This window comes from Babylonia areolata, chromosome 6, assembly GCF_041734735.1.
Source record: "Babylonia areolata isolate BAREFJ2019XMU chromosome 6, ASM4173473v1, whole genome shotgun sequence".
In the NCBI taxonomy this organism is placed as follows: Eukaryota; Metazoa; Mollusca; class Gastropoda; order Neogastropoda; family Buccinidae; genus Babylonia; species Babylonia areolata.
In genome coordinates, this window is record NC_134881.1 from 8,695,846 (window position 1) to 8,760,845 (window position 65,000).

Below are 65,000 nucleotides of genomic sequence, written 5' to 3' on the forward strand. Positions count from 1 at the left end.
GATTTGCCTATTCCCGTTCCACCCATCCCGATTTCGCCCATTCCCGATTTGCCCACTGTAGTGAACTTATTATCCCATTTTACCTATTCCCAATTCGCCTTCGCGCACACGCTGACTGACATACGCGCGCATGCACGCACACACACACACACACACACACACACACACACTGGCACACACGTACATACACACTCACTCAAACCGCCACTGGACAACAACACCATGTACTTGAAAGGACATTGTGTTTGCTTTTTACATTAAAAGATATTATCAGCCAACAACACACTTTGCTCTCAAGCACGCACGCACACACTGATTCCATTCAGTTCATGTCTTAATCTTTAAAGCGGGTTAAAGCATATAAGTCTCTTCATCCAAAGCTCTGAGACCTCTCCCCCAAATTAATTGACCTAAAGAAACAGTCTGATCACATTTTGACCATAAAAGGCCAAACCTAGGGAAAAAAATTCGATTAAAAATAATTCCAAGTGTACTGCACTCCGTCTACATTGTCCATTCACATAATCTTTTATCCAAAATATAGAAAGCTAGAAAGTCGGAGAATATGTTTTTACAAGGCGAAACATAAGAGGTGTTCGGAGCGCTCGGCTGAAAAAGTGACATAGAGTACATCTATAGGCGACTGAAACGGGACAGAGAGTCAAGAGTTTTTATTTTATTTTATTTTTATTTATTTATATATATATATATTTTTTTTTTTCCCAAGGCCTGACTAAACGCGTTGGGTTACGCTGCTGGCCAGGCATCTGCTTGGCAGATGTGGTGTAGCGTATATGGATTTGACCGAACGCAGTGACGCCTCCTTGAGCTACTGATACTGATACTGATACAGAGAGTCAAACTCTTTGAGTATTATCGGTTTGAAGGGGTGGGAGATGTGAATGAATGGAAGGTTGGGGGAAACTGGGCAAATGAGGGTGAAATGAGGGTGAAATTTGAAAAAAATATTTCTAAATACAATTACAGGAAATTACTTAAAAGACTTCGTAAAAGAGAAGTCGTTAAACTGACAAGCGAAGCAACTGATAATGAATGCAAAAATTCAAAAAATATCAACGTTCTCAGTCACTTGTGAAGACACACTTTCGTGTACATATGGCTTCATCAAGCTACAGTCAAAAGTTATATGCTTAACTGTCAGGTTACTAAAGCATATGCACTTGACATTAGAAGAGTACTTGATCCGTAATGAATCTGATAATAGTCTGAGAGCTAAACTCAGAATTGGTCGTGAACTACAGAAAACCATGATATATACAAATCATGAAAAACAATAGAATAAGAAGAAGGAAACCAGCAACATCTATTTCCTCATGCTGGTATTGCTTGGGGAATCCTGAGACTGGGGGAAAAAAAAGAGTCATTGCTCTCATGAGAATCTGACCCGTATCACACAGCGTCAAATTCAGTAGGTTCCAGGACAAAGAAAACAAGACCTTCAAGACTCACTTGTGATAAATTAATTCCCCTAGCATTAATTACAGAGTAATTTCCCTTTTTTTACTATCTGCACCAAAAACGTTTGCAAAATAAATAAAACTTCCATGCTTAGCAAAAAAAGTTCCTGTTTGAACAAAAAATGATAGTAATGACTGCTCTAGCTGTTGGGTCAGAATATCAGATCAAAGTGCCAAGTTTAGAGAATACAAAAAATATAAATATAACAGTAAATGCAGTCTGCATATAATTAGGCTTCATTCTTTTTTCTTTTTTTGTGTGCCCATCCCAGAGGCGCAATATTGTTTTAAACAAGATGACTGGAAAGAACTGAATTTTTCCTATTTTTATGCCAAATTTGGTGTCAACTGATAACTTGAAGTAGTTGCAGAGAAAATGTCAATGTTAAAGTTTACCACGGACACACAGACACACACACACACACACACAGAGACAACCGAACACCGGGTTAAAACATAGACTCACTTTGTTTACACAAGTCAAAAAAGCAAGCGACATGGAATTAAGTTTCCACTGCCTACACGGAAAACAAAAGTAATACTACGAAAGAAGTTGAATTTCCGCGTACTTGAGATAAATATATTTGTTGTGCTTGCACCACCGCGCCGTCGGGATCCGAATATCACACGGGCAGTTGACAAGTGATATGGCCGACCGGGGACTGAATTCGAAGAAACCCCGGGACATTTCAGTTTATTTATGGGAGGGTGGGGGTAGGGAGAGTCCACGTACTTGGGCTTGAGCTATAGTACGTGTCATTCTACTACCGTGACTACCGACCCAACAATGTATACGGTGCGGTGTGGTTCAGGTTTAAACAAACACGCCCCAGGTCAGTAACACTGCCCTTGACTGGTCTTCAGAACTTAAAATATCAGAATATGGGTCAGCCAGTATGGGGTGGGGGTGGGGGTAGTGGAGGGGGGGGGGGCGCAGGGGAGGGGGGGGGAAGAACTGATGCAAAAAACTGAGCTCCGTCAGTGCTCTTAAATTAAAGAAATAAATAAATACATAAATCCACCCGCTAAGTGTTTTGTCTGAACCCAGAACATATATATATGCTTTTGTTGTTTGTTTTCCTCCGGAAAACTGGCCAATAACACTTCAGTATCTTTTGACCCCATGTTTTATATTTTCTTTCTTTCTTTATATATATATATTTGTTATTTTTTAAATTTTTTATTTCCTTTTTTTGTTGTTGTTGTTATTTTAGTTTATTTTATGTCATTTTATTTCATTTTAAATTTTTTTGTTATTTTCTTTTATTTTTATTTTTTATTTTTATTTTTATTATTATTATTTTATTTTATTATTTTTTTTGTTTTTTGTTATTTTATTTTATTTTAATTATTGTTATTATTTAATCTTTGTTATTTCATTATTTTATTTTATTTTATTTTATTTTTACTATTTTTTTCTCGAGGCCTGACTAAGCGCGTTGGGAGATGTGGTATGGCGCATATGGACATGACCGAACGCAGTGACGCCTCCGTGAGCTACTGATACTGATACTGACTGACCCCATGTCGACTAAGTGATTACGCGGCGGGACGGGATGGGATTTGCATCAGTAGCTGAGGGAGAGAGACGTTGTGTTGAATAAGACTGACAACTGTGACAGGCAGCTAGTCGACCGTGACCGCCGGCGGTACGAAGGGACTGATTACGAAACAGAATCAGACCCTGGTAGAGTTGAGTTTACGACATATCGGCCGGCGTGACGCCCTTAAGGTCAAGTTGTTCGTGGCTGTGGTCTTATCGAATCAGACCCTTACACTGGACCTTATGAGGAAACACTTGCGTAAAACCGACCGGATGTGTATTGCCACAGTGAACTGTCACTGAGCTAGTTGTAGTAGTAGTAGTAGTAGTAGTAGAGGAGACAGGCATTTTTTACCTTTAGGCCACGCGCCGGCCTATAAACGTCCCCTCTTTGTGATATCTTTTTGGTCTCAGTGCATTGCATGCTTCATTTAAGAATTATCAAAGCAATTAATCGTCAAATTCATAAAACATGTTACCACATTTTGGATCGCGGCAGTCCAGAACTCGAAGTTCTTAAAACTGTTAATATCTTTCGTAAACTTTCACTTAAAGCGGCAGTGAGTTCCACATATTAACAACACGAATAGAAAAGTTATATTTTCTGTTGTTAGTGCAACTGAAAAATGATTGAATAAATATAGTTTTCCTTCGGAATTTCTTGTTATGCTTGACTGGCGAAGAGTAAAAAAATAAAATAAAATAAAATAATAAATAAAATGTTAGTATCAATGTCCTCAATGTTGTTATTAATTTTGTATGTCTGTATCAAATCTCCCCTAATCCTTCGTCCCTTTAGAGAGTGCAAATTTAAATACTATGAAGTCTTTCCCCATATAGTGTCATATTCTGGCATTCCTTCAACACTGATTTCAGCTACAGAGTAAACACTGTCAGCAACTGAGCGAGATAAAGATGTATACATCGGTTTTTCACTAACAGACACTGAAGAACTTGAGGCAGTCAGACGAGGAAAAAGATGACAAGAAAATTAATGCCGAAATAAATCCCGCGGTGGCCCCGGGGCGGCCCACTCAGACGACATCTTGATTTCCTAGGAGGAAGGTGGCAGAATGGTTAAGACGCTCATCTGCCAATACCGAGTCCGTGAGGGTCTGCGTTCGGATCTGGAATAAATCCTGCTCTCGCCCGGCCGGCTCTTTCTCCCAGTATGACTGACTGGAAAATTGAACTGTGCGTCCCGTCATTCGGACTCGGATGGGACGAAAACCGACGCCCAGTGTGCAGCCGGCGGCACGCATTTGGCGCCGAACTGGAAAAGAACCCCCGGCAGTATCAGCATCAGTATCAGTATCAGAATCAGGATCAGTTTCAGTAGCTCAAGGAGGCGCCACTGCGGTCGGACAAATCCATATATACTACACCACATCTGACCAGCAGCGTAACCCAACGCGCTTACAGCAGTCAGGCATTACCGAGTGAGAAAAAGAAAAAAAAAGAGATAAAGATAATAATAATAAAAAAATAAAAATAAAAAGGCAATAATGGTGATGAATAAGCAAATACGCAAATAAATGTAAAACATACAGACACACATTCACACATACACACACATACACATACAAACACACATGCATAACAGATATGGCAACATGCAGTTTCACAAATATCATCGGAAAGCACATACAAATACACATAGGCGTACACGAGCCCGGGCACACACACACACACACACACACACACACACACACGTGTGTGTGTGTGTGTGTGTGTGTGTGTGTGTGTGTGTGCGTGCGCGCGCGCGCGCGCGCGCGTGGAGAGAGAGAGAGAGAGGGGGGGGGGGAACTGAATAAATAAATTGAATAAATTTTATTTTCTGAGGGTAATACATAAGCAAAATAATGCTTTTTTTCATGCAGCCCTCGAAAGGGAAACGATAACATAAACCGTGGCAAAGGGGGAATCATTATATCAGTACATCATGCATATTATAATCATGGATACATGAATGGTAGAGAGAGAGAGAGAGAGAGAGAGAGAGAGAGAGAGAGAGAAAGGGTGGTGGTGGTGGGGGTGGTGAAAGGTGCATGGAAAACACTCACACACACACACACACACACACACCAAAACAACTGATCATTTTGATCAGCATGGCTTTTTCGAGTAGTTGTTATTTTGACCAAGCATATTGGGTTTAGGGTTCCAAAGTCATTCGTAGCAAGTATAAGAACAAATAAAGCCAAATGGACTATTTATCTCTTGTTACTTTGTTACATCGCGTAATGAACAAAGCCCCCATTCATGTGGGTTGTCTGTGCACTGCGATTGACCTCGGAGCAGGCGGTCAATCTGTTGTCGTAAACAATGTATTTTTTATCAATATAAAATATTTTACTTTTTCAGTTTTAAAATTGACAATGCACATGACATTCGATCATAGAATTTATTAGGTTTATCACGTAATGACTGTGTTTCTGAATATTAACGACTACAAACCACTTTACGGCCAATTTGCCCTGGTTCAACGGCGAAGGAAATCGACATATTTTTGTGCGTGTATTTTGTCGTTTTACCAATTGTTAGGGTAGAATTTTGGCATTGTCTGATCGAAGATGATTGGTTAGGGTGATAATGTCGTTATACAATGGTAAGTTTATATGTAAAGGTATTTCTTTCCTCATTTAATGGTATCTTCGACGGCTACTTCTTTGGCACAAAAAATAAGAGAAAAAATCGTCGTACATAACGTAACGTGCAGGTGGATATTTTATGATATTTTTGTCTGTGTCAGACGCTTTTTTAAATTCGAATTGTTAAATTATTTTAGCGCACAGTTTTGTGTGTATTGTCTGTTGCATGAGGAATGCAAAAATGGAAATTAATTGATAAGAAATAACGATTCAGGTGGGTCTTCAGTCATGGAGCCCTTCCTGAAATCTAGTGGTTGGAAAAAAAATGTAAGCACCAGAGACCAAATCCACCACAAAATTTCACCAGACATATGTTTTCTTGTGCTAAGTGTTAACTTATTTCTAGGTTGTACGTATTTTTGAATAATGCATATTGGAAAGTGCAAAGTTCAGTGCAAACATCAAACAGCAACAGTATCTAACAAGTAACAAAAACTGAGCTCCATTATGATTTTCTTTAGAACTCGAAATTAGCAGATAATTTTTCTTTTGATTTTGGCACACCTGATTGTGATATACACCATAAGAGTTGAACCTGCATGAAACAATGATAGTACAAATTAAAGTGTATAAGCTGTGAGACAATGTATCACTTATTATATTCACTATCAGTGTATTACTCATTACTGTACTGTTCAGCAGAATTTTTTTTTCAAAGATCCATAGATACTGCTTACATCTTATACTAAGAGATGCTCTGAGACAATGTATCACTGTCAGTGGGACAAATGGAATTAATAAAAAGTATGCTTTGTAGTAAATTGTATATATTTAGCAAAGGTTCATAGATCTGTTCTGCTGAAAAAAAACTCTTTTGGATATTTTTGTCTTGCTCTTTGAGGTCATCAGCTCGTGGGATTCATGCATTGTTTCACCAATGAAGGCCTTTTCTTTAAAATGGTGTTCCATCTCCCATACCTTTTTGTTTTTAAGCAAATAAAGATGTTTTCCTGTTTTGCTCTTAGTTTGTATAATCGAATTCTACAGTAAAAAGATACTATACTATTGTTCAACATTTGTGTTTATTATTTCATGTCAATCTGATTATTTCTCTGTATACTATAGATTGTACTTTACACAGAGATATGAGAGTGCATTAAGTAGTATTTAATGTGGTGATAACCATAATGCATAAGTTTGCCAATTGCTAGCCCATGATGCATTATGGTGGTAGGAATAACTTTTGTATTTTAAGTGTTTACTATTATTATGGGCAGTTCTAAGTCCATGTTAGCTGTGTGACACATTCCAGGTGCATTGAAATATTTTGAAAATCTAGTTTTGACACTGTAATTAGTCTTCAGTGTAAAAAAAAAAGTGAACATACACACACACACACACACACACACACACACACACACACACACACACACACCGTCTAATATCACTTAACAGTGAAAAGATGTTAAACTAAAGAAAGAAGGAAAGAAAGAAAGAAAGAAATACACACACACACACACACACACACACACACACACACACACACACAGAAAGAAACACACACACACACACACACACACACACACACACAAATTCAGACAAACTTTAGGATGGATACAACACTGTAAAGGCAATGGAGGAGGACAGCATTGTAAAGGTAATGGAGGAGGCATGGAAGTCAAAGCCACCCTGTAGATGAGCATCAGTTCAAGACACATTTTCTGTTTGTTTATTTTTTTGTTTTTATCACACAGTTGTGTGATAATTATCTACATGTAGAATAGATGTTCTTTGATATTCAGTTTAAATTCAGCATGACAGAAATATGTTTATTGCGTTTCATAGAAGTTCAGTCTGTAGACATCTTTGGTTATGTTGTTAGTATAAAATAGATTTGGAAGCAACATTTTCAGTGACATTTTATTGATGAAATGGATGAAAGTTATTTGGTCCTGTTTTTTTCCTTTTGCCATAGTACACCAGTAATAATCACAGTAAGAGCCTTTCAGAGAGCCTGTAAAATCAGTTTCTGACATGATCGATGATTTGATATATTGTAGCCCAGCTCGCAGCCAACAATCATAAGTCAGTGTGCTGTCAATTTTGTGATGACGGTAAGTCACCAAAGTAATACTAATAGCACTCTTCTTTAAAAAGGTTTTAACTTTTTTCTTCTTTTTATATATATATATATATATATATATATATATATAGTTCTTTAAAGAAAGCCAGAAAATGTATTGATCAAGAAGCTTTCAGTCATTCCAATAAGATGGATTGTTTATGTCTGTTGCTTGATGTCAGATTTTGATGCATGAATCACAATGACCTGGTCTTATGACATATGCTACCTGCATCCAGAATTAGGTGATCTACATCAAGGAAACCAAGGGTGGAGCTACTCCAGTAGCTGCAATCAGACCAGTGGTGCTTTCACCAGCTCCACATCTGTCAGAGGTCAGCCTTCAGGCTCAGCAGTACAGCCCCAAAGTGAGATATTGTCATCATTGCTCAGCAGTCCACCTTCAAGTAACAGATATGTTCAGATACAATTACAAGAAACGCAAGCCTCCCAAAAGGAAGGGTGAGTCATTAATTTATATCTGTGTTTAATATTATCAAACATGTTACTTTCTTTGGTGTATCAGTATCGGTAGCTCAAGGAGGCGTCACTGTGTTCAGACAAATCCATATACGCTACACCACATCTGCCAAGCAGATGCCTGACCAGCAGCGTAACCCAGTGCGCTTAGGCCTTGAGAATGAATTCTATCTAAATTTGAAAAAGAGAAAAAGAAAATATAATAATAATGATAATAATATAATGATAATAAATAAAAAAATAAAATAAAAAGACAATAATGATAATAAACAAACAAATGAGCAAATAAATGTAAGAGTCCTTGGTGTAAGAAGAGATAGCAGCTCACACAGATATAATCAAGGACAAGGCTTGACAGTAGAGGCTGCATTACCATGTACATGCTTATTTAAAGAAATTGAACACCTGGGTCTACTTTGCTTGTCTTTAATTAGTTTAAAGGTATTGTACTATTTGCAGAGATTAAGTTGATAATGAACAAAGAGTTGGAATTGGAAACAGTGTAACCTTAGATACCAAGGAAGTTGCCTCCATGTCTGTGTTGTTGCCAGCCATAGCAATTTCCTGTCTTATAACTGATCAGAACGTGGTTAATTAAATATTTTTATCACTTGCTATAATATATATTTGATGCTTTGTTTCTCTTATTCATGATTTTACATAGGAATCAAACTTGTGTCAAAAATATATGGCACCTACACAGCATCATGTGTGTGTCATGCTTAAATTTAATTAGATTGAAGAAATGGATGCAGTGTTATATATTGATCTTTAGAGATCTTCAGATCTGAGAGCTGTCTTAGTGGCCACACTGATGACATGATGTAAATGTCAAAGTCTTTGCAGGGGTAATTTTCAGCTATTGATGAGGATATTGATTTTTCAGATAATCTGACTTGATATACCAGACTGACGTGATGTTTCAGTTCATAAGGCATTCCTGTGACTGAGGCGCTTTCTCTGAATTTTTAAAAATTTCATGATAAATCTGAGAGTTAGGCGCACATGTGTATTATTCGGTGCAGTCAGATTATGTTTGACTTGACGAAACTGGAATGTTAGTTTGGAACTGGCAAGTAAATTTTCAACTTGATAACTTTTGTAAATATATACAGTGAAGAAAATAAATGGAAAATAGACTTTCTCACGTATTGGATTCATGATTGAACAATCCAGTGAGAAGCCCAAGAAATCTGAACTCGCAGAGCTAGACAAGAAAAGTTCACTTGCCTCTTCTGACATGTTGACATTCATGGTTAAAGCTGTGGCACTATTTTCTGATTCTGCTAATGGCCAAGATTTGTTATCTGCTTTGACATTTTGCATCTGTCTCAATGATGCCTACAATTTTGAAACTGTCAGCAACTATGTTTAACTGTACTGCAAGATCTGCCTCCATCTTAAACACAATCACAGAGTGCATACATTTTTTTTCAGCATAAATCTCATTGTTTACAATACAAGTATCTCAGCTGTCTACTGATGGACTGTTTATAAGATGCTTTGTGATTGATGGACTGAGAAAGGGTGTTGACATTTTTTCTTGACTTCCATGTGGCAACATATGATCGCTTTTCAACTTATTTCCTAACAACACCAGTTTAACCCATTTTTCTTCATCAATTTAGTTTTCTTTTTATATGATCTGTGTTCAGAAATGCCATCTTGTTCCTTTACAAATTGTATCCATCAATAACGTGTACTCATGTACTATGAGGCACTGATATCAAGTTCAACGAAAAATTATTATGGTCCAAGAAATATGGTACATAAATTACAAGGTTTGAACACTGAGTCTTGATGCTGTGTAGCGATTTCATTTAGGTCATTGAATGTGAGAAGAGTTACCTGTATTCATAATTTGAAGAGCAGTCTGTGGAGAGCAGTCTGTGCCAGTGTTAACCATATTTGTTGTATTGCCTTGTACCATTTGCTTCAGAATAGACAAGCTTTAAGGTGGTAATTGTTAGAGATGTTTTGATGTTTATTAATTTTAAATCCATATTAAGTTGAAGATACGTTGTTACACACCTAATGTAAATAATTAGTCATTGTTTAACTAATATTTTGCTTGAGATTAATCAAATTCTGCATGAGTCAATTATGCTGCTTTCCCCAGCAGATACAAACCTCTGCTGTATTGTTCATGAAATTTTAGGGAGACTTTCAGAGACGCATATCAGTCATAAACAAATTTAGTTTTCCCATTTGAGCTCATTGCATACTCAACTCTAGGTAGGAACTGGCCATGGACTAAAAAGTCCCACAGTGATAAGACACTGGGGTTCGAACGTGTGTTTTCCAAGTTGTTGGTCTGCAGGGCTTAACCACTTCTTCATCATGCATAGTGAGTGTGTGTGTTTGTTCATGTTTCAGAGATACCTTGCACTTGGATGAAAATGGAATCGTGATTGGCAGAGAAGAAGTGATTCTGACAGATAATAGTCCTGTGGCAGCCACTGGATACCTCGCATCTGCCGCCCAAAATCAGCAGCATCTGTCATCAGATATGCATTCAGCATATATTCACAAGGCAGGCCATGCCCAATTTCACATGTCAGCGCCACAGGATTTTGCTGCTCAGCGAGATCTTGTCAACCCACCTCAGTCGGTTGTGTCGTATGGACAGGACAGCTACAATTCTGCCTGTAACCCCCAGCTACAGAGACTTCAGCCAGGGTACATGCAGCAGCAGGGTCTGGGCCAGCAGCCTCACAGTCAACTGCAGCAAAACCATGGGCAGCAGCAAGGAGGGGTGGGTCAGCAATCCCTCAGTCGGCACCTTCAAGGGCAGCCGCCGTCTCATGGACAGTTACAGGCTGTTGGTCAGCAGCCAATGGCTCAGCACAGTCAGCCAGGACAGCAGCAGACCTCAAGACATTCACTTGGTCAGCCACAACTTCATCAACAGATGGCCCCTCATCAGCACTATCTGGGCAGCCAGATGAATGCCACCCATGGCCAGCAGATGAATGTTGGCCAGCAGTCCCTGGGACAACATGGCCAGCAGGTTGAAATGAATCATCTCCAACTGAACCAGAGTCTGGGCCAACAGCATGGGGTTGGTCAGCATCCTCTTGGCCAGCAGCAGGTGGCTAGTCATCAGCCTCTAGTTGGTCAGCTATCAACTATTCAAGTTAACCATCTCAATCAGAACACACCGCAGAGACCACTGAGACCGGTGAACATGCTCGGTGATGCCCCTGCATCCTCCCACAGCTCACCTTTGACAGGACATAATGTACAGTTTGCTAATGGAAATAAAGCAGTGGTGTTACCAAATCAACAAGCCCAACAGAATCGGCATACAGTGCTGATTCACTGTTTTCCACAAAATGTGATTCCCCAACAGACTCAACAGCCACTGCAAAATCACCAGTACCTAAATCAGATGGCAATGTCGAATCAACAGACATTTCCTGGTCAGAGTTTTCACAATCAGCAGTCTGTGTCAAGACTAACACATAATGATCAATTGTCATTTCAAAATCATCAGCTATTACCGAATCACCAGTCTTTACAGACACAGCAGACATTGCAGCATCAAGCAAACATGCAGAACCATCATCCTATGCAGAACAATGCACCCAGTCACATTGAAGTTACAAACCAGCAATCAATTGACCCAAATGCAGGATTCACAGGTCAGCTGCATGGACAGAGAATAGGCATGGACCAACAGCAGCAACAGGCCTGTGTGCAGCAACAGGGTTGTTCCCAGCAGTCACAGAACTGTGTTAATCAGGAACAGCAGGAAAGTGCAAAGCAACAGGGACTGCTGCTTGTGGTTCATCCCAATTCTGCATTGTCAGGGGCCCATTTTGTCTCTTCACACCACAACACCCAGCAAATACCTCTTCAGCAGTCACCACAGAACGCAGTCAAGGTGTCCATGGGGTCACCGCTAACACATAATTTGCCAAACTCCCCTCAAGTAACTCAGCAGGCACCTTCACAGGTTGCTTTGAACAGCTCCCCTCAGTTAAACATTCAACAGTCCCCTCAGGTGTCATTACAGAGTTCCCCACAGATGTCTTTGCAAAGCTCCCCTCAGCAGTATTCCTTGCAAGGTTCTCCAAACCCACTTCAGAGCTCTGCCCATATCATGATGCTCCAAACTCCCCAGCTTCCTCAGAGCCAGTCGCAAATGACTCATCAGAATATCAGTCAGGTTGGGCACTTGTCACAGTTGACTGGCACACCCCATGGACAAAATTCACATGGTCAGGCACTTCAGCTTCAGAATGCCAGCCAGGTGTTGCATGGCCTGTCTCAGCGACCATTCCAAGTGTCTCAATCAGTGGAGGGGAATATGACAGGTGGCGGCCAGCTGGCAGGACAAACTGCAGGTAAGCTTAGAGCTTGTTTCTTATCTATGAATGTGATGATATAATATTTGAGTATTTTACTTTGCTATGGTGCCATGGGTTAATTTTCAGTCTTTCCTGCTTTGACTTTATCAGCATCCAGAGGATAACAGCATACTAGTTAGACTTTTGTGTCATTTATATCTTAAAGCAGTTTTGCACACTTTTTTAAGAACTGGGAGTATGGAAATCATATGATAAAAATAATTAGATAGAAACAGTTTGGAATTTTAAAAATCCCTGTTGAAAAATTGTATGGAATAGTATGGTGCTGGAACGTATGGACATCTCCAGTAGGTCCTGTTTTGTTGTTGTTGGTTTTTTTGGTTTTTTTGTGTGTTTTTTTATAGCTATTTAAAAATTTTAATTGAGAGTGCCAAGACTGCCAAGAGTAACTTCAGTAAGACAAACTAAGAAAATATTGTAATATTGAGTTTCTAGAACTGTAAGATGATAAAAAAAAATTTTCATATTGTTTTTCTACAGGTTTTGGTTGAAGGCTGAAGTTGACCAGTATGTTGGTGTCAGTGTAACATTTTGAATTTTGTGTGGTTTCAGGTCTTATTAGTAATAGTATTGCCTTTGATAAACCATTACCAACAATAATTTGAATGAAAGCTTGTAGCCAGCAGAATTGTTCTGCAAAATTATTGATTAGTTAAAATTATTTGTTTGATTTTTTTTTTTTTTTTCGTGTACCAGGTTGTATCTTATTCAGTATTAACAGATGAGCAAGAATGTGTGCTAAAACCACATTTATCAGTTGAAGTGAATTATACTCCTTTGAAATATGCAAATTTGTAGCATATATTATCATTTTTGACTCACTTGTGTAAACAAAGTGAGTCTATGTTTTAACCCGGTGTTCGGTTGTCTGTGTGTGTGTGTCTGTGTCTGTGGTAAACTTTAACATTGCCATTTTCTCTGCAAACACTTTGTCAGTTGACACCAAATTAGGCATAAAAATAGGAAAAATTCAGTTCTTTCCAGTCATCTTGTTTAAAACAATATTGCACCTCTGGGATGGGTAAAAAAAAAAAAAAATCAAATATGAAGCCTAATTATATGCAAACTGCATTTACTGTTAAATTTATATTTTTTGTATTCTCTAAACTTGGCACTTTGATCTGATATTCTGACCCAACAACAAGAGCAGTCATTATTATCATTTTTTGTTCAAACAGGAACTTCTTTTGCTAAGCATGGAAGTTTTAATTATTTTGCAAACGTTTTGGTGCAGATAGTAAAAAAGGGAAATTACTCTGTAATTAAAGCTGGGGACTTAATTTGCTGATCTGAGAGAGGATAGGTATTGGTTATAATTATATACTGTTTTGTGTTAAAGTTAAGTGATTTGTTCATCTTTTGATTATGTGATTTTGATAGAAAATCAGTGTAGTTTCTGTTTGTTTCTACAGTTTATACACTTAACAGTTTGTATTATGTTTTTGATTTATTTTTAAATGCTTCTTAGAAACAAAGGATTTTTTTCAGGCTTTGAATTTTATGTAGCTCAGAGAGTTACGATTTACATAATCAGATACACAATCTTTCTTTGATTTAGTCAGTGCCAATTGTATGATTAGAATTTCTTTTGACAGTTTATCAAGTTTTGTATTTCATTCCAAAATCTCATTGCTGTGTCAGAAGAAAAGAATGAATGGTTATACTAGACAGTTTCGCTTAAGTTTCAGTTTTTAGTAAATGTGCACTTTTTATTATCAGCAGCATAGATTTTATAAAAGAATGAGTTTGTTGTGAGCAGAAAAACTTATTATTGAATTTCCAAATGGATGAATAAAGATGTATTATTGTATTATAACTATATTTTTCCCCCCACCTAAACAGTTAAACTTCTTATTTTTATAGTAAGTTACTAAGACTAAGTCTGTGAAAGATATTTCATTTTGATTCTGATTTGATTCTGTTTACTGATCAATTTCATTAATGATCCTGTTGATAAATTTAATGATTTCTAGTACTATTCTAGTTCAGCCTTCAAACATGACATACAACTTATATTTTACAAGTAAGTATCAGTACTATCAGTAGCTCAAGGAGGCGTCACTGCGTTCGGTCAAATCCATATACGCTACACTACTTCTGCCAAGCAGATGCCTGACCAGCAGCTTAACACAATGCGCTTAGTAAGTATACATTTGTTCTTGATAAAACATTAAAACACAATAAAAGTTAAAATCGTAAATTTTTCATATTGCAAACATGGAACAGTACTTACATTATGATCATGATATGCAGTGTTCATCCACTCTTTGAGATACACTGTATTATAGAATTGTCATCATGTTTAATATAATTCAGGATCTGAGAAAGCTTGATGTTATTCATCATTTAATAATGACAGACGATATTTATAGAAAAGAAATAGTACAACTATAAGGAGAGATAACGAGGAGGTAGTGGGAAGGTAAGTGAACATGAATATTCCAAAAAAAAGGGGAAGAGCTTTTCAAGTTCTTTGTAATTGTCACTTTTAGTTTCTTGTGTGATACAAATTATGTGAAACAAGCTTTCGTCTTAATGCAGCATCTCTTAAGTTTTGGAATGATCATACCCCACTCAGGAGTAGTTTCATGTGATTTCTGAGTAATGAATTGTCATCTGACATCACTTTTCAGGGTGGGGCTTTTTTTGCCTAATTTCCAGAGCCTCTGTGACATCATTTTTCAGATCCAACTGTGACAAGCTCAGTGAAGGGCAGGGGACAGTCCAGAGGCAAAGGAAGCCGTGGAGGGCGAGGAGGGCGCGGACGTGGGAGAGGGAATGCTAACTCTGCAACTGGTTTGCACATGGCCCCAGATCATTTCAGGTAAATTGCAGTGATTTCAAATAGAAAACCAATGCACCTGAAACTGTACATCCTTAATGAATGGATCTGAATTTTTGCGCATCACTATTAAGTATTAAAAATGAACATGTCTTCTTATGATTATGACTATCCCTTCTGCCTTACTTTGCCTTTTCCCAAGGACATCTGACTGAAGTGGTTTGGCAGCACTGAATTTTCACTGGTGATGCTTGCAGGCCAGAGGCGACGTACCCTTCAGGGATGGAGTCGTCAGGTGTGGAGCAAGCTGTGAGCCATGCGGACAATGCCATGCTCAGCCAGGACCAGGGCACTCAGGAGTTGTCCATGCCAACCCCTCAGTCGGAACACAGTAACAGCTCCCCTCTGCAGGGAACCCACATGCCTTGCCTCAACAGTTACTCACCTCCCAGCATTTCCTCTGCGTCTGTTCCCCGCCTGTCTGCCACCAATGAGGTGTGGCCTACACCCATGCCATGGTGAGACTTCATCTGGAGGGGGCTGTGCATGCTTGGGTTGGGCTGAGAGAGAAAAAGCATGCCACTGTTTGACAAGGGATGGATCAGTATGTGAGGGGGAATTAAGATAAGATAAGAATAACTTTATTATCTCCAACTGGAGAAATTTGGTCAGGTGCATTATCACAACATAGACAAGTAAACAACATGGGGACCATAACTGTAAAAGCCAACAACAGCCCCAACAAATATTACGAAGATACAAATGTAAAAAATATCACATACATCATTTCATACATACATCCACACACTGCAGGTAATAACTAGTATTCTTAATGTAAAAACAGAAAGAATTAAGAAACATTATTTGAATATAATTATAAACAGCCTACTATACTGCACATTGATTATAATAGACAGATAAGATAAGAATAAAGATGAATTGCAGAAAACCACAACCAGATAATCAGCACACACCCGCACCGCCCCCCCACCCCACACACGCGGATAACTTGATTAAACAAGAGTAATAAACATATGTTCTCAAATAAAAGCATTTCACATATTCGCTCTTAAAAACATTGCAATCAATTATTACATCGTAATTATTAAACAGAGATATATTTAGAATATGGACGTTAGCATTAGACATATTCATTGCACACTCATCCTGCACATTGCACATTATTCTTCCTACATATTGCACATTCATTATAACCAATTGTCACGTTTTAAGCTCAGTAAACACACACACACACACATACACCACAACTAGAACAAGGTACAGCCTATCATGCACGGACTTTCACACGTCTCACACGAGAGTGCGCGCGCGCACACACACACACACACAGTTCTCAAGAATTTAAAAGGTGGATTGAACGTGGAATAAAAGTCTTCAGAGCTCTGGATTTCAACTTAAAAGTTCTGTAGCGTCGTCCTGATGGCAATAGCTCATAATACTTTGCTAAAATATGGGTGTCGTCAGTTGCTATCTGCCTGCTTTTTTTAACCACTCGACTTTCATACAGCTCTTGCATACTAGCTTGTTTCACTCCCACAATTTTACTGCATACACTCATGACATCGTTCAAAACACGCTTACTCCTCACTCCCAAACTTCCATACCAGCACATAAATGAAACTGTAAGCACAGACTCGATACAACATCGATAATAACTTTGAAGAATATTTGAATTTATACCAACATTTCTAAGCTTCTGTAAACAAAAAATTCTAGATTGACATTTCTTATGAATGGAATCAACATTTCTGTCAAAAGTCAGCTTATTGTCTAAGATGGTCCCTAAATATCTATATTCATTGACCCTCTCCACTGTTTGACCATCAATAACAAGGTCAGCTACAGGCAAGGGGTCTTTCCGAAAATCTATTAACATTTCTTTTGTTTTCAATACGTTGAGATCCAGATAGTTTTTCTCACACCAGGAACAGAACTTTTTAATTTCACTGAAATAAATAGCATCAGAGTTGGACAGATCTTCAATTGCTGAATCATCAGAATATTTTATGACAGGAGTTTCCTCCGTGCCTCTGCAGTCATTTGTGTACAGTGTAAAAAGAACAGGGGACAGCACTGTACCTTGGGGTGCACCAGTAGAAGTAGATTTTAGAGAAGAGTGGGCAGAATGAAAGCGTACGGACTGAGTTCTATTGAGAAGAAAACTTATTATCCAAAGAGTAAGCTTCGGATCAACATCCATGCCTAGCAGTTTGAGGGCAAGGAGATGAGGTTGTATTGTGTTAAAAGCAGAAGAGAAGTCAACAAAAAGGATACGAACGAAAGATCCCGTGTTATTCAAATGAAGGAAAGCATTATGAAGGAGAGTTAGGATAGCATCATCAGTACTTCTGTGTGCTCTATAAGCAAACTGAAGAGAGTCAAGCTGCTGTTCAGTGAAAGAAAGAAGATGTCGGAGAATAATTTTTTCAAAGCATTTCATCACTACTGAAGTCAGGGCAACAGGACGGTAATCATTTAGTGCGGCTGGGTTCTTTTTCTTGGGGATAGGACAGATAGTAGATTTTTTCCAGATGCTGGGGACAGAGCAGTCCTTCAGAGACCAGTTGAAAATTTTACAGAACACGTCACACAACTGGGAAGCACATGTTTTCAGTAATTTTCCGCAGATATTGTCGGGTCCAATTGCCTTCGTGACATTCAGTTTTAAAAATAAAGATTCAACAACTTTTGCATCGATCTCAAAGTCTTCACCTGTGTTCCTATCTTTGATCTTTTCCTGCAACTGTGAGATAACACTATCCAGTTCCCTTCCCAGATCATTCCTTTCAAAGCGACAGTAGAAATCATTCAGTTTATTTGAAAAATCAATCTGTTCATCCTTTTCCATTTTACAAGCTACTGTTTTCCTTTTCGTTTCTCCAGTGATAATTTTTAACCCATCCCATGCATCTGCCATTCTTCCCGTCTGAAACTGTTGCTCTACTTTTGACTTGAATTCCCTCTGTCCCCTTCGTAATTCACCTCTAAGCTTCTTTTGTATCAATTTCCTATCCTTCTTGTTCCCTGACTGAAACGCTACCTTTTTCTCGTTTAAAATTGTTTTGAGAGACTTTGAGATCCATGGTTTGTTGTTGGGGAAAAGTTTAATTATTTTTGTCGGAATTATCATGTCTTCACAGAAACTGATATAAGATGTAACAACATCAGCTGCTTCATGAACATTCTCACATGGATCAGTCAACACACTCCAATCAGTACAATCAAAACATCCTCTCAGTTCATCCACACTCTCTGATGTCCAAACTTTCACACTCTTTTTCACAATCGGCTCTGTCTGTATCTTTGGTCTGTAGGCTGGGATTAAATGAACAACATCATGATCAGATACACCCACTGGTGCAAGGGGAACAGATTTGTAGGCATTAGGAATGTTCCCGTAACACAGATCGATTGTCTTGTCCAGTCTGGTCCGGCAGGTAACATATTGTTTAAAAGAAGGTAAGGCTTTCTTTAAATCACAATGATTAAAATCTCCAACAATAAAACACGGGGCGTCGGCAGAGATGAGTTGAAGGTCGCGAACAACACCTGTGATCGTCCTTCCTGCACGTGCAGCAGATGCCTGGTCAAAGACTGGGGCGTACACAACAGTCAAGAAAATACGGCCGAACTCACGTGGCAGGTATCGAGGCCTCAGCGACACTGATATGAGTTCAAGTTCCTGTGTACACAGTTGCTTCTTCACACACACATTCGCACTGTCACACCACTTCTCATTGACATACAGGCACACGCCACCACCCATTTTCTTCCCCACTTTCTTACGGGGTAAGAAGGGTTTCCAGAAAGCAGGAATTCTTTGAGAAAATATTTCAGTTATTTACAAACATACATCAAGCCCGTCATGATGTTTTTTTGTTTTCACTTCATAAATGTGTCGATTGTTTATGGACTTTATGGCATGTATCTTGACATCAACAAGGTACCTGTCATCCAGATTTGGTGTTAATGTCGGGTGACATGCCAGAAAAAACTGCATGTCACTGTGGTACTTCTTTTCTTAGTTTAAGATATGCACATAATTTTGCATCACAAAGTTTGGTTCTTTTCTTACAGGCATAACTTTTATTCTGTTAGGAATGAAGGATATCCAGGTTTTGAATGACTGTTGCTTTTCTGTTTTCATGTTTTCCTAATTTTAACATGTGTTCTTACAGTATCAAACAAGAACAGTGTGATTCTCCACCGGAGTTGGTTGTGGAGGCCTTGTCATCCAGCAGTCAGCAGTCCAGTGATTGCCCGGCTCTGTCTCCAACATCCTTCCTTGAAGATATTAAACCTTCCCCTCCAGGTGAGTAGTTTTGTCTCCTCCTTGTCCCCTGATTCTCTAGGCATGTCGTTATATGTGTGAATCTGATATTTTCAATGTCTTTCCTGGCTTTCTAGTCATCATGGTACAGTAGTTTGATTATGTGTTAATGAGATAAGAAATGGAGAATATTCTTTAGTCTTTGCCTTTAGCGTTTTTTTGGTTTTTTTTAAGCTGTGCATCACAGAAGGTAAGGGGAAATGGGCTGAGGAGTTAGCAACTCTCAGTAACTGATTCCACTGGAAGAATGTCCGGTCGGGCAGCAGACTGATCACCCCCAGAGTTTCATGTACTTGGGCAGTTGTTTGTTGATTTAACTTGGAGTCTAATGTCTCAACCATGAGAATTTGTATATTTAGTCAACTTTGATCTTGCTGGTTTGTGTAAGATATTATTCTGATCGGACTTCTCATTTAAAATTTATTGTATAGTCTATTCTGATTGTTAAACTGAACACTGTTAATGATTGCTGATTTTCTTTTTTATTATTCTGATCAGACTTCTGATTTAAAATGTATAATTTGTTAACCCTCATGGTGATTTTTTTTTTTTATATATACTGTAATTGAAAATGAGTTCAGACTCACATACACGGCAGATAATATGTGACTGTTGTTAGCAGATCAGTTGAATTTCTTTATTCATTTATCTATGTTGAAATCATGTTTGTTGAGCACTGTGTTAATTTCAAAAGAGAGTACTGGTTGAGGATCTGGAGTGTACGATATGGTTCGATTAAGATGCAGGCCATGAGGGAAGGTTGTGTCACTATGTGGTGGAGATATTGAAGGGGTTTTGGTCCTGTTGCAGTGCCTCCTGCTGCACCAGTGGTGTCAATGCCAGAGGTGGTCTCCCCTCCTGCTCAGGTTCAGCCAGCCAAGCCAGTTGTTGCCCAGTCCCCCGAGCAGAAACCAGAGCTCACTCCTCCTCCCAAACGCAAACTGGCTGAGGTAACTCTTCCTTTAACCCCTGCCATCTACACACACACACACACACACACACACACACACACACACACACATATCTCCTACATTTGGTACCTTAGGGTTTGGGGGGTATGTTATGTTTCTACTTTGTTTTTCTTGAACACTAGGCAATGATTTTTAAAGATTGATTCTTATTGATTCAGACTCTTCATATTGTCACATAAACTCTGTGTTTGGTATGTAATGTCAAGTGAACAAAATTTTGAATATATGCACACTTGGATATACACACATATACATACACATATATGTGCACACATCCATTCACTCTCTCTCTCTCACTGACTGACTAACAGACTGATGGAGAGTTGAAGTAGGCAAAGTATATAAATGGGTGACTTTAAGAGGCAAGAATTCTTGTCATTTTTCTTTTTTTTCTTTCCTTTCTTTCCTTCAAACTTTACTGCATAAAGTGGACAGAGAAAAGAAGTTTAGATGTAAAAAAAAAAAAAAAAAAAAAATAGTGGTGATTAGAATATGTTTAGTATAACTGATCAAGCTCTTGAATATGGATAAAAAGTTTTATATCCCTTTTGTTTGCATTCAGAATTCATTTGCAGTGCTATGGTCTGCTTATTCAGGATGAAGAAGGGCATGCAGTGTGCAAGTACTGTGGCTACTGCAGCAGCAACTTCGAGGTGTGCGAGGGGTGCAAAAGGAAACTGCCCCCTGACGTCAAGGTGGTGGTCAAAAAGAGGAAAACGGAAAACGCAGAGCAGGGAGACGAGCGGGAGCGTACCTGTGGAGGTGGGAAGGTCAACAGTGTTCCATCTGGAGCAGGCACTGTTGTGAACAGAAGGACATCTTTGTACACAAACAAACTGCAAACACAAGGAACAGCATTCTCGAACACCCTTTCCAGCGACTTGCCAGGGAAAATTACAGGACAGTCAACATACACTCGTCGGCGTGGCAGTGGGGCCCGTGGTAGTTACCGCTCAAAAAAGCCAAAGGAACCAGGTTGGAAGTCATGCTTTTTGTTTTGCCTTTTTGCTTTTGCTTATGTACACAGGTTTTCTACAGAGAATTGTTTAAATAAACATTTTATGGCATAATATAAGCTGCGCTTTCAACTAGAATAATTTTGCATTATATCATTAATCCATTCAGCAGATTTTGTGGGTGAAAGATACAATATTTGATAGTGGAATAAGCATTACTCATTTAGTGTGTTACCAGCAGTGACAGTCACAATATCAAGTGGTGGAAGGTGATAATAATTTCATTTCAGTGAATTGATTAAGAGCATACAATGAGCATTATTCATTTTGTGTGTGATGAACAGTGACAGTCACCATATCAAGTGATGAAGACGAAGATCCGAGTTTGGACACCAGTCAGCGACTGTCTGTATCATCAGTCGCCTCCAATCTAAATACACCAGATGAGGAAGATGGATTCTTCTCTGCCCCTGTCTCCAAACCAAACTCCTTTGGCACCTCACGACGAAATAAAATGCAGGATGCTGTGAGTATTATGTGCAGGATGCATTTTTATGATTGACTTTAGAATGTGATTGAGTTTAGCTTCATTGTTGCTTCTTGCTTCAGATTTTATAAACCTCTAGAATTTCTGGGTTGAATAGAAGGTTGTGGTTTGGTAGATAGTTTCCAATACACAGCTTATTTGCAAGCTCATGTTTGAAGGGATGGGATTAACTGTTCTTGACTAAGGTGAGTAAACAGGCTTATTCATTGCAGTATGCACACTCAGAAACAGACATGCACACACCCAAATCCCCCTCATGTGTGCACACACACACACATTCACACATGCATGCCACACAAATGTGTCTAGGTGACAAAATGCTTGAAGCCAAGGTGCCATAGTCCCATAACTAGTTGTCTCAGGGAGAATTGCCCCTTGATTCAGACATACTCTGGGCCCCTGGTTTTCCGGATTTTGGATACATTCCAGGCTTTAGTCCTGAAAATGTGTCCATACTGAAAACCATGTGATGAATGTCCTTATTAAAAAGATTTCAGTGAATGTCCTTCAGGCATGAAATGAGAATGTGACCTTGCTGAAGACAGTGTGATGAAGGTCCTTATTAAAAGCATTAGGATGCATGTCCTTCAGTCATGAAATGAAAATGTGTGCTTACTGAAAACAGCGTGATGAAGGTCCTGATTAAAAACATTAGAGGATGCATGTCCTTCTAAAAGAAATAGGATGCATGTTTTTATTAAGAACCCTTTGATGTTACCTGATGAATGTCCCACCAAGCCCACTAGGATGTATGTTGTCATTAAGAATGCTCTGATGTTTTGTTTCAGTCGGGTCAGTGTGTCTCTCAGTCGCAGGCAGTTGACGGTGTCTTCTTTGAAGTGAGAGGCGTGCGCATTGGTAGCATGAGAACCAGCGGGTTGGAAGTGCGTTTCAGAACTCAGAATATTGTGTTCAAAGTGAAAAGTGAGTATTCCGTTTATCACCTTTAAGTATTCTCTTGTGGTTATTCTGATTATGTGCGTGTTTGGACTGGCTTGATTTCTGAGTTTTGATGAAGTTTGACAAAGAGTGGCTGCAAGTGTTATTCCAGTCTCAAAGACATGGTCACCTGTTCTCCCTCTTGAGTCCACTGCCAGTCATTTTCGTTTATTTGGAAAATAATGCGTTTTGATCAGTATTCTATACACTATTTCCCTTGTTGCTCTCTTCTTGAAACAATTTGCTGCTCTCTGACATAATTTCCAGGAAATATATATTTGTATTGTTTTTCTTCATTCCTTGGCGGTGGTTATTTTTGAAGAAGCTGCTGTATCAGAAATTTACGTTTGGCTGTTTTCATGATTTCATGAGGAATGAAAGTTTACACTGTATCATTTGTTGTTTCTGTTGTTGTTTGTTGGCTTGAATTAAACACTAGGCTTCAGTTTGAAGTTTGATTTATTTGTATAATTCTTGCCACAGCATGAAATACTTGTGTTTTTGGTAAGGATTGACTTTTTTTTATATCTCTTGGATAACGAGATCTGCTTATATTTTGTGTCTGTGTGTGTGCATGCCTGTGAACTTCTGTGTACAGTTCACATTATAATGAGTGTATGTATGAGTGCATTTGTGGTGTGCAAGCATGTGTGTGTCTGTGTATGTATGTATGTATGTGTGTGTGTGAACGTTTATGCACATTTGCATGAGTGTGTGAATGGATTTGTGGTGTGCATGTAGTTTGTGTGTGCGAGTGTGTGTGTGTGTGTGAACTTACGTGCACAATCACAAGCACAAAAAAGTCTCAATGTTTTTATAAGTATGGACAACAGATCTCTGTTGAATTTTCGTTACTGGTTGCTAACAGATGTACAATGCTGTGATTCTTAAAAAGAAAAATGGGGATGGAGGAGGGGGTCTAGAGTAGAAAGAGGAAGCTTTCATGGAATAGAAATATGAAATGCTTATCTTTTTTCTGGGAAACTAATTTGCTAGTGATGTGATACACAGGTGACACAACCCAACAGGAGCTGGACTTTTTCCTCTGTGTGACGGAAGTCACATGGATCAAGTTCTCCCTCAGCCCCTCTCAGCCAGTATTATTCATCAAAGTGACCCCAGACTGTGGCATGCGACTGAGGTCCCTGCTGAAGATGGTGCCAGACTCTCCGGAGGTGTTCGATCCTGGCAGTCAAGGTGGGGCTGAATAGATTGCATGTCATTTGTGTTGAGGTTTTGTATGTCTCTTGGTTTATGAAGTGAAGCATGTTTTAATTACACCTACTATATCACGGCCCACTGGTGCAGAATCCAGCAACAATAGAGAATTAGTGAATCAGGAGAAAGGTATGCGAAAAAAAGTATTAGGTAGCTGTTTGGATGCACAGGTTGTAGGAATGGATGATGGCTGCTGGAAAAAGACAGTAATATAAGGGAGGTCACTAGTTACACCTGCTTTATATACCTATGCATGAGCTGGGTAAGGGTTTGCACAGGACAGGAATCAAACCCCTGCTTGAGTCTGTGTCAGTGTGTTATGGTAATTATGTTAGATTAAACTGAATTTTCAATGAAAAAATACCGTTTTTGAGTGTTGGGCATTAGTTTTCGCCCCCTCTTCCCCTTCTCTCTCGCTCCGATCCCATCCTCTCTTGCTGTCTGAATACTGATATTTCTGATTGATTTATCAATAACACTGTCAGTTCACACTTTGCAGATATCCAGAAGAACATGATTGTGGTGATCGTGGACAAGGTGCTCAACGAGCCAGGGATGCGTCAGATGCTGCAGCTGTACAGCCAGGTGCAGAACCTGAGCGACTTCCTGCAGGAGATCAACTACGACTCAGCCAACGACCTGCTGGTCAAGTCCACGCCCCCTGTCCTGGCCCACCTGCCTGGGGAGCTGATGCTGAGGAGCTACCAGAAGTACAAGACGTCTACCCAGTCTCTCCCAGCCCAAGTGGTGAACGACAGGGGGGATTACGGGACAGGCGGTGTGGAGGGGCAGACCATTGAGGCCAATGGCCCCTTGTCCATGGGTGGGGATTTGAGCAACGATGCCAACGAGACGATGAACAGCCAGGAAGGCCGGGGCAGCCGCAGCCCCTCTCCCAAGACAGGGTTTGTGGGTCCCATTGAAAAGTGAGTACTTGTGTCAAAAAACAACAGAAGTACACATTGATATCATTAGTGTATACAAAGCTTTTCTTTCTTTCTATTACTTGATATTTACGTTTCATGACTAACATTTTCTTTTTGCTGCAGGGATGCTGTAGATCAAAGCCAAAGAATTCACAAATCATCTTCTGTATTTTTAGATGGCAGAAATGTGTAATGATTAAAATTGTCTTTTTAGTAAACCAAGATACCTGAGTGAAAGTGTATTGAAGATGATGTGTCCACATTTCTGGAATTAAAATGATTGTCATTCACCTCTAACAGGTTGCTGTCATATCCGCCTCCCCCTGCCAAAGGTGCCATCACCATCACAAATGAGGATCTCTACTGTTTGAATGGAGGGGAGTTCCTCAATGATGTCATTTTGGATTTCTATCTCAAGTAAGTCATCAGTGGATTGCTTTCTCCTTTTCACACCTTTCTTTCCTTGGACTTTAGTAGACAGAGTCAGTAATGTGTGTGGTGACAATGCATTGCAGAGTACAGCCTTGCCATCCAAACCTACAATGCATCTATGTAACTTCTTATCATTCTCATCCCTCATAAAATTAAGAAAACTGTCCCAGATTCTTCAGGCTTTCATACCCTCTTCTGGTGTCCTGTGTTTCGCCCTCTTCTGGTGTCCTGTGTTTCGAGTCCCCATTGCAAGTCTTTGCTTGTTTGTCAGTCTTTGGTGTTGATACAATTTTATGGGAACCAACTTATCAATGGATTGTGATGGTGGTCTTAATTCCAGCGGGGTTGCTCACTAAGTCTGGCTCCATGACTGAGTGATAATTGTATGGCCTCATGGTTACCTGATATAACTTGTTCTCAGTGGACTGCTGGCCCTGAGACAACAGAATGAAACTGGCTTTGGCTGCATATGGGAGGATTTGGAACTATTGTTATGGGATTAATTCTGTTGAACCAGCAAGAGAGACAGGACAGCTGAAAAAGAAGAAGAAGAAAAAAAGAAAAAAAAGAGAAGAAAAATCAACCACAGAAGTTGAGTTATCACAGTAATCAAATGTTAACTGATTGAACAAGGTGGCCTCCTTTTGAATCAGTGTTAATGGGCTGTATCAAGTTGCTGTTAATGAGCTTCATTAGGTTGTTTTCATTGATTACTTCATCCACAAGTTTTCTCTGACTTGGTGGCTGGTGCTGCAGTATAGTGACCGCCTGATGAAACAATCTGTCTGCAACAGATCCACCCTAGTGCTGTGTGGTAATTCAGAAACAGTTATAAAGTTTTGGTTATTGTATTCTACTTCTGTCTTGTCTGTACCTAACTCATACCAATCAGGTACAGTGAAGGTTACTCTGAGAAAAAGAAAATGGAACCGATCCAGTACACGCTGAAAAGTGAAGTTTCATTTCATAGAGATAATGTTGTTTGTTGTTGATGCTTTTATTATTATCATTCCTGTTTTGTTTTGTTTTCAGGTATTTATTCAATGAGAAGCTGAGTGAGGCAGACCGACAGAGAACGCACATTTTCAGCTCATTTTTCTATAAACGCCTCACCCAGCGCCAGAACAAGTCATCACAGGATGAAGAAGAAAAGATGACGTGAGTGGATTTTGTTTACTTCCCCAAAATTTGGCCAGGCTGTAAGCAACAAAGACAGAGATACTTAGTTGAGACAAAGAGCAGGGGGGGGTGGGGGGAAAGCAAATGCATGAATTCCGTAAAGTAGAGATCTAGACCAAAAAAAAAAAATTGTGTGGTGCTTTCACACACTAATTTGCCATATGTTGCCATGTGCAGGTCTTGATGATCCCTATTATACGTAGTACTAGTAGCAGCAATAGTTTATTTAAGATCCTGAGAAGCACTTGACTTGGGTGTTGAAGTATTGCCTGTCTTCTCAGGCCAACATGTCATGCATTATTATGCAGTGCTTTTTAAAAAATGCAGTGACGGTTCACAACAGTTGGGACTGTAAATCATCAGATCTTTCAAAGACCTCACCTGAATGAATGGCTGTTTATTGTTATTTATTATTATGAAAGAAATTAACCAACATTGACAAACTGTTTGTAAAAGAAATGTATTGTAGATATAGGCAATCACTTCAGAACAAAATGTTATGTAAAAGCATGATAGTCACCCCATGTTCTTAAATGCTGTGCAGTAAAGACCATCACTTCAGAACAGAATAATATGTAAAAGTATGATAGTTACCTCATATATTTCATTAAATGCTGTGCAGTAAAGGCCATTTGGCATTGGCAGCCCTCTGGGGAACATTGAATGTGCAGAAGGGTAGCCAGTCGCTTCACAGATAAGTGTGCCATGCATTGATGTATGCAGTGTTCACATTGCATCCTTGTAGGCAGTGTGAAACCAGTGTAGAAGCATAGTCTCCTCAAGACATGTATGCCTTGCTATCTTTGCAGGCCACCCCAGAGGAGGCACAGTCGAGTCAAAACCTGGACACGTCATGTGGACATCTTCAGCAAGGACTTTCTGCTGATCCCCATCAATGAAAAGTGAGAAGTCGTCTTGCAGTCTGCAGTGTGTGTTGGGCATGCGTGTGTATGTGTGTGTGTGTGTGTGTGGTGTGTGTGTTTGTATATAATATGTGCTCTATATCTTTTGACAGTAAAAATGGTTTATATACTGTTGTGGTTTTTTTTCCTTTTTGTGTGTGCGTGTCCATGGATGACATACCACGTTCAGCCTGAGATAGAATACTTTCTACATTATTATCTTCTTTTTTTTTTTTTTTTTTTTTAATCTCCTCCCAGGGCTCATTGGTTCCTGGCGGTGGTGTGTTTTCCTGGCATGATGGCCCAGGAGCACATCAACTACCAGCCAGCCTCCTCCCCCTTCTATGAGGACGTAGGGCAGGGTGGGGATGCCATGTCTACTCCACCTCAGCAGCCAAAGGTGGGTGATGTTTTCTTTCCTCTTGGGTTGTGTAGGAGGATGTAACCAGACAGTACTCATGTTGAGAGAGTTGGTCAGAGCAGACACATCCATGATCCTTCTATACTTCGTTTCTGGCTGATACCTTCCGGCATTAACACCAGCCAGATTGTGTGTGTGTGAGTGTGTGTGTGTGAGCATGTGTGTGTGTGTATACATGTGTGTGTGTGTTCAGTGCATGCATACATTCGCTGCATGAACAACAGAGGGCATTTATTTGTTTGTTTTGTGTATAGATTGCGGGCAGGGTTGTATGTGTGAAGAGTTTGAATGTGAAGTAGAACGTGTGGGCCCACTCCAAGACCTGAGGAGATAATGATATTTTGTCAGATCAAAACAATATGATCAACAAATTGCACAAAACAACAAACAAGAAAGAAAGCCACAGCTGTTACAGTGGTGAGCAAGTCTGATATATTGAACACTGATAGACATATATGCTATACATTGGACTACAAGGGAGATCAGTGATGCTGACAGAGAGCGGTGTGTGTGTGTGTGTGTGTTGGACACAGACACCAACAGAGGAGGAGAAGAGTCAGGACAGTTTGCCAGACACCACCACCCCAAGCACAAGTGCTAAGGTATGGTTGGGTCACTGGTGCTTGCTCTGTACGACACAGGCGCACATGTGCCTCCATGTACAGACCTGCCAACTGCTACGTTTTGAGAGCAGATGCTCTGCTGAGATTTAGTATGATACATACACTACTACGCTCTTGAAGAAATGCTTTCCTGAAGTTGCAAAAATTGAGCAGTGTTTTTTTGTGGTTTTTTTTGTTTGTTTTTTTTTGGTTTTTTTGTTTGTTTGTTTTTTTCGTTCTTTGATTTTTCTTTGATAAACAGAGTGAGCCAACTATATATATGATATGATAGTCAGTCGTCTCCGACTATGACCATCAAAACAGCAGAGGAGGCAACTGCTGTTCCGACTATTTGGGCTAGAATTTGATTATAGTGGAGAGTGTCTTGCCCAAGTACATCCCCACTCTCTCGGCCAAGAGGGTTTTAGGACAGTCGGCGTTGGGATGGTTCCCAAAGGCCAACTAGCCCACAAGGCTGCAGCACTAAGAGCCAGTGCAATTTTGCCTCCAAGTTTGAGAGTCATAGTCCTTTACAAAAGACTAAGCTGTAAATGGTTTCCCATTGACTGGAGAAACCATTGATAATACAGCTCCCACTTTGCTGTTGGCCCAAATGTAAACTTATGTCAATCTGTGATATAGAGCAAACTAAACCAGCCTTAAAGGGAAAGAAGCCAGAAACTCGGCCTGTGACATAGATGGCTTTGTTCTTTCAGTCAGTGGGAATTTTCATTCTATCACTCGTGATAGGTCCCTGCCAGTGGGAGCTCATTTTAAGTGTTCCCCTGTTACAGAGAAGTAGATTGTGTCATCCAGCTCTCGTTCCACTCCAGGGAAATGAGCATCCCAATAGTGATTCTGAGAAGCTAACAGCAAATAGTTCTGGTGCATTTGTTCTTTGTGAGTTAAGTCTATGCTCTGTGTAGCGTGTTGGCTCGGCTTCTGAGTATGACGTGGTGGAAAAAAATTTCCTTTTTACAACACTTTAAAACTTCTGGCCGTGCTGAAATAGGGAAAGGCGACATCACTGATAATTTCTTTGTTCTACTCAACATCACTGATGATTTCTTTGTTCTATCCAAAAGCCATTGGGACTATGGTTGAGTGTTGTTGCTGCTTCTGTCAGACACTGGTTTGTTACGCTCAGATTATAAAGACGCTACTATCAAATCTTGTTTGGGGTTGGCAGGTCTGCATGCATACATGCACATGCACATGCACATGATCTTTCCTCCCTCCCTCACTCTTACTTACATGCTTGCACACATGGACATACATGTACTTGTGTGTTTAGACCCCAGTTCCCTCTTGCCCACATTCATGTAACACAAATGCACACAAACCTACACAGACACGCATGTGGACAGACACATGTAAGAACACACTTGCTTTTTAAAAAAATCTTTCTCTTAATTCTTTTAACCCCTGAATACAGAATTTCATCTGAGTTGTACTCTAGTATTCTTAACAACATACTTGAAAAAATCGTTTCGGATAATTTAGTTTGTACGATTTTAAATGGTAGAATTAGGAAACGACTTTCAGACCTAAAAATTCCTTTGCCTTTGTGACAAATGGCTTCATTGTAGTTCAGATCTGTTATCTCTGTTGTTGTCAGAACAAATATGAATCAAAATTGTGCATTTTAGAATGATAAGTCATTTCCTGGTACAAGACACAAGATACTAACAGTAGTCACAATGTATCAGTCACATGGGTAGAGTAGTTAGCATGGCAGTCAGATGACTGGGAAGCTGTGGGTTTCTTCTCTGTTGTTCAGGGCCCATAGTCATATAAATTGATTATTCTGGCACCTAAGTTTGATCCGTCAGTCATGTACTTGGGATTTTTCAGCCAGACTTGAGTGAGACATCATCTGGGGAGACTCACACATACAAATGTCATTCAGCTGCATGGATACATCTTGATGGGCGTTAATGTGTGCTGCGTTTTAGATGGAAAGCAAATGCGAATTGTTGTTTTTTTTCAACCAAAAATGCCTAATTTGTGGATTATCTGCATTTTTAAGGGGTTTAGTTTGGTCTTTTTGGGGAAAGACCATACGGCAGTGTTATGTAGTGATGTGGGGAAAGTCTTTGAGGTGAAGCAAAACACACCATGTGCATATAAACAAAGTTTAACCTTTTTTTTTGGACATGTTTAAAATACACCCAGTTTTGGGGCTTGTACTTAGTTGAAGTGGTGTTCAAAATAGGGAGGTGTCTGTGGTCTTGTTTGTAAAACAGTTCCCATTTTGCATCCATCTCTGATACTTACATCTGAAAGCTTTGCGATGTTCTGCCTGCTGACCTGATTGGGTTTGTATGTAAGATTCAGAAAATGGTGGACTCTATGCTGAGAGACGTGACTTGGGACTTTGTGCTGAGAGACTGACTTGTTTCCTTACAGGGGGACCATGTGTTGGGCAAAGTCATTTCTGCTGAAACGGCCAAGAAGGAGAAATCGATGTACAACGTGGGCTTGAGACAGTAAGTGCCTTGTGTGTGTGTGCGCACGCGCGTGCGCGCATCTGTTTAACATCTTTTATTTACAAGTGATATTGTTGTGTGTCAGTGTGTGTTTTTGTGTGCATGTGTGTGTGAATTTGTGTGTGTGTATGTGTGTCTGTGTCTATGTGTGCTTATTTTGATGCATCAGAATATGTAAGATGTGATAGCTAGAGAAAAGCTAAACCTCTTTGTTGAAGTTTCATAGCTGTGGCTGAACTGGGCCATACTTTAGGTGTCAAAAGAGTAAGAAAATATAATAAAACTGATTTGACTAATTTGGGTGGTGGAAATATATAAAAAGTTAGTTAAAATGGGTGCTTGGAAAATGGGTGTGTAGTTTGAAGCTGTGTGTGTTAACATATTCAGTGAAATAGATGTCATTCTCTGCTTGGCTCAGAATAAGATACAAAAATGATAGCAGTAAATAATATATTGGGAAATATCAAGACTTTTGAAACATTTGTCCAATGTTTGTGTGTTGCAGAGCATGTATCTTGATAATGGATTCTTTGATGGGCCCATCAAGAAACAATGTCATCAGGATCCTGAAAGAGTGAGCACGCTTTTTATTTTTGGTCAGCAGGTGACATAGCATGATAGAATCGAGATACTAATGACAAAATATTTATTTTATCTAGAACAGATTAATTAACCTGTGATTCTTTGTATTAGTCTGTTACACGTTTTATATTAGCAGTAAGGGTTAATGCAGACTGCACTGAAGTCTGATAAAGTTCATTGGAAAAAAAAAATTGCAGATGTTATAGTTGATATTCGGTCAGGAAAGTATTATTCAGTAGATTTTAGGGGAGCAAAAAAGAAACAAAACGAAAAAAAAAACCCACCCCAAAACAAACAAAAACAATATAGCAACAGTTTATTTTTCTTCTTTGACTTTGCACTAATTTGCTTCTGTGGTCGTCTCAGTATCCAGTGCAAAACTACTGCAGGTCAAGCCTTGGCTCCAAGCTTATCCATTGAAGTCATGTGGCTGCCCTTTCTTTATGTTTTCATTGTTATCGGTAACAGCTGTGGATGGTCTGCCATGTGATTCATGATTATACTTTCTATGAAGGAAAAATGCTTCCAGACAAAATTTGTGTTTTAAATTTTCTTGAACAGAAATGTTTTTATGAGACAGATGAAAGACCATTTGTGATTTACTGCACCCGAAAGTTATTATTTGTATGCTAGAATAAACAGAGTCCCAAAATATTAAAATTTGAACATTGTTACCAACCAGTGTGGCAATGAAATGTTATGTCATTAGACATGTGACAGGTTTTGCTGAAGTGATGCTGCCTCATCCAGTCTCAAGCAGTACTGCAATAGTCTGGAGGCAGTTCTTGTTGGCAGAGCTGCATAGTGATTCCACCTGCATAAACCCAACATAATAGGGGTGTGTAAATGAATACAAGGCAGTGTATTGTAGTCAGTGCACATTCACATGTTCACCCGTGTGCGGATAATGCTAATGTTTTCATTGTTTGCGAACGACAGGTATCTTCAGGTGGAGTGGGACTTGAAGAAAGGCACAGAGCGCAACATGTTGAAGACTGTGCGTGGTGGCTGTCCAAAGGTTCCTCAGCAGACCAACTACAGTGACTGTGGTGTCTTTGTGCTGCAGTACGCAGAGAGCTTCTTTGAGGTAAGCCAAGCATCGCTTAACCATAGCTTTATGTTGCGGAAGGGGTGGGAGATAAACGTTGATTGGAACTTTTTGGGTTCTGTTACTTTTCAGAACCCAGTAAATTAGCAATTGCTGTTGATTGTGACTGTCTTTAGAACCCCTTGAAATAGCAATGGCTGTTGATAGTGACTTCTGAACCCCATAAACTAGCAATTGCTGTTGATTGTGGCTGATTTTAGAATTCCATAAAATAGCAATGGCTGTTAATTGTGACTGTTTCAGAACCATATAAGATAGCAATTGTTGTTGATTGTGACTTTCTTTCTCTTTTTTTTTTTTTTGCTGCCTTGTCTTCTGCATCATTTCAGTAGCATTACCATCATTACTTCCATGCCGCTCATTCTGAGTTCCCCCCTTACACAGCCACACCTGGGTTCATCTGTCGCAGTCTCAGTGTTGGCAGTCTGCAGGGAATCATCAAGGATAAGTCACCAGGAGGCCACACACCAGAGGAAACCCCCTGTTGCTGCCAAGTCACTTTCTTGGTGTTCAGTAGTGTCTGTTCTAGTTTATTGTACTTATTAGAACACCAACTTTTAAGTCTTCTACTGACGACAATAACAGCATAGTCGCAGAGCCAGACTGAGTGAGCATCTTCCCCCAGAGTGAAGAAACTACCACGTCCCTTGAATGAGAGTCCCCCATGAATCTGCCAACGCAAAGACCTTTACAGGACTCGCCCCAAGCACAGAAGTGAAGGGAGATGGAAACTGAGGTCACCATGAAATCAGGGCATGAAAGGCCACAGATTTTGGAATAATTTTTTCATGTGCTGATGATGAAGGTGGGGGAAGATGCGGCTGCTGCTGTGAAGGTTAATTTTAGGTTTGGCACCGTGTGACAGGCTTGTTCTCTACGCTTCCTTTCATAGTGATATCCCGGTGTTAACCAGGCCCGACAGATACAGACAGTTGCAGTATTGTTGAAGAAATTTGAGGGACACACCCAGTTGATTGTGGCTGTTTTGTTTCAGAACCCCATCGCCAGCTTCTCCATCCCTATGAGGCTGGAGTCGTGGTTCCCCCTGTCCAAAGTGGAGAGGAAGCGGTGTGATATACGCAGCCTGATCCTCCGCCTGCAGACAGAAGCCAGCAGGTGACACAGGATACCTGGGTGATCTACTGCCCTTCCTCACCTGCCCCTGTCTCCCCTGCCTCCCCACTCCCCATGGTGCCCTTTATTTGCCCGTGTCTTTCTCAGCATTTTACCACAGTGATCAACAAGAAACAAAGGTCAGGCGTTAGTGACCAACCCCTGAGGACACAGCTCATTTATACCTGTCGCGGAAAGAAGAGTGGGTGCTGCAGAGGAGTATTCGTTTTAGACTACTATCTGCTGCTCAGCATCTCATTGAAGATGTGAGGATCCACTCATTCTGCATCAAAGGATCTAATTCCATTTTTTGCTCCCATTGCGTAAGTGTGCATGTGTGTGAAAAGTGGCCAAAGAACAGACTGAACAGCCTTGAGGGCACTCTTTTGTGCAACAGTGAATAAGAAGTCCTCATCTGTGACATTGACTTTTGTAAGAGGACTGTACATTTGTATTGTGAAACAAAGAAAATTGTTGTGCACTGACCACATGGAATGGAGGTGGCATTTTTCTTGTGTTGAATGCGACTTAAAATGACAAACTGGCTTGCCTCACTTCCAGTGACAGGAAGATATTTTTCACTCTTCAGTTATGACACTGAATGTTGAAGTATTACTTTTTTTTTTCTTCTTGTTTTTGTGGCTGAAGAATTTTGGGGCTGTTAATTTTGTACAGCTGTCACAGTGTACAGTATGACCGACTTGTTAGCCTAATGTGATACTGAACCATTGGCCATGGTAACAGTGATGCTGGTAGTTACTCTTGTTGTCATGGACCATCGGCTCATCAACCTCAAACTGATAAGCATATTGGAGCAGAACAGTGCATCGGACAGCAAGACTGGACAGTGATGCTGCTTGTCGCGGCTTTCCCAAAGTGTCATGATGGGGAGCAAGTGAGGGAGGGGGTATGTGGTGGGGGGGGGGAGCTGTCTCATCAAATGTGTTCCTGTTTCCTCAACCCCCCCCCCTTCGGATCATCAGAGAAAAAGTGTGTGATTGGTCAGTGATGACATGCATGGCTCCTTTCTGAACAGCTTGTGTATATATTGTATACAGTGTACAAACTGGAGCTTCCTTTTTGCTGACATGGGGTGGTGTTCATGCTTCCACTCATCGCTTGTGAAAGGCACACACAGTCTTCAGATCTCAGTCGATAATGGACCTGCTATGATGATGGGTGTCAGTAGCATTGTTCTAATGATTTGCATGCTGGGCAAGTGGAGTGTGAGTGAACAAGGATATCAGAAGCTGGTTATTTGTTGTCTTCATTTTGTTGTGTATATTGTTATTTTGTTGTGCTTACCTGGACAGGGTGGTTTGGGTTGTAGGTGCTCTTTGTTAAGTTTCCTGAGGTGTTCCATCGATCTATGTTTGTTGTTATTGTTGTTCTTGTTGATATGGAAAGAATGTTTGGGTTGGTCGGTCTTGGAATTTATGTTTTGTATATGGAGAGAACATTGGATAGGTGACACTGCTGTGTGTTGGTTGGTCATTAATTTAAGGTCTGTTCACTGAAGTGATTTTATATGTGAAAAAAAAGTGTGTGTGTGCATGAGTGTGTGTGTGTGTGCATATGTGTGTGAGAGAGAAAGTGCTTGAACTGTACAAATATGCATGTGACAGGAAAGAAATATAGAATGGACAAGGACATTTGGGGGATATAAACAAAGGATCAGAATGGAACTATAAACCATAAAATCAAATGACCAATAAAAACAGAGTTCAGTGTCAGAATACTTACAGGGTAGTTAGCTATTGGACATTTGGATAAATGAACACAAAATTTGTAAGTGAAGGATGAAGAGTTAAATATTTTTTGTTACTGAGTTGATGGAAATTATAGAAATGAACTCATTGATTTTAATGCAACAATGGACATGCATATTTGTTATTTTTAAGTCCGTGTATAGGTGTACAATATTCCTGGTATATTTTGTTTTGAAGGCATGAGTTTTCGATCTATACATAAGACTGATATGAGTGTAATTTCCCATTTATACTGGAGTTAATGTTTATTGTGTTAATGTCAAACATTGTGTAATTGTTTTCAAATCTTGTAAGTTATTTAAAAATTTACCCCAAGCAAAGTTGTCAACAAAAGTATGATATTCTTGTGGAGAAAGGGGAAGTTGTTTGACATTTAGGTCTGATGAACTTTTGCTCCTCTTTTCACGCCTATGTCAACTTTCTCATTGTAATAGAAAGAACAGTGAGATGGCATCCAGCAGAAAATTAACTCAGTGGTAGATCTAATTGAATGAAAATGAAATAAGTGGCTTATTTCTAATATAATTTCTGATTGTGCTTGTAATTTTCATGAACCAAGAACTTGAATTACTGACTTTGAATCAATGCAAAAAAGAATCTGCATTACCTAAGGACTGCTGTGTGTGTGAACGTGTGTGTGTGTGTGTGTGTGTGCATTTGTGTGTTTGTGTTTAGAATCTTTTTGTTGTTGTTTGGTTGTTATTTAAATTGAGAGGACAAGTTAGCATGAATTCATTGCGTGAATATGGGGTGGCACTGCTAATGTATGTTTTGGAAAGTTTTGCTTAAGAGGTTGTTTTGAAATATAATACATGAATGATTTTATCAAGTTCTCTTTTTGTTTTGTTTGTCATTGTGAGGTTTGAAAGCAAAGGATTATAACATTCAACTTGAAACAAATTGAAAGGAGACATGACACTGTAATTTTTTTAAGTCCTTAAATTCATGCACTGTTACACTGCAGTCATCTAACTTTTTTTTTCTTGTCTCGCTGTGTAGATACTTAATCAGAAAAATAGAATGCACAAAGTGTAACTGTAAGACAAATCTCATCTGTATGCTCGAGTCACCTCCACCTCACACACTCGAATGCTACATAAATAGAGATAGCTACAGTCATAGTGAATTTTAAAAAATGAAAATAAAAAAGAACTCACACACACATCCACAAAGTTGGCTACAACATTTACTGGAATTGTGGAAAGCATTCCAGTACTTTGTGTGGAGTCACAAAAAAATTTAAACTTGAGGAATGGGAACAAATCATACCCATGCTCAAAGGCTGAGAAGAAATTTGTGAAAAAACAAAACAAAACACTGTTCACTTATTTATTTGGTTAAACTTACTGTTTTTGTTTACTGTTTATTTTGTCAGACTTCTATGTCGTGTCAGCTGTTGTCTCATGGATGTCTTCAGTTTGGGGGAAGGGGTGGGTGATCGAAATAGAGACGCAACAGGTTATCGACACATGCCATATATTTTTTTCTTTCCAATAATGGGTGTAATTTTGAAGCAGATCCTTTTTGAGTAGTGGTATTGTGTTATTACTGTATTGAGCCTTGCGTCCGAGGAGTGCTCTGGTGTCAAAATTTGTCTCATTAGAATGGTTTTCACAATCCAGATGATGATGGAGTCTCCCGTCGGACCGACAGATGAGTAGGCAGGCAGGCAGGTTTATCTGTGTTCTCAAATGGGAGAAGAGGCTGATTCTGGATGCGCAGCACTTCCCACAGGTGTTGCAAGGGAAAATGTCTCCAGAAATTGAGCCCTGCTTCCTTCGCTCACTCTTCTCCTTAACGGCCAGCATTCTCTTGTTTTCAAACGTCTTTATGCCACTAGAGCACAGCATCCTCCAGCGAGAGCAGTCAAGGCCATCAGTTTCCCAGGAAGCGAAGCTCGTCATTCCGACATTAGCCTGGCTGCCTGACCAGCACAGGTGACTTTTTTTTAGTGAAGACGAGTTGTGCAGTCCCTTCCCCACTCTCTCGCCTACTGACGCTCAAGAGTCCCACAGGTGCAGATACTGCCACATGTAGAACGGCCTCGGCAGGTGCAGGTTTTTTCTTTGGAGTTCCATCTCCTAGGAGGACTTCCAGCCAAGGATAAGAGCTCCCCCTGCCCTTTGGTCATCCTCTTCCGCCTTCACAGCCGTTGGGAAAGGTTTCCTCCTCTGCCTTGTCCGTCGTTGGGAGACTTCACATGCGGCAGGTAGTACTGGGTTACATGGTACCAGAAGCAAGGGCTATGCCCCTGACCTCACAATCCTATATATGCACAAACCACGAAGAAAGGGAACTAACTGTTACAGTATTTCCAGATGTATCCACGTGTAATTTGGAGGAAAAACAGTATTTCTGCATTTTGTTCTGCATTAATATGGCATGGAAGCCTGCTGAGGCTGTAAATACCTCAGGGTTGAATAGGTTAAGTCAGAATGTGTCCACAAAAAAAGTAAAGCCTTACTTTTGCCTCACTTGATACAGATTTCTGAAAAAAAGTTTAGTGCATATCTAGATCTATTTCCCAAACTGGACTTTGATAAGTATAAAAGAACATCTTTTCACCTTTCAGAGTATTCTTTCTTCATGAATTCTTTTGAAATTTGATAGTTTTGTCCACCTCATTCTCACATTCAGCATCTGATGTCATTTGGGTGCATTCTGATGATTGTACAGATCAATAGACCTTTTGAGTCGAACTTGTAGCTTGTCAGCATGCAGCATTCCTTTGTGGCTCAGCATTCGTTTCGGCAGAAGTGTTATCAGTAATGTAGTTGTGTAAACTGCAGTCGGAACAAAAACATACAAGATGCAGAGCACTCCCTCCCTGATTGCAAATTTGTCACCTGTCGCCAGATTAGTGGCAGGACCAAATTACACTGAAAACCTAAATTGATCTAGGTTCAGGTTATGACCAGGTAAATTATCAATCCATGTCACATTGAGGTTTTCACAATGTTGTAATGTTCACTTCTGTTTTGTTTAATGAACATTCAACCCCAAGAAACTTTGCTAAAAGGTGAAGAGGAGAAGAGACACTTTGCCACTCACAGTTTGTCTGATGGAATTCATGTCAGCCTGTGAACATTCAGTCATTGCTTCTGGATGAGATTATCCGCCCCCCCTCCTCCTCCCCCTCCCCCTTTGTACTGTCTGTCCTTCCTTTCTTTGCTGTCCTTTCTTTCATTCTTTATCAGTCAATGAGTCAGTCGTGTCTTTTTAGTTTGTCTTTGTTGTGTTTGCTGTTTCTTTCCTTCTTTCTGTCTGTCTGTCTCTCTTTCAGATCTTTCTTTCTTTCTCTTTCAAGCTGCACAACCAGTTATCTTTGTCAGTGTCACCAGGCATTGTTTAGGTGAACTCACTTTGTGTTCAATAATCATCAAAGAAAAGGAAGGCCCCAGAGCATCAGAAGTTTTCATCGGCTGATGCAGTGCCACAGGACTTTTCTGAAAGCCTAGATCCTAGATAATTTTTCTCCCTTGGCATTGAAACATGTGCACATGGTTGGCAGTTCAGGTACTTGTATTTGAATCTGAACATTGCATGTTGACTTTCACATCATTAATGATTAACTAAGAATTCAAGAATCTTCCTTCACATACTGCACTTAATTCAGTCAAAGAAAATGTAGAAATTCAGGCTAATAACTGCAAAATTGTAAAGATCAGATTTTGATTCTGTCACTGACATAACCCCTCCAAAAAAAGAATATTTGATACTGAAGCAGCAGGTATGTGAAAGGTCACATGGCTGCTTTGGTAATTGTTATGCATTGCAGAATGGTCATCTGATTCAGTGTGTGTTGGTAAGATTGTCTGCTTTACATCCTATGGCCAAAAAATCCTCTGTGGCAGACACTAGGTGAGAGACATCTCAGTAGTACAGCTCTGGGGATGGATGCCCTACATGATTTGTCTTATTCTTATTTTGATGATGCAGCTTTTATTTATTTATTTTATTTTATTTTTTGCTGCCCCATTGTTTTTGCCATTTCAATGGCATTGCCCCATTGCTGCTCATCCTGAATCCCTCATGCCCATCCAGACTGGTTTATCTGTTCAGTCTCAGTGCCAGCAGACAACAGGGAGCCTATCAAAGTTGGGTCGCCATGAGGTAACACACCAAAGGTGATCATGCGCTGTTGCTGAGTCACTTTAGTTGTGTTCAGTGGGATGCAGCATAATCATGTACATCATAAGTTTTCACAGTGCTCTGCCTCAAAAGTCAAAGCACATTTTTATATTTAAAGGTTTCCTGTGCCTTTGACATCTTGCCAATATGAGTATGATCATTGCAGACAAATTACAGGTGACTGACGAGCTGTTATCACCATTTGTCATTTGACAATTTGTTACTTTCCCCTCCCCCCTTCATTACGGAATTATTGCTCCTCTTCTGGTATCTTTCTGTTTCTGTGTGCAGGCAGATTTTGTTAATTCAAATCCATGACCAAAAAAAAAAAAAAAAAGGATATCAGTCATATATGGCTGTAACTCAAGAAGTGTAAGTATGAAAAGATGTCAGCCATTTTGTTAATTTTTTCTTTCATAGTTTAATAAATCCTCTCTTTACTGCTCCCTCTGCATACTGTGGTCTTGGGTGTCTACTACACATAATTTCAGAAAGCATTGTTGAGGTGAATCTCCCCACTGGTTCATAAATGAACACCCCATCCCCACCCTCCCAAAGGAGTTTCCCCTAACTGACACAATTCTCCAGCTCTGTTTTCAGTACGAGGGCTCTCTGTTTGATAGGTGGTATATCTCTTTTGCACACAAGGATGTTCACCAAACATTATTTTATTAATGTCTTGGACAGTTGGAGACTTTTCCTGTGTAAGGCGATGACTTTGGGATTGAAGATATATGGAAAGGTCATAACAGTTCAGTCCTTTTTGAGCGCAAGCATACTGATGGCAGATGAGTCCGACTTGAGATTAGCCGATTCTTCCACAGTGGCTTTGGGAGACTTTCTCTGTGGATGGCAGGCAGAGACTGGAGGATATATAGGTTGCATAAGGTAACACTCGTTGTACCTCCCAAGGCATGACTCTAAGAGAAGCTGAGCACCCTTTGGAGTTATTCTAAGTTTTGTTTCATTTTGATTTCAGTGATTCGCCTTCTGTGTGTCTTCCTTTCACTATATTTTGATGTGTAAGATTTACTTCTCTTTTTTTTGGTTAAATTATTTCATTTTATTTTTATGTTTATGTTTCACACAAACCTATGACAAGTTCTCAAGGCCTGACTAGTGCATTGGGTTTCTGTTTAGATCAAGCATCTGGTTTTTTGATATATGTATACATATATAATTTTTTTTAGATTAATGTTTTATGCTGCAGATGTGTGACATTAAATGGATCAGTCTGCAGGCTCTTACACCCCCTTGAAACTAAAACAAATTTAATCTTAGCCCTTTTCGCTTGAGCTTTGGTGTTCTTCAGATACAGGCTGTTTCCTTTTACAGTAATTATGTTTGTTTTTGTTTTTTTCATTTATTGATTTGAGCGGGTGAAAATTATTGAAATGGTAGTTATAGCTTGTGAAAATGACTGAAATAAGAGGTGATAGCTGGTGAAAATGATGAAATGGAATGTGATAGCTGATGAAAACAACTGAAATGGGATTGATAGCTGGTGAAAAAGTCTGAAATGGAAGGTGACAGCTTGTGAAATTGACTGAAATTGGAGTTTATAGCTGGTGAAAATGACTGAAATGGAAAATGATAGCTGGTGAAAATGACTGAAATGGAATGTGGTAGCTGGTGAAAACAACTGAAATGGGGTTGATAGCGGGTGAAAAAGCCTAAAATGGAAGGTGACAACTTGTGAAAATGACTGAAACTGGAGTTGATAGCTGGTGAAAATGACTGAAATGGAGTTGATGTCTAGTGAAAATTACTGGAACAATTTCGGCAGATAAGTGAGATTTGTTCATTCTTTTTATGTCCCCTAAAGAAAAATGGCAGAATTTTATTATTCTCAGAATTCTTTCTAAAGGTTTGGCTGTATGTGACAGGTACAATTTTTCAACACCATTTTGTCAGTCCTGTTGTCAGTATTATCTGGATTTTTGCGTGACTTAGATAGTTCGTACGTAACAGTGAAAGAATGCACCATTTGCTGGATGTAACTCCTCTGTAAACATACGGTATTATCAATTGTGGACAGCATTTGAGGTTGTGTATAGCTGAAGGTGAGATTAGAAGTAAATTTTCAGTGGGAGGTAGAAGTTGATTTGGGTAATTACCATTTCTTTCAATAAACCCTGATGCTAGTGTGTTAACTTAGTTCTTTTGTTATCAAATATAAGCCCCAACTGGTGTTACAAAATGGAATGTGATTTTTTATTCTTTTTAATTTTTTTTATTTGTTTAAGCGAGAATGTTTCTCTTAAAATATAAGATTTTTACAAATTAACATATGGGAGGGGGGAGATTCTTAATGTTTTAAGACTAGATTTTGAGATGAGATACAGTAATAAAGAAGGTGGTTCTTGCATGCTCAAATTAACTAAAAATGCATTTGGTGTCATATACTGCACCATGTCAAACTGATGCAAACTGGGCCTGTCGGTTTGCTGTTTGGCCAAATTTTGCACGGCTAACAGTGAAAAGACAACCCGTCTTGCCCGGTCCGCTCTTAGCCAATCAATTGAGCTGGAACTTCAAGCAGCCAAATAAGATCAGTTCCTCATGAGTAAATTCCTTATCTGGTTAAGAGAAAAGGTTGGTTTTAACATTTTTATCTCTGTCAGCATTTACCTTAGCTTTGTCTACACAGGCAGGATATTCTACACAAGCTGGATATTCTACGTGTTTAATGGCCGTATTGGTATCGATATTGCCTGCATTCTAGGGAAATCAGAAGTTCCTTTGCATGTTAGATAAGGTGTATATGGAATTGGAAAAAGCTTTTTGTTGAAATTATATATTTTGAGTACATTACTGTTGGTAATGGCAATGTTGCAAGGAGTTGAAATGCTTGGAATGTATCTCACTCTTTGTGTCTCATTGTTTCCCCCACCTTTGCACTTCTCCTTGTTTTATCTGTTTTCCCTTAATAGTAATATACTTGTCCTTTCCCTCCCTGACTATCTGATGAAACATGAAGTGGTGTATTGACAGGAAACCTACTGGTTGTGTCTGACATTGGCTTTATATACTTAACCCAGAGCAGAAAGTACAGACACCAATAGAGAGGTATAAAGTATCATGTTTAGAAAGCTTCAAAGCATCATGTTGGAGATCTTCAACATGTATGTAGTGTTGATCACATGTCTGTGCTATGTACAAAGTGGAACTATACCTCTTCTTGTATCAGGGAATGAAATACCGTCTGCTGTGTCTTTAAATCCGTTATTACCTATCAGTAGGGTCAACATTCCTTTAGTAAATGCATTTATCTGCCTTTCTGCTTGCTTGTCTTTCTGTCTGTCTGCCTAATAAGGGAAAGAGTGAGAAGATTTGAAGAGGAATGATGTTTCCCTGTCTTGAAAGTTTTTCTGAATTTTCAGCAGGGTTAGGAAATGTTTGTTAATGCAAAAAAATGTTGTCAGCCACTCAAAGCTTTGGAGAGTGTGAACGTGGTGCTTGTTTTATTTGAAGTTAAAAAAGAAATGATGACAGCATAGAAAACAAGGTCCAGTTTCATGGAACATTGAATGCTGTTGTTGTTCATCGACTTTTCTTGCTGGAAGTTGTGACTGAGTTTTCTAAGCCTTCTACTTTCTCGTTTTCATTGTGCACATTGGTGCCAAGTTGAATTCAACTCAGTGATGAAATGGTTTGGAGAGGTTTGTGAATCAGAAAGTGAAATCCTGTATGGACCCTGTATGAAAAGATGTCTTCACAGTCTTTACTTCTGTCCCCTGGGATGGATTATTTGTAGATCTATACATTTCATGCTTCTCTTTTAACTTGATGGTCATATGTTGTAGTTTGCCTCTGTTTTCAAATCTACTCTACTGTTCAGATCTGTTCTATGGCTGTCTGTATACCTCAGTACCAATGAAATTCCTCATCTGCTATACATGTACTCGTTATTGCCTACTGTATGATATTGAGAAAGGAAATCTTCAATGACTTGTTATCCCATCAGAGGACATCTTTGTAGGAATTGTCTCCTGGGGCTTCATTGGTTCAAGATCAGCTTACTGAGATCATGTCTACTGTGTTGTTTCTGCATTGATCCATTCCTCCACTGTACATCATTTCTTGTGAGTTGACAGAGCACCTGGTGTTGAGAATGACCATTAAGTGAAGTGACTTGGGGTCATTTGGATGAACAGTCCTAGGTGTGAAAATGGCTGGGAGAGCTCTCTCTAAATCACATTCCCGTGGAGCAGGCCAGTAAGATATGTCATAGGTTGTTTGCCATGGAGTAGAGACACCAGTTCACCTTCACCCGATCTATACCGGCTCAAGAGTCATAGTTTGGAGATTACTTTTAAGAAGCTGATTACCCTATAGACCGTTTTTGTCCAGTTTCTTCATACCACAGCAAATGAAGGCTTTGTTGTGCTAGAGGTAAAGCTCCTGTATTTGCTTCTGTGCAGACTTGTGTCAGGCCGCGTCTTGATGCATGATGATGAATGTTGGCAGGAGAAAGAGCAGGATGCATGGGTAATGTTGAAAAGAAAAAGACTGACGTTGATTATTACAACCCATTCAAGTGTTGTCTGTGTTGATAACTCAACCAACAAGCCTCGATCGTCTGTTTTTGTGGGGTTTTTCTTTTCTTTTTTTATTTGTTGTTACCCACCAGCTCTTTCCACAAAGGATGTGTTGTGTGATTCTGTGTGAAGTGTACATTTCGCAGTTCTAAACAGTACATTTACAGGGTCAAGTCACGTAAGTTTCAGTTGGGAAAGTTTATGGCCAATGAAAAATCATTTGCGTGAACCCAATCTTTCACTTTCTCCATTTTCGTTTCGTTTTTCTTTTTTCTGTTTTGTCCACATGTAATGCTTGCAGTCATAATATTAATTAGCTCTTCTATGTTGGACCAACATTCAGCTCAGAAGAGGTGGGGAGATATGTGTCTGTGCATATTTGGCTTGACAGTCTTTTTACTTTGGTTCTTTTAAAATCACAGAAAGGCTGATGAGAGGGGCCAGGGGGTGTCCTTATAAACCACTGACTTTCGCATCTGATACGTTTTCAGCCTCTGGATTGCAGTTGTAGTCAGTTGGGTTATAAAAATGGATGAATTAACATGTGAGTGTGACTGTGTGTGATGTCCGTACATGTGAAAGATGGCAGAAACTTTGCTCAAAAGATACCACCTTAGAGCTGTCATCAGCATTAATTAAAATATTTATTCTTTTTATTGGTATGCTATGTCAGAGTAGCATTCTCCATCAAGTGAGCAAGTAGCAGCATACTGCATGAATACAGTGTGTTGGTTGGGCTTTGGAGAAATCCTCATTCATTTTCATCGAATATAACCTTTTTTTTTTTTTTTTTTTTTGCAATAGCAGGTGGTTTTGGTGCATAAAATTTGGTCATTACTGATCTTATGAACCATTGTGCATTTTTTTAAAATGCTCAGGGAACTTGACGATGATACATGCTACAAGATCAGTCAGTCTTAACTTTTGCCACAAAAATTGCTGTTGTCTGTAGTTCTCATCAAGTTGCTAATCCATCCTGCGTTGACTGACAACATTTTGCTGTGGAGAAGAGAGACTGAATGAAACAGCTGAATAAGCCATAACTGTTGGTACAATTCGCCCTCATCTATGGACATTTAAAAGACCCAGCATCTGATGGATTACATCTTGTCTCATCAGTTGCCTTTTTACAGAATTCACTTCTGTTGTTTTTTTTGGGTTTTTTTTAAATAATATTTTAAATGAGACTTGTACAGTCATAGTTCAGCAGATTTGTACAATCCATTTTGACTGTACTAGTCCATATTTGTGAAAGTTATAACAGATCACATCCATGTTGTGTTTCCTGGGTTTTTCATGTGCTTCATAATCTGACATGCTTTCATATCCTCTTGTGGACATATCCAGTCATGCAGCTTTTTGTGTTTGTTTTATCTTAGTACTGCTGTATGCTTACAGAAGGAATAATTAGGAGATCCACAGTAATTCCATCATTGTCAGTGTCTGGATGTAACATCGTTTGATGTTTAATAATGTTTACCATCGTATAAACTTTTATGATGACCCAGAAAAGAAAACAACTGGTGTTTGTGTTTGCCTTTGGGCAGTCCGTCTTTAGTATTATTATTATTATTTCTTTAATTTATTACACAGCATATGTGGTGTAGTGTATATGGATCAGTCCACTTGCCTTGACACCTTGGAATTGAAAACCAAAATTTAGAGAATGCTGACGTTATTACCATAATTGAAGGAGGCATTTTTCTTTAATGTCATGTACATAATTTTCTTTTTTTTTTTTTTTTTTTTTTTTTTTTTTTTTGCTGCCCCATCCTCTGCGCCATTTCAGTGGCATTACTCCCACGCCACTCATTTAGATTCCCCCATACACGGCCACACCCGGGTTCGTCCGTCGCAGTCCCAGCGTCGGCAGTCCACAGGGAACCATCGATGTTAGGTCGTCTGGAGGCCACACACCAGAGGAGACCCTGCACTGCTGCTGAGTCACTTCGGTGGTGTTCAGTGGTGCCTGTTCTGTTTTAACGTACTTAGGACACCACCTACTAAGCCCCCTACTAACGACAATAATGGCTTAGTCGCGGAGCCAGACTGAGTGAGCGTCTCTCCCAGAGTGGAGACTGCCACCACATCCCTCAAACAACAGCCCCCCATGAATCTGCCGACACTGACGACATTGACAGAACTCACCCCAAGCACGGAAGTGGAGGGTATCGAAACTGAGGTCACCATGAGAGCAGGGCATGAAAGGCCACAGACTTTGAGACTATTTTGTTTTGTTTTTTATATTGATGACGATGAAGGAGGAGGACGATGACGATGATGATGACGATGTTGCTATGGAGGTCCATTCTGGTTTGGGACTGCGTGACAAGGCTGTACTCTACGCTTCCTGTCATAATGATATCCCGGCGTTAACCAGGCCCGAGAGATACAGACACTTGCAGTGTTGGTCAGGTAATTAGAGCAACACACCCAAAGACGCATCCTTGAAGTGGATGACACTCGACTGTGTGGTCCCAGTCTCCCCATTTAAGCCCACAGCACACTCAACTCTGGGTAGGAGCCGGCCACGGGCCGAAAAACCCACCTCCGCTGGGATTCGAACCCGCGTCCTCCCAGCCGTCAGTCCGCGACGCTAACCACTTCGCCACGGCGGCTGGTATGTACATAATTTTCTGCTGAGTCAGTGGATGCCTCTTTCTTTTGAACAGTCATCATCTAGCCTTTTGCCTCGATTCTCAGTTTTGAACGGAAGTGAATAGCGTACAACAAAGTGCGTGCCAGTATGTGACATAACATTCATGTGGTTAGTTGGTCTGTCTCCCTACACTTACCCAGTCACCACTGTCCAGCTGAAGCAGTGAAGGAATACACTGTGAAGGAAAAATTATGGTTAGTATTTTCTGTGTAGCTGTCTGGTTAGTATATTTGTTTTCCACAACAAAATTAATTTATTTCATTTATTTTGATCTTACAACAACAAAAATGTTAAGATATTGAGATTGTAATCATGTAGATTTTGTTTAGAAAACGGCTTATAATCATGCTTAGAAAACAGTTTGTAATCATGCTTAGAAAATGAGGATTGTGCTTGAGGAAAGTAGAATCTGAGTCCTAGTACTGCTTCTAGAACTGATTGAATCTGGTATTCCAGAGAAACTGGTTTCCATCTTTAGTTCTGATCGGTCACATGTCTGTCAACAGGAACTGATTTTCTTATCCTCCACTGTTCTCCCCAAAGCATTGAAATGAGGTGGGTTTGTTGTTTTTTTTAAGTTCATTGTGCACACTAGTGGTGCTGGAAGGCTATTAAAAAAAGTAATGAGAGAATCGCCGTCAAAAATGTAAAACAGAAGTGCTCAAAGAAAAGCCATTACATATTTAGCAAATGCTAAAAAAAAAAGCTGCATTGCAGAACAGCTGGTGCTAAAGGGACTGAAGACGTAAGATAATTAACACGAATGCAAGCAGAACAAAAACAAATAAACAAGATCCATTGTTTACTGAACTTACAACAGAGAGACATGAAAATGAAAAAAAAAACCCAAAGATTACCACAAAACATGTGAGAATGAAAGCTGTGGTAAAGCCCGATATGCAAGAGCCAACACATTAACATCCATTGGATTGGCTGCAGAACAATTACACAACTTGCAGTGTGATAGGTTGTTACACTGTTGTCACGTTGTTGTTTTTTTGTTGTTGTTTTTATCCTGCAACAGTAAGTCCTGACCCACCCCCACACCCCTTTCCCTCCCCCCTTCACTTTTATGAATTTGCTCTTTTTTTTCTGATATATATATATATATATTTAATTCGATCAGGGGGCCAATAGGAAATGTTACTTCACATACAAACATACTTGATGTATACTCCGATTTGTTTTCTGTTTGTTCTCTCAATTTTGTTCTCTCTTGGTTGAAAACCTGGTCTTTTCACAACCCTCACCATGAACCTTCCTTTCAGTCTCTCTTTTTTTTTTCTCCAGTCTGATCTTCACCAGTTGATCATCACCAACATTTTCCTTTTGATCTTTACACTCACCACGGAAGGCAGGTTGGTTGTGTTCCAGGCTCCACACCAGAAGTTTGCAATGTTTTTTTGTTTTTTTTTTTGTGAACTTGGGTTTGGAGAGGTTTCTGCTGGATTATGATTGTATACATGGACCTTGAAGAGTTTGTTGGAGCACTCATAGAGACAGTTCCATCAGCTTGGTTCCTATTTATTTTGAGAGTATTTCGAGTTTCTGGTGGATCAGGATTGTGAACATGGACCTGGAACAGTTAGTTTAAACATTCACAGAGACATTTCCATCAGCTTGGTCACTATTTATTGTCTCAGTATTCCAGATGCCAAAATAATGATATATCACTGCAAAAAAAAAAAAAAAAAAAGTTGCTTGACTTCATGCTTTGTCTCATTTTTGCTTCTTTTTTTTTCTCTCTTTCTGTGGTGATCTTTGAGACCTCTGCTTAGTCAGATTGTTTGTGTCCAGGTAGTTGACGTTCATGCGTATCCAAAATTAACACAGAGACTAAAGCTCTGCTGGAAGTGTGACGACGTTCGTGGTTGCTCCACGTGTCTGCATACACACACATGCCCCCTGTGTTAAACCAAAAAGGTGTTCTGAGACTGAAAGAATGAACATGAATGGCTGTGTGGTTGATTCGATTTCTGCCCAACTTTTGTGTGGATGTGTACGTGTGACAGGTTCTGGAGGATGAACACTGAATGTTTTGCAACATGCTGCCTGGTGTTTTGTGTTGAAAAGAGAACTGGAAAAGGGGATCTCTCTGAGGACTGGAGAGAAACCGAAACATGACTGCTCTGAACCAACGACTTTTTGTTTGAATGAGATACCTGTTCCAATGCTGTGTCAATTAAAAATAAAGCAGTTTGTGCAATTATGTAAGATAGGAAAAACAAGTTGTTGAACATTTGTGTTGAAATATGAAAAATAAAATAAAGTGTTTCAAATGACAATGTATGTGTGTTTGTGTGAAGTGTTTCAAACGATGAGATGTGTTTGTGTGTGTGTGTGTGTGTGTGTGTTATACATTTGTCTTTTCCATAAATAATGAAAACATGAATTTTTTTTAATAATTTTTTTATTTCTTTCTCATTGCATCAAAACCCAGTTGCAGAATCGAGAGCACAATCAACTCCTAAATTGCCGATTTCTCTTACAACACATGCCAACAAGCTCATTACTTGACTCCAGTTCTGACAGTACTTTGGTCATGAGTTCCTATGCATGTTATAAGAGCTATTATTGTGTGGAACTGAGGGTAATATATTAGATTTTGTTTACTGTCAATGGACTAGTTAAATGAAGGAAATATGATTGGGAAACATAATTCAAGTTTATTGTGTAATTTCATACATGTTACTCTTTGCCTAAAAAACAGACATGAAAAAAAAATTAAAATACATAATTGTCAAGATTTTCATTTTATTTTACATTATTCAAATCAAAACATTTTATTTACTTTCATTTTTCGGACTGCCAATAAATGACGACACTGAGTATGGGGAAAGGCCACAGTGAATCAAACCTCAGGCCAGTGTACGTACACAATGAACAGTCAAGATGAACATGTTGGAAAAGGGCAAAGTGAGATACATGAACTCTCAAGTCTTTTTCATAGCAACAATCAGGGTTGTTTGGTTTTGTTGTTGTTTTTTTGTTTTGTTTTTTTCATCTGCAGGACAGCCACTATAGAAGAAACACTGGAAATTTTCGTCAAAAGATGTCAATGCACATGTTGGGTGTTGACACTTTGAATGGTCCAGTCTCCTTCAGCATGGCACAGGTATCTGTTGACAAACAGTTGAAATAAGAGCAAACAATTGAAGACTTCTAAGAAAGGTTTTTGTGGGGGGGTTTTGTGGGGTTTTTTGTGTGTGTTCTTGTGTGTGTGTGTGTGTGTGCGTGTGTGTGCTCGTGGGGGGTTTTGCATGCTTTCCAGTCATGGTGAAGACTTGACACTTAACAAACAGCAGGCAGTGGAATGGTGGCCGAGTGGTATAGCATCTGCCTTGGAAGTGAGAAAACCTGAGCACCACATGGGATCAGATCTCTACACTCGCCAGTATTTTTTTTTATTATTTTTTTTTATTCCTCTCCACTAGACCTTGAGTGGTAGGTTGGATGTCAGCTGAGTGAGTTGTGAGCTGGATGCTAGTCATATATATGCAAGTAACATATACAGTAAACTGCAATACATTAAAAAGGCAAGGTGATGCAAGGTGCAAGTAACATACATGGAATATTTTACAATACAATGCAATACAATCAAATGCGGTGTGATACAATTTAATGCAAGTAAGAAACATGTTACAATCACTTTATCACAGGTCTACAGCAGCCCTTGTCTGATAAGCCAACATTTGGTAACAAGGTGTTTCAATTGTGCAGCATGCTACTGTTTTGGTACATCTGTTTCAGGAGAGTACCTGTGTTTTACATACACAGAATGCCATTGCTTTTTGGGTGAATGAGTGAGTTTGTGTGTGTGTGTGTGTGTGTGTGTGTGTGCAAACTTAGTATGTGTTGGGTATGTGTGTGCTTGCATGCGTGCATGCATGTGTGTGTATGTACGTGTGTGTATGTATAAACTGATGCATTGCATGGGTTAGTGTGGTGTGGTTTATATATGTGTGTGTGTGTGTGTGTGTGTGTGTGTATGTTCGTGCATGTGCTTTCTCCCCGCCAGGTTGATGAACATACCTTCAGCCCCTTAGGCGGGGAACACACAGATTGGGACAGGGGGACAGTGCACTGAGTCACAGGCTAGCTGTCCCGTATAACAGATCTGACCCTCTGGACATGACTGCAAACATATACGCAGACACACAATCAGTAACACAAACACGCACAGCAGTACAATTAGCTCTCTCTCACGCGCACACACACACAGGTACACACACACGACCACACGTGCATGCACACATACATGTGCTGTCACGCACACATGCATGCACACATACACACATACATGTGCGTGCGCACACATGCACTCAAGACACACATACAAATGGAAGAAGACTGTGTGGATGTATCGTAGTTAGATTTCGTGCGCGCATGCATACGTGTGTGTGTGTGTGTGTGTGTGTGTGTGTGTGTGTGTGTGTGTGTGTGTGTGTGTGTGTGTGTGTGTGTGTCACGGTGTGTGTGTGTGTGTGTGTGTGTGTGTGTGTGTGTTGTTGTTGTTGTTGTTGTGTGTGTGTGTGTGTGAAAGAGAGTACATGTCAGGAAATCGTGTATGTGTATGAATGGGCTGTAAGGATTGTATGTTGACGTCACATAAACCCTAGTGCCTCAGAAGGCATACAAGTTATGAATTTGTAAACAGAACCACACGAAAGGGAACCTTCGTTTTTTTACAAACTAAATTACAAGATGAAATACAAGAGTAACCCTAACATTGTCCTAAAAACACAAAACTTCGCTGTACAGATGTGAGACAGAACAACAACAGAAGCCAGGTGGCTATATTTCATCTGTTATGTACACACAATGAGCAAGCAAACATTAGCTCCAACATTCGCCACACCACTCTTCAGCTGATACAGAAAGGAAAGCGACTTACCGGATAACAAATGGGAACTGAAACAGAACATCAAAACATTTGCTTTAAATAAAATGATATTTTGAACTCAAACGGTGATATGTGATTAACTGAACCATGTTTTCTCAAGTGTCCGAAGAAATAAAGACTGTAGTGTAACTTGAGAAAGAGGAACATAATTATGCCGGTTCGGCTTCCAAGGTAATCACAATCACCCTTCCCAAAACCCGTTTAGGAACTAAGATACTTACCATGCAGCAGGTTTTGAAAAGAAAGGCAAGATAGATACACAAGCAAACCTCTCTCTCTCTCTCTCTCTCTCTCTCTCTCTCTATCTATCTATCTATCTATCTGTGTGTGTGTGTGTGTGTGTGTGTGTGTGTGTGTGTGTGTGTGTGTTTATATACTAGTACAGACGACAACAAAGAGAAAATCTGAATCATATGCATACTGTATTGTATGGTATTGTATCACGTATTTTTTCTTGTCACTTCCGAATTCATTCTGTGTTAAATGATGAATTTCAGTTAAACATTTCAAGAGGTGTCAATGCGTGCGGACTGATCCATACGTGCTACACCACATCTGCTGAAGAAGAAGAAGACGATGAGTGGGACTGCACAAAAGTGATGCGCTCTCCCTTGGGAGAGTGGCCCGCAATTTCACAAAAAGAATTCCGTCGTAACAAAAAGGAACACAATTCAATAGACTACAAAACCATATGATACACGACTAGCATGTGCATCATGTTGCGTGAGCACACACACACACACACACACACACACACACACACACACACACACACACACGAACACTGACACACATGCACACACATACACACACAGAGATGACACACACATACACACATGCACACACACAGACACACACACTGACACACATGCACTACACACACAGCCACACACACACACACACACACACACACACACACACACACCGACACACACACACACACACACACACCGACACACACACACACACACACAAAGGCAGACAGACGGACCCCCGCCCTCCCCCCTCAGTGCCCCCACAGACACACAGACAGACAGACAGACAGATACACACACACACACACACAGACACGCACGCACACATGCACGCTGGCATGCGCACATATGCACACACAGAGATGACACAGACATAGACACATGCACACACACTGACACACATGCACACACACTTACACAGACAGACAGATAGACAGACGGACACCTACCCCCCGCCCCCACGCCGACCCCTCCCCCTCCCCACAGACACACACACAGATACAAACATACACACACATACACAGATCTAGTCAGACAGACAGACACACAGACACACACACACACACACACACACACACACACACTAACTTACCCGTGGTGTTCTGACAACACACAGAGTCAGAAGCAGAAGACACGCAGTCGTAGCCCTCAGGGCAGTTCACTGCGTCTGCACCGTCTCCACAGTCAGCCACAGTCACTTCCCCTCCCGACTTGAGCAAGAGGGGAAATCCCTTGGTACACTCGGCGACAGGGGCTTCTGTCGGCTGTCCTGTTGGTTGTTCACCCATTGGAACACAACAGTATTTGTGCCAGTTGCCAGTTTGTGGATTTGAGGGAGAGAGAGAGAGAGAGAGAGAGAGAGACAAGACAAGACATGACAAAATTCTTTATTTCGAGGACAGTAGATAAGCACTGGTGTGCTTTTTTTTTTTTTTTTTTTTTAACATCCAGTCCTTGCCCCTGAACAGAGTCTACACTACACAATACTAAATAATATCAAAGCATGGTGTTACTGTAGAAATACATAACACATAACAGAGGAGAGAAAACACACACAAACACACACACACACACACACACACACTACACACACTCACACACACACACACACACACACACACACACACACACACACACACACACCGTAACACACACAAACACGAGAGAGAGAGAGACAGACAGACAGACAGACAGAGACAGAGAGACACAGAGAGAGACGGAGAGAGACAGACAGACTGAGAGAGAGACAGACAGACAGAGAGAGAATGTCCTCTGCACATGCAGGTATATGTGTGAATACATCTGAATGCTTGAGTGCTAAGAAAAAATATTTAAAAGTAACACTCAATTAAAAACAAAACAAAAACACAACACACATTGACAAAACCAAAAACAAAACAAAAACCATAAAAAACAACAACAAACAAAGCCATAACAATTTGCTCATGGATATATTACCTAATTTTTTTTTATGTCTACAGAACATCATTTCAGCGTGAAGAACATATGCACACGTGTGCACAAACTCACATACACACACTGACAATGGCATGTATGCACACCTCCCTCTCCCCACACTTCACAGAGAAATCATACGGCAATACTCCCACTTCCCCATTCCTTCTAAAAGGTGACAGCACACACACACACACACACACACACACACACACACACACACACACACACACACACTCAGGCACACACACGCATTGGCACGCACCGGCCCACGCACACACACACACACACACACACACACACACACACATGCACACTGAGGCACACACACGCATTAGCACGCACCGGCACACACACACACACACACACACACACTGACCCACACACTGAGGCACACACACACACACACACACACACACACACACACACTGATGCACACACACACATTGGTACACACTGCCCCCCGGGCCCCACAACCCCCCCTCCCCACACACAGAGACACAGACACAGACACACACCACCACCCCCTCCCCACACACAGAGACACAGACACACACTGGCACGTACTGGCAATTTCAGGGCTGAATATTCGTCAGATAAAGCAGTCAAAAAGAAACCAATATAATGTCAAAAAACGTGTGTGATGTCAGAGGCTGAGCGTTGTCATGGCAATGATGTCAATATCCGGGGCCTGGATGGAATCCGGGCACTCTGGTTACCTTAATTTGTACGATAGTTGTTTGGGTGTGTCCCACACTACAGTATTTAAAAAAAAAAAAAAAAAATATATATATATATATATATATAAAGGAAGAAAAAAGGAAAGTCGTATTTCAGCATCCTGAATTACTGCATCCATTTTACCGGCAATTTTTGTGCATGAATACAACGATATTACCATTAGTAGATGTGACCCATTTTCAGTGGTTTCCGACATTTATTTTGTACTCTATTTTCCTCAAATTTGATGCGGATACGGTCACCACACAAACTAACGTGCCACCAACTTGCTTTTTCCGCTTTACGTCCCACAAACCACGGAGATGTAACCAGTATATGCAGTAATTTAGGATGCTAGTTCACCCTAACTGAATCCGCCAAACGGAACTATTTCCAATGACACCAATAACAAATTCTGTGTCGCAAGTTTTGTCCTCTGACCTGCAAAGCATTCTGGCGTCACGTTCTGGTTCTCATACACTTCCCGGCATATGTCGCTGTTGTTACACGTCTGAAACAGAAACAGCATCAACGTGCCTATGATGCTGAGAACATCGCTTGCTTGTCAGTGCTGCTTGATTATTCAGTCACACGAAATCATACAGATTTACAACCGACGTTCAACAGTTTGAACTGCCAGTATGATATAATCAGTTGTGTCCGACCATGACCAGCAGAACAGCAGAGGATGTGTGTGACTGCTGTCCCGACTATCTGAGCTGAAAGTTGTCCTGGCTGAATGACCCAAAGCAGAGGCGACCCACTTCTCAATCATTCCATGTATTGACCTAAACATTTGCACGCAGCTCTTTCGAGTCTGGCACTCTTTCCAAAATAGCCCCATTACTCACATGTATTTGTGGTTTGATATTTCTGGTCCCTCTAAATCAGTGCTGCGCACGAGTGCGAATGACTGGTGTTATGTGGAGTGATGGCCGTGAGGTAACGCGTCCGCTTCGAATGACGGCTCAGCCGCCGATATTTTCTCCCCCTCCACTAGACCTTGAGTGGTGGTCTGGACGCTAGTCATTAGGATGAGACGATAAACCGAGGTCCCGTGTGCAGCATGCACTTAGCGCACGTAAAAGAACCCACGGCAACAAAAGGATTGTTCCTGGCAAAATTCTGTAGAAAAATCCACTTCGATAGGAAAAGCAAATAAAACCGCACGCAGGAAAAAATACAAAAAAAAAAAATGGGTGGCGCTGTAGTGTAGCGACGTGCTCTCCCTGGGGAGAGCAGCCCGAATTTCACACAGAGAAATCTGTTGTGGTAAAAAGAAATACAAACACAAATACAAATAAGCGCTTTGCTTTGTCTCTGTATACAAGAGTCAGTGTTCAAGACTGGAGTTAGGGGGTGGGGGTGTGACAGGAGGGGTGCAGGGACATGTGATGCTACCATGATTATGGTCATGAGTTCACGGGGGGTGGGGGGTGTGTTCAGGGACAAATGATATGTTACCATTTATTCATCGGAGTTGGTGGGAGGGGGAGACAGGGATAGGGGGTATGGGGGGCGGGGGGGGGGGGGGGGGGGGGGGCAGGGACAGGTGATGTTATCATAATGGTCACAGGAGTTGAGGGGTGGAGGTGGGGGGGGGGGGGCAAGGATAGGTGGTGTTACAATATAGTCACAGGAGTTGGGGTGGGGGGCGGGGGGGGCGGGGGGGGGGGGGACAGGTGATGTTACCATGTGGTCACAAGAGTTGGGGGATGGGGGGGGGGGACAGGTGATGTTACCATGTAGTCACAAGAGTTGGGGGATGGGGCGGGGACAGGTGATGTTACCATGTAGTCACAGGAGTTGGGGAAGGGGGTGGGAGGGACAGGTGATGTTACCATGTAGTCACAGGAGTTGGGGTGGGGGCCGGGTGGGGACAGGTCATGTTACCATGTAGTCACAGGAGTTGGGGTGGGGGGCGGGTGGGGACAGGTCATGTTACCATGTAGTCACAGGAGTTGGGGTGGGGGGCGGGTGGGGACAGGTCATGTTACCATGTAGTCACAGGAGTTGGGGTGGGGGGCGGGTGGGGACAGGTGATGTTACCATGTAGTCACAGGAGATGGGGTGGGGGGGGACAGGTGATGTTACCATGTAGTCACAGGAGTTGGGGTGGGGGCCGGGTGGGGTGGGGGACAGGTCATGTTACCATGTAGTCACAGGAGTTGGGGTGGGGGGGGGGGGGACAGGTCATGTTACCATGTAGTCACAGGAGTTGAGGGATGGGGGGTGGGGGACAGGTCATGTTACCATGTAGTCACAGGAGTTGGGGTGGGGGGCGGGGTGGGGGACAGGTCATGTTACCATGTAGTCACAGGAGTTGGGGTGGGGCGGGTGGGGTGGGGGACAGGTCATGTTACCATGTAGTCACAGGAGTTGGGGAGGGGGGTGGGGTGGGGGACAGGTCATGTTACCATGTAGTCACAGGAGTTGGGGAGGGGGGTGGGGTGGGGGACAGGTCATGTTACCATGTAGTCACAGGAGTTGGGGAGGGGGGTGGGGTGGGGGACAGGTCATGTTACCATGTAGTCACAGGAGTTGGGGAGGGGGGTGGGGTGGGGGACAGGTCATGTTACCATGTAGTCACAGGAGTTGGGGTGGGGGGGCGGGTGGGGGACAGGTCATGTTACCATGTAGTCACAGGAGTTGGGGTGGGGGGTGGGGGGTGGGGTCAGGTCATGTTACCATGTAGTCACAGGAGTTGGGGGTGGGGGTGGGGGGTGGGGTCAGGTCATGTTACCATGTAGTCACAGGAGTTGGGGGGGGGGGGGACAGGTCATGTTACCATGTAGTCACAGGAGTTGGGGGGCTCAGCGGGGGTGCAGGTGGTCGCCCCACAGGAGGTGGGGCAGCACTTGTCGTCCCCCTCACACATGTGGTCCAGGGTGCACTGCTCTGTACACATGTTCTCACTGTCAGGGCCTGGCGTGGGGCACTGCCCTTCCTTGTTCCCTGCCACCACAAACACGCTGGAGAAGTAGTAGTTGTAGTATCAGTAGTAGTAGTCGTAGTAGTCGTAGTAGTAGTGATCATAGTAGTAGGAGGAGGAGGAGGAGGACGAAGAGGAAGAATAGTGTGGTTTTTCAAGTCCATCTTCCTATGTGCGTGCGAGACATGGACCATGGTTCACTGAGGTAGTAGTAGTAGTTGTTGTTGTTGTTGTCGTTGTAGTGGTTGTAGTAGTAGTAGTAAGCGAAGGAGGAGGAGGAGAAGAAGGGATAGTAGTAGTAGTAGTTGTAGTAGAAAGAGGAGGTGGAGGAGAAGGGGTAGTATAAGTAGTAGTAGTGTGGTATATTCCATCTTTCTGTGTGTATGCGAAACATGGACCCCGGTTCACGGCGTGGGTAGTAGTAGTAGTAGTTGTTGTTGTTGTTGTTGTAAGAGGAGTAGGAGGAGAAGAAGGGATAGTAGTAGTAGTAGTAGTGTGGCATATTCCATCTTCCTGTGTGCATGCGAGACATGGACCTCAGTTCACGGCGTGGGTAGTAGTAGTAGTAGTAGTAGTTGTTGTTGTTGTTGTTGTAATAGCAGTAGTCGTTGTAGTAGCAGCAGGAGGAGTGTGGTACATTTCATCTTCCTGTGTGCATGCGGGCCATAGACCCACACGATAGTAGTAGTAGTAGTAGTAGTAGTAGTTGTTGTTGTTGTTGTCGTGTGTCTAACGGAAAGGTGGCCTGAATGCATATGCTCTGTGTGTGTGTGTGTGTGTGTGTGTGTGTGTGTGTGTGTGTGTGTGTGTGTGTGTGCGTGCGTGCGTGCGCGCGCGCGTGCAATAACATCTTCCTCTTACCTTTGAGCACGCACTGAGTCACGGGGGGACAGGGCGGCTCATCGCAGTCTGTGATCTCTCTGAGGACGCACACTTCTTCTTCCGTGCATTCCTGTCACAACACAGTGGGCTGCAATGTTTAGCGCCTGGCTTCAACTGACACTCCCACTCTTTGTGTGTGTGTGTGTTACGGGATAAGAACATCATTCTGTTTGACTGATGTCAGATGATAATCAACAGACCAGAACCACCAAAGCGAACAGAGAAACTCTTATATATATATATTTTTTTTTAAATAAATTTATTATGTATATATATATATACATATATATATATATATATATTAATAATGAAAAAGGATGTTAAGACGAAGTGGTCAGTGTTGACGAACCTATGACTGGGTGGCGGTTTGAAGCACACAAAAGGCATAGTATTGTTGGAATTTTTAGCGTCCAGCTGGGTCCTTGTCTAGCGTTGAGTGTGGTATGTGCTTATTCAAACGGGAACAAAAGGGACAACTTAACTGTGTGTCATCAGAGACGTGTTCCGTATTCGCAAGCACGCTTGCGCGCGAGAGAGAGCGAGTGTCGAGGGAGGGGAGGTCATACGCAACAAAACGACTGCGAGTTGAGAAACAGATTTTATGCTTTCTTCGCGGCAAAGTTCCTCTGAAGGCTACCTAGCCTTGACTCGCGAGAACCTAGCCACTCTTGCCGCCAGGTCAGTGGAAGAAAAACAGAAACGCGCCTCCCTAGCGTGTCTCGCGAGAACCTTGCTTAACTCTCTCCATACGAACGGCGAAAGAATCGACGTTAACAGCGTTTCACCCCAATTACCATCATCAAAATATTGCAAGAGGAAGGCTCTTATACTGAAGAGGTGAATGTTGACAAAGAATACCACAATTCTGACGACGGAAGCTAAAGGTTGGGTCATTCAGACACCCACCCACAGGACATCCGAGGGGTCTGTGTAGAGGAGAAGAGAGGACTGGCCGGACTGAGTGAGTTAACTAGTGTAATAAACGCAGCTCTGGACACAAAACATCTTTGAAAGTTTTGTTCACGGTTTTCCCGGCCCGTGCAGCACCAGTTGACGTTGGGGTTGTGGTTAGCAAGGCGGACTGACGACTGGGACTGAAAACTGTGGGTTCGAATCCCAATAGAGGTGGGAATATTTCCGAGTTCATGGCTGCGTCTCCTATCCAGAGTTGAGCGAGCTAAGTTAGGCTGAAATGCGAAGATTGGAACCACACGTTCAGTTAAGTGTCATCCACTTGACTGGGATGCGTCCCTTTGTGAGTGCTGCTCCGTCTAAGTATGTGGAGTGGTGGCCTAGAGGTAACGCGTCCGCCTAGGAAGCGAGAGAATCTGAGCGCGCTGGTTCGAATCACGGCGGGCTCAGCCGCCGATATTTTCTCCCCCTCCACTAGACCTTGAGTGGTGGTCTGGACGCTAGTCATTCGGATGAGACGATAAACTGAGGTCCCGTGTGCAGCATGCACTTAGCGCACGTAAAAGAAGCCACGGCAACAAAAGGGTTGTTCCTGGCAAAATTCTGTAGAAAAAAATCCACTTCTATAGGAAAAACAAATAAAACTGCACGCAGGAAAAAATACAAAAAATGGGTGGCCGCGCTCTAGTATAGCGACGCGCTCTCTCTGGGGGAGAGCAGCCCGAATTTCACACAGAGAAATCTGTTGTGATAAAAAGAAATACAAATAAATACAATAAATACAAATTCCTGTACAACACTTTAGGTGTTTGTATTATCACACGCACATTTTTTTTTCCCCGTCACAACCAGTTTCTGTCTGTGAAATTCAGGCTGCTTTCAGTCCACAGTGAGAGCACGTCGCCACAGGGCAGCGCCACTCCCCCCCCCCCCCCCCCCCCCCACCCCCACCCCCACCTCCCCTTTTTTTCTTATTTTTTTCCTGTTTGGATGTGTATTTGTTTTATTATCAAAGTAGATGTTTCAAAATAATTTTGCCAACTGAATGACTGACAACCCTTTTGTTGTCGTGGGTTCTTTTCTGTTGTCATTCGAATGAGACGAGGACTAGACACAACCGCCTGCTCCACCACATGCACACAAAATTTGGCATTGGACAGAGTGGAGAGTGCCCTTGTGGTGAGGGACCTATGACAACCGACCACATCCTTCAAGACTGTTGCGACGCATGCAGCATCCAGGAGGAAGCACTGGCCAACACCGACAGCAGTGGAAGCCAAACTGTACGGCATCCTGGATGGAGGAGCTGCGATGGACGGCAGCCTTCATCGAGGACACCGGGCTGCTCATCTCACGGAAGGCGAACGAGGAAGAAGAAGAAGAAGAAGAAGAAGAAGAAGAATGAGACGATAAACCGAGGTCCAGTGTGAAGCAAGCACTTCGCCTGCGCATGCAAAAGAACCCAACGCAACAACTGTTGAAAACTCTGCCTTGACAGTCAAACAAATACACTTGCGTCTAAACAGGGAGGAAAAAGAAAAAGAACAAAAAGTGGCGCTAAAATATGGCAATGCACTGCAAGAGCAGCCCGAATATCACACAGAGAAATCTGTCGTGATACCCCCCCCCCCCCCCAACCGCCCCCCCCCCCCCCCAAGAAAAACAAACAAACAAACAACACACACACACACACACACACACACACACACACACACACACACACACACTGCAGTACAATACTCAGTACAAGTTACGGCACCTCTTCACAAGATGGCATAGGGTCCATACATATCGTGCCACCGCAGGCAGTTTCACAGCACTTCTGACCGAACGGGCACGTTCGGTCGTTGATGCAAGTCAACGTGCATACGTCTGTGTCGTCCAGGTTTGGACAGTGCCCGGGCCTGTCTGTACACACATACAGAGTAAAGGGCACAGATAGACTGATCATTATCTTAGAGGAAAGGGCACAGACTGATCATTATCTTAGAGGAAAAGGCACAGATAGACTGATCATTATCTTAGAGGAAAGGACACAGACTGATCATTAGAGCAAAGGGCACAGATAGACTGATCATTATCTTAGAGGAAAAGGCACAGATAGACTGATCATTATCTTAGAGGAAAGGGCACAGATAGACTGATCATTATCTTAGAGGAAAGGGCACAGGTAGACTGATCATTATCTTAGAGGAAAGGGCACAGTTAGACTGATCATTATCTTAGAGGAAAGAGTACGGATAGACTGATCATTATCTTAGAGGAAAGGGCACAGATAGACTGATCATTATCTTAGAGGAAAGGGCACAGACTGATCATTAGAGGAAATGGCACAGATAGACTGATCATTATCTTAGAGGAAAGGGCACAGACTGATCATTATCTTAGAGGAAAGGGCACAGATAGACTGATCATTATCTTAGAGGAAAGGGCACAGATAGACTGATCATTATCTTAGAGCAAAGGGCACAGATAGACTGATCATCATGTCAGAAGAAAGGACACATACAGGCTGATTATCATCTCAGAGCCGGAAAGAATATAGATAGACTGATCATTATCTTAGAGGAAAGGACACAGACTGATCATTAGAGGAAATGGCACAGATTGATCATTATCTTAGAGGAAAGGGCACAGATAGACTGATCATTATCTTAGAGGAAAGGGCACAGATAGACTGATCATTATCTTAGAGGAAAGGGCACAGATAGACTGATCATTATCTTAGAGGAAAGGGCAGAGATAGACTGATTATTATCTCAAAAGAAAGGGCACACAGACTGATAATTATTTCAGGGGAAAGGGCACAGTTAGACTGATCATTATCTTAGAGCAAAGGGCACAGATAGACTGATCATCATGTCAGAAGAAAGGACACATACAGGCTGATTATCATCTCAGAGCCGGGAAGAATATAGATAGACTGATCATTATCAGATAGGAAAGAACACAGTTAGACTGATCATTATCTTAGAGGAAAGGGCACACCGGGTGGACAACATTATTTTAGAGGAAAGAACACAGATAAAACACACCATTATACAAGAAGAAAAACACTGACAGACTTAACAGTATTTTAGAGAAAAGACGACATATAGACTTAACAGCAACTTAGAGGGATGGCCACAGATAGGCAACACTGTTTCAGAGGAAAAAACACAGATGAACTTATCATTATACAAACGGAAAGAACACAGATAGACTTGACAGTATGTTAATGGAGGGGGCGCTGATAGACAACAGTATTTTAGAGGAAGCGACAGACAGACGGACACACACACACACACACACACACACACACACACACACACACACACACACACGCACGCACACACGCGCGCGCACACACACTCACACACACACACACACACACACACACACACACACACACACACACACACACACATTCTTACCTTTAACACAAGCTTGCGTGCAGTTTTCAGTCAACTCAAAGTTGTTCTCGTTGCCATGACAACCTCCATAGGTGAAGGGAGAGCACATGTCGTTCTCCGAATCGTAGTAGTACCTTGTCAGAGTATTGTTGCAGGGCCCAGGGTACTGCGGTAGCTGACACTTGTCTGCATCCACGACACGGGTGGTCACAATTATACGGCAAATCAAATCAAACCAAAAACACTTTATTAACTAATCCACGTGGAAATCAACTCTGTTGTGCAATCACGTAAAGGCTCGTTGTATACGTGAACACTGATCAGCATTTCTAGAATGACTCATGCGCAACATAGAAAAAAACTAGTTGTCGAATAACAATTCCCAATAGCTGACGATAGACTAAAACCGGCACATCCAACCCCCCTCTACACACACACACACACGCACACAGAGGCACACACACGTTAGGCCGGGTATTGCACAACAATATTCACAAATAAGAAACATCCAACAAGTGAATTGTATATATGTAACTAAAATAAAACGCACACGCACGCGCGCACGCACGCACGCACGCACACACACACACACACACACACACACACACACACACACACACACACACACACACACACACACACACACACACACACACACACGTTAAGGTATTGTAATGCGAAAACACCGTGCCACCACTGTGCGCAGCGCCACCAAGCGGGGCACTTCATATCGTGTTTGAAACTCAATGGCAATGACAATGAGTTTATTCCCATCAAATGACGGGCGCAATAGCCGAGTGGTTAAAGCGTTGGACTGTCAATCTGAGGTTCGAATCACGGTGACGGCGCCTAGTGGGTAAAGGGTGGAGATTTTTACGATCTCCCAGGTCAACATATGTGCAGACCTGCTAGTGCCTGAACCCCCTGCGTGTGTATATGCAAGCAGAAGATCAAATACGCACGTTAAAGATCCTGTAATCCATGCCAGCGTTCGGTGGGTTATGGAAACAAGAACATACCCAGCATGCACACCCCCGAAAACGGAGTATGGCTGCCTACATGGCGGGGTAAAAACGGGCATACACGTAAAAGCCCACTCGTGTGCATACGAGTGAACGCAGAAGAAGAAGAAAAGAATTCCCATCAAATCTTTCGAATCACAGAGAAAAAATGAAACGTGACAATAACAGGATGACCGGCCACAGAGGAACGGGAGGCTGTACATAAAGGGACAAAACCCTGGACAACTCATAGCGTAAATGTTGGGAGAGTTAGTTCCCCAGCCAACTGTGGGTCAGCAACGTGATGGCTGGCCGTTGAGTTTGACTGAATAGAACTCCTAAATGAACTCAGTGCCCTGCATCGGCTTTGGTGAAGTATTGGTGCGAGGGAGCAAGATTAAAGATTCAAGATTCAAGATGGTTTATTCAATCAAGGCCATAGCCCCATATGAACAGGGGGCAACAACAAAATTTTGTTTTGTATGTGTCATTGTAATTGTTAATGCAAACAGTGCAGCATATTCCATAACAAGCTCCAATAAAACTAGGATATAAGTGTCTCTCTTAAATGAAATGCTTTAGAGAGAAACAAAGCGAAACTACGTATGGTGTTTTCATCCACCGATGACATAAGTAAACACAGTCGAAACGTACAAGGATATACATAATATTTTTTAGGAATGAGCTGGATTCGTAGATCATTAAGGACAGGACATTTCAAAACAAAATGGACTTCATCCTCTCTGGATTCCCCGCACAAAGGACACATTAAACCAGAATGACAAATGGATTTATAACGAGGGAGCAAGCTAACAGGTAAACAACGACAACAACGCCTCAAAC

The 65,000-nt window shown here is 41.2% G+C and overlaps 2 protein-coding genes across 3 annotated transcripts in view; one reads left to right on the plus strand and one right to left on the minus strand.

The window, feature by feature from the left end:
- Positions 1-5,497: 5,497 nt before the first annotated feature.
- LOC143282710 (uncharacterized) lies at positions 5,498-38,997 on the plus strand. 2 transcript variants are annotated; one of them, XM_076588419.1, is made up of 21 exons: positions 5,498-5,629; positions 7,974-8,196; positions 10,591-12,563; positions 15,273-15,411; positions 15,627-15,887; positions 19,569-19,702; positions 20,531-20,670; positions 21,288-21,666; positions 21,992-22,173; positions 22,983-23,118; positions 24,145-24,330; positions 24,851-25,277; positions 25,578-25,694; positions 26,742-26,867; positions 27,698-27,790; positions 28,049-28,190; positions 28,745-28,813; positions 31,223-31,302; positions 31,808-31,876; positions 32,824-32,971; positions 33,987-38,996. In XM_076588419.1, exons 1-21 carry the CDS (start codon positions 5,614-5,616, stop codon positions 34,110-34,112), a joined length of 5,166 nt encoding a protein of 1,721 aa, XP_076444534.1. In that variant the 5' UTR covers positions 5,498-5,613; the 3' UTR covers positions 34,113-38,996. The 2 variants fall into 2 exon arrangements, with proteins under 2 accessions (XP_076444534.1, XP_076444535.1); XM_076588420.1 differs by lacking the exon at positions 28,745-28,813 and having other exon boundaries at positions 33,987-38,997.
- An 11,178-nt stretch (positions 38,998-50,175) lies between these two features.
- LOC143282711 (uncharacterized) overlaps positions 50,176-65,000 on the minus strand; it is a 25,392-nt gene continuing 10,567 nt past the window's right edge. Inside the window, exons 6-14 of the mRNA XM_076588422.1 lie at positions 63,178-63,342; positions 61,524-61,672; positions 58,832-58,922; positions 57,827-57,993; positions 55,480-55,549; positions 53,456-53,632; positions 52,100-52,116; positions 51,238-51,340; positions 50,176-50,324 (exon numbers count right to left, since the gene is read on the minus strand). Coding sequence (XP_076444537.1) covers positions 51,248-51,340; positions 52,100-52,116; positions 53,456-53,632; positions 55,480-55,549; positions 57,827-57,993; positions 58,832-58,922; positions 61,524-61,672; positions 63,178-63,342 — 929 coding nt within the window. The 3' untranslated portion in view covers positions 50,176-50,324; positions 51,238-51,247. The remainder of the gene's footprint in view (positions 50,325-51,237; positions 51,341-52,099; positions 52,117-53,455; positions 53,633-55,479; positions 55,550-57,826; positions 57,994-58,831; positions 58,923-61,523; positions 61,673-63,177; positions 63,343-65,000) is intronic.

What these genes read in the sequence shown, in the direction of transcription:
- LOC143282710 (XM_076588419.1), top strand. An exon ending in CTCCACCTCAGCAGCCAAAG is followed by an intron (nt 28,191 to 28,744) that starts GTGGGTGATGTT and finishes TGTTGGACACAG; the next exon opens with ACACCAACAGAGGAGGAGAA. An exon ending in TACAACGTGGGCTTGAGACA is followed by an intron (nt 31,303 to 31,807) that starts GTAAGTGCCTTG and finishes TGTGTGTTGCAG; the next exon opens with AGCATGTATCTTGATAATGG.